The sequence below is a fragment of the Diadema antillarum genome, unplaced genomic scaffold, assembly GCF_040938485.1.
Source record: "Diadema antillarum isolate AM-2024a unplaced genomic scaffold, OU_Dant_1.0 seq00000443_RagTag, whole genome shotgun sequence".
NCBI lineage: Eukaryota > Metazoa > Echinodermata > Echinoidea > Diadematoida > Diadematidae > Diadema > Diadema antillarum.
Genome location: NW_027271418.1, coordinates 149,684 through 221,772, shown reverse-complemented (window position 1 = coordinate 221,772; position 72,089 = coordinate 149,684). Strand labels below are relative to the sequence as shown.

At 38.7% G+C, this 72,089-nt stretch overlaps 3 protein-coding genes across 3 annotated transcripts; all 3 read right to left on the bottom strand.

Annotated features, from left to right (window-relative positions):
• Positions 1-38,458: 38,458 nt before the first annotated feature.
• Positions 38,459-39,130, bottom strand: LOC139732705 (uncharacterized). Its single transcript, XM_071643558.1, has one exon. The coding sequence runs from the start codon at positions 39,128-39,130 to the stop codon at positions 38,459-38,461; it is 672 nt and encodes a 223-aa protein (XP_071499659.1).
• A 13,926-nt stretch (positions 39,131-53,056) lies between these two features.
• LOC139732704 (uncharacterized) lies at positions 53,057-53,740 on the bottom strand. The gene has a single exon (XM_071643556.1). The coding sequence runs from the start codon at positions 53,738-53,740 to the stop codon at positions 53,057-53,059; it is 684 nt and encodes a 227-aa protein (XP_071499657.1).
• An 11,050-nt stretch (positions 53,741-64,790) lies between these two features.
• On the bottom strand, positions 64,791-65,453 carry LOC139732703 (uncharacterized). Its single transcript, XM_071643555.1, has one exon. The coding sequence runs from the start codon at positions 65,451-65,453 to the stop codon at positions 64,791-64,793; it is 663 nt and encodes a 220-aa protein (XP_071499656.1).
• Positions 65,454-72,089: the final 6,636 nt, after the last annotated feature.

Here is a 72,089-nt window from a genome sequence, read left to right as displayed (position 1 = left end):
AATTCTCGGCAGTTCTACTTAACAATGTACTAACGGTAACTATTACCCGAAACTTATGACAATCGGTCGTTGCTTTATTTTTTTCTCTGGTAAAACTATTGCGACAAGTATTTCACTGAATTGTACATATTTAGTGGTTTTGAACCTGAAGGGATTTTGTCAGCCAGATTTGGGCCAATGTGTACAAAGTAATCATTAAAAACTTCAGCTATGTCTATGGGGTCGTCAATACGAGCATCATCCTCTTGAACATAACTAGGAGCATTATTGTCAGTATTACATGTCAACGCCTGATTTATCACCCTCCACGTACCCTTCACATCATATTTGCATTTATCGAATTGATTCATGAAATACATCCGTTTGGCTAACCGTAATGAAGAAGTAAGGATATTACGATACCGAGTATATCGGGACTTATTCATAACAGTGGGTACTTTACGATATTTACGAAACAGTTTATTTTTCTTATTAATGGATTTTAAAAGTGATTTAGTAACCCATGGCTGCCGAGGTACTTTTTTATGATTTGATTTAAAACATTTACGACAAGGGGTAACAGTATTGAGCTGAGTAATGAAAATATCTATGAAAATATCAAATGATAAGTTTACGTCATTTTGATTATAAACAATCGACCAATCAACGAGTTTTAACTTTTCTCTAAGCCTGTTAATATTTGAGTCTGACATCACACGAAAACCGGAAGTGTTGTGCACACTTTCTGTCAGAGTGTCAACGTTACCAATAAGTGCATACACAGGAAAATGATCAGAGATATCAGTAACCACAATACCAGGTGAAATAGGAGAAGATAACTTGTTAACAAATATATTATCGATTAAAGTAGAAGAAATATCAGTGATTCTTGTAGGTTTTCTTATAAGAGGAATGAAAGACTTAGACAGCATTTGATTGAGAAATTCTTGACAATTATGGTTATCGTAGTTTAAAAGATTTAAATTAAAATCACCCATAAGAAAACATGATTTATTTCTGAAATACTGGTTCAACAAAATGCCATCGAGTAATTCAACGAACTCAGTTAAATTCGAATTCGGTGGCCTGTAAATTTCCCCGACAATTACATTTCCTTTATTTGGTACTTTTATCTCGATGAAAATACTTTCAAAAAATTCTGTCATAAAACTGAACTCCTCTAATAACCGATGGTTTAAATTTTCTGTGACATAAAAACCAACTCCACCTCCTTTCTTACATAATCTATTGTTTGTTATAAGTTTAAATTGATCAATGTGAAACAAGGAGGAAGGTGACTTCTCCTGTAACCATGTTTCACTGAGGCCGATGACACCATGAGTAAATCGTAGTTCATCAATGAATAGAAGAAATTGATCAAAATGTTGGTTTAAACTCCTTATATTAAAATGAGAAATGAAAAGTTGATTTGGGTCAGAATGGGATGATGAAATGAGATCTTTTTCTGAGCAGTAATTTGCAGAAAACATATATGCTGGAATGTCATTTAGATCAAAATCTAGTTTTAATTCATCAGATTCTGTAGTTAAGAACATTTTAGAAGCAAAATTATCATCGTTCTCATTATTTGTAGTGGTTACGGAACTTCCACCTTCCGATAACTGAACATCTGCAAGAGTATCATTCATATTCATTGGGATAAAACTCTATGCAAATCATCCTATTTTCCACAGTATTTTCGTTGCGAAATGTGACAAAATGAGCAGGAATACTAAACATGACATATTGCCATTGACCAAGATACATGGTGGTAAAAGACACGGTATAATATTTGTCCTGGGGACATGTATGCACCTGAGTAGCTATTGCCGACATTGGGAAAACATGTTTACGTAAGAACGGGGAAAAATACACCAGCATCAACGCATGGAATTCGGAAGTGCAAATAGCGAGTGAGCGAATAAAAAGTACTGGGGTTCTGCAAACACGAATGGAATGTGTCACTCGATTGGATAACGCGTGAAACAATGTATACAACGGATACAGTGGATACATAGATTCAACTGGTGCGAATAACATTTCTGTAGGTTCAATTAAGAATTGCGAACATGTGACCTTCCCTAAGAGCAGACATGCACACTTGGCATTGCTAATAAATACGAAAATGTAACATTTAGACAAAAACGCAAAAACAAACAAAAGAAAAATAAGCATGTACAACACTGGCTCTATCTTAGAGCACATCACTGTCATCACAAGTGATAATAAGGTGACAAAAAATGTAAAACTATACATTTCTTAGAGTCATGAGATATCGACTGCCAACCCACCCTCCCCTCCCTGATACAATTTACAATAATTGCAGACTTAAGCTTGGTCCATGAACTGAGTTTAAAATTGAGTTGGTGTAGTTAAAGATAAGGTTCATTAAGTAAAGTACACTGCATCATAGAAAATGAATATACCAAAACCCCTCAAAAAGGGTCCTTTTGCATTATACCGTAAGTTTGTAGTAAAGCATGGAGTGAGTACTTCAGAATTCATGAAAAAAATATACAGTATGTATATTTAAAAGAAAGATGCACTCCATTCTGGCGTTCCCCCCAATCAACCATTATAAATCAGAACACATCTGAGAAAGTTGTGGAGAGAGAGAAAAAAAAAAACCAGGCAGCAGTATAACTGTCTATATTATAAAAATATATAATGTAGTTTTATGATCCTCCTGTTGATAACAAAAATAATGCATTTATCTGAATCATATGCCAGAATAACCTTTAAAGAAAGACATACTCTTATAAACAGATAACATTTAGTGAATTTAGTACATATCTTGTTGGTGTTTATAGTGACAGTAAAAAAGGAGAACATAGCATTGGTTTTACGTACCAGCTTACGATATAATGTTGTCTGCCCCTCCCCCCCCCCCGAAAAAAAAGGAACAAAATATCTTGAAGATGTTATAACAGTCTTTCCTCTATGATGATAATGACTTGCAGAATATTTCAACAACAAAAAAGCGAAGATAAGATATTTAGAGATAGGCACTACTTGCTGTTGGGTAAGGTAATGCTGACAAAATTGAATTTGAGCAGATCCACGTGACCATGTTTGTACTGGCCTGGCAAAAACTGCGTCTTCGGTGAGAGGCTCAGACACGACGGTGGGAATGCTATCATGTTTAGTTAGCTGGTTCTCTTTCAGACATTCCCATGTTCAGTTTATCATCGTCTGCACTACAGTAACTGAACCCTATCTAGTTGTCATTGAAAAAAACCTTCAAACGATCATCAACCTTCCCTATCCTGCCATATTCTGTGTTTATGCAAAAACTTGATAATAAATGCATAACTACCTACTTTTTCCCATTTGAAATGGTTTTATTGAGAATTCAAGGCAGTGATAGGCCTGTATACCTTGCCTCAAATTATCTTGGAGGAAATAAGAGACGTGACATTATATTCATTATGGAACAGGGCGTCAAAGTGACTCAATCGGTAATGCGTCGGGTAGATGCCACAAGTGATACAGCCCACGGGTTATTACAGCTCAAGAGTCCTACGCTGCCCACGAACTAGTGGAGACACTTCACGCACAAGCTCGACAGGATGAACAGCGCCATCTATAAACCAATATCAGTTTCAGGAGAGTCTAGCTCATTGAACTTTTTGCCTACTCTCGAGCTCGTGGCCATGAGTCCAACACTAGGCAAAAAGCCCCGTGATGTAATGAGTGTTGAACTCGTGGGCCTTGTTTGCCAAGTGTCGAGCTCATGGGCGGTCGATATGGCTGGTGGGTTCCAGACTCGTTGGTGTCGAACTCGTGACGTGCACTCACATGACTCGTGGGTATATTACTAAAGTCTTTTTTCCCCCGATGCCTAGCTCTGGGCGGTATTTTGACTCGTGGGTGCACTATAGCTTGTGGGATGACCCACGTGAGTCGGTCGGGTACAATCAAACAGCTCTGGTTCAGTCTGAGCGAGTCCATAGCTGAGCAGTGTAATCATGAAGTTCCATCTTGTATAAGATCTCTGTTACTACCAGCTCCGATCTTTTTCTTGGGTAACAGGTACGCTCTAAAAAAGATGAAAATGGTAAATCAACATTTTGAATGTTGTCACTCCTCCAACCTTTTGTAAATGTAGAATTTTACACTCAAATGTTGATTTTACCATTTTTATCTTTTCGAATGTATCATGGTGATATGAGATCAAATTTAATACCTGATAATGTATAGTAAATAAGATATTCCATAACATGAGAATTATGATAATAAAGTTGAATAAAAAGGAAGGAAAACTTCTTCCACTGAATACCCCAACTCTACGTGGAAGGAAGTGACGCATACATACTGGACGATTAACCTCATTTAACTAGTAGCTAATTGCGTGAGAAAGTACCGCTCCGAGACATATGGATGTCTACTCGCAAATTGTAAATAGACGACTATTCTAGTTCCTGCCCTACGATAAGACCTAATTGCATTGGAAGATAAAGGCGTTTTGACTAGACGGTTGTTGTTGCGAGTGACGCAAACAGTAAAAGTGCGTGAACCTAAGTTCGTGCGTGTGTGTGTGAGTGTGCGTGAGTGTGCACGTGTGTGTGTTTTCAATTGTTCGATCAACCGTTCGATCGTTTCTATTGTAAAATGAAAAAGGGACAGTTAAATGATTTACAAAGTACTCTTCCCATTTTATAAAAAGTTGATATGATAGCAACTCTTGCTTGAATGGCAAGAATCCAGCATTCTGATTGGCTGTTGCTATGGGAAATTGACATTCTATTGACATGCTATCCTAACATGAAATGGAGCCCAGGCAAAGTGTTGACGGCATAAGCGCGGTTTTTCATCTCAGCGTCTTATTTTCTTCTATTCCTGAAGTCATGATTTCTCAAAATTCCCCTACGTCGTCACAGTTTTCATACTTTATTCACATAATACAATAATTTACAATGCAAAAAACAATAACACGGTCTTCTTCTTCATTGTCTTTTCATTTTTCATCTTTTGCATCTCCATATCCTACACAATGCTTGTCTTTTTCTTTCTTTCTTTCTGTTTTTACTGTACCGTTTGTTATCATTTTTAGGATTCCTGTTAAAGAGACAACCGGATGATTTTCAGATGCTAGCATTTGAACATCTTTAATACTGGGTACATTAGAGTTAAAGAATTTATAGTGTTTGGTATGAGGAATAAGAAAGCTTCGAAAATACCATACAAATCACAATGAACGAGGATGATGTCATATATACAATGTATATATATATATATATATATATATATATATATATATATATAATGATTACTATATTATTATTATTATTATTATTATTATCATTATTATTATTATTATTATTATTATCATCATCATCATCATCATCATCATCATTATCATTATATTCACATAAGAACACATAATTGGTTGCTCAAGGAAGTAAAACAAAAGAAAAAAAAGCATGCGTAAATTCCACCCAGGTGATGTTGCTGAGAAAGTAGTAGGCCCTATACTGTAATGGAATTACGTTGCTACATTACTGGAATATGTGAGCCTTCTATGTCGTCATCCTTGTTCAGTGTAATATGTCTTTGGATAGTTTATTCAGAGTATTGTTCTATCTGCTCAAGGGCCACTATAAAGTGCCACAAATCCATACGCGGCACTATTGTATTATGTTGTACTCATGAGATTACAAAAGTCGTCTGGAATGTTCCTTTAAGCAAATGATTGGTCAAACTCTGATCAATTGCTGGCTAGCAGCAAGCAATTGCTTTTGCTTGCTGCTGCTCACTTTTAAGGCCATTCATGGTCAGGCCCCAGGATACTTGTCTTCCTTAATCGAGCGGCGTCAGCCTCGCCCTGACCTTCGTTCATCTGGGTCCTGTTTTATGAAGAGTTATAATTGATTGTATAGTCGATTTCTATGGTAGCTCTATGGCAGCCTGTGTGGTATTAAGGAAATTTATAATAGATTTTGATAAAACGGGGCCCTGGCCTTACTTTCCAGCTGCCCACTATACATCTCAAGGGATGTGGAGACCGGGCATTTTCCTCTATTGCTCCTCGCCTATGGAACTCCCTCCCATCTTTTCTCCGTGAAATTTACCAGCTGGATCACTTCAAAGCCTTACCCAAGACTCACCAGGCATCCAATTGCTAACTCTCTTGGAGGAGTCTGCGCCTTTGAATGTTTCTATAACAGATATGGCGCTATATACTGTGGATCCTCATCCTCATCATTATCATCATCATCATCATCACCACCATCATTACCATTATCATCATGATGATCACCATCATCATCACCATCATCATTATCATCATCACCACCATTATCATCATCACCGCCACCATCACCATCATCATCATCACCACCACCATCATCACCATCATCATTACCATCATCACCGCCATTATCATCACCACCACCATCACCATCATCATCATCACCATCATCACCATCATCATCACCATCATCATCGTCATCACCATCATCACCATCATCATCACCATCACCATCATCATCGTCATCACCATCGTCATCACCATTATCATCATCGCCATCATCATCGCCATCATCTTCGCCATCACCATCGTCATCACCATCATCACCATCGCCATCACCATCGCCATCACCATCGCCATCACCATCGCCATCACCATCACCATCGTCATCATCACCATCATCACAATCGCTATCACCATCACCATCGTCATCACCATTATCATCATCATCGCCATCATCATCGCCTCCATCATCGCCACCATCATCATTATCATTACCATCATTGTCATCATTATAATCAAAAGCGTTTGCTCGCTGCTTGTTTCATACACACGGATTCAAGCAGAAGGCAACCCTCAGCACAAGCAAATGTTACTCTCAATGCATACGGCCCTATAATGTATGACCATGAATTTGTCTCATATGTGGCACACAGAATTAGAGGACTGACGGCTTTGAACAAGACTATCATTCAGAGAAATTGTAGAATTCCGGAATAGTTGAAGTTCTATGTTAACCGAATGTTGATTTTTTTTTATTTTTTTTATTTTTTTTATTTTTTTTTTAAGAGAGAAAGGGTGCCGCGAGTTTAGGGAGAGAGACAAAGAAATCATAGAAATTATTTATCATTATTCCGGGTAGGAATTGAAAATCATGATACAATATTGCTGGTTAATTTATGCGACTACTCTTTCTGAACATTCACCCTTCTGTGCTACGAGTCAAATGTGCACTAATTTCACTCACGTACCTTTGGAGAGCAAGTTAATGTGGCATGCAGACGGTTAAAGAAGAATGTCTAGGTGGGAGGCCGTGTCAGACACGTATCGACCTGGTCGATGAAAACCTTTCTTATTGTCACTGAGAAGACCTTCTCATATTACCATCACACACACACACACACAAACACACACACACACACACACACACACACACACACACAAGCATACATGCATGTGTATGTAAAATGGTTTACAATTTGTATAAATGTATACTGGATTATATTCATTTCAAAGTTTACTAGTATTCCTAATCATTTACACATATTCACGAATTCAGGCATAACTCCTTCGTATGTATTCACACTCACAAACTTACATTACTAGCAAGTGGTATCTCACCCATAGTTACCCGGAGTTGCTCACGCAAGTCCCATTCACCCGCAGCCAAGTTTAGGACCTGTCAAACCTTTCCGGGCAAGCTAGGCGGGCTTGTTGCGTGTGGAGATTTTCTAACACGCGGGACGATTTTTGCAGGCGGACAAGGATTTGGGCAAGTTTCGCATGCGTCTTACCTGCTGGACCCGTGCTACTTACGTTATACTTTCGTGTGACCTGCGTGTCAGCGGCGTGGGTGTCGAGTGAGGGCTGACAACTCGGTGAATCCCTCTGAATGAATGGCAGAAGTCCCACAGAATGTCATTATCTTGACGCATACGGGACTGCGAAGTACCTGCGTGGGAGTTGCCTGCGAGGTGCTGCCACTAAGGGCCTCCAACTGACGTGCTGCGTGGACCTCTGCGGGCAATCCCCGTGACTCACCCGGAAAAAGTTTTGGTCATGCTCAAACCTTGGCTGCGGGTAAATCGCATTGCATGCGCACCTCCGGGCAACTACGGGCAAGATACGCGCTAGGTACGTTCAGCTGCGGACCAACTGCTGGGAGGTCCGGGTATAGCAAACATGTCTCTGCAAGTCGACCCGCAAGGCTTCCCAAGACACGGTGTGACAGGGCCTTGAGCATGCTCAAAACTCGTTCCGGCTGAGTCGCGGGGGTTTGCCCGCAGAGGTACACGCAGAACACCAGTAGGAGGCTCTTAGCGGCAGCACCACGCAGGCAACTCCCACGCAGGTACTTCGCAGTCCCCGTATGTCACTCGTAGATGAAAATGGATCAGTTTCAAAGCTCTCACGCAGGTCACACGGAATAGATGCAAGTAGCAGGTAAATAGCACGCGTCTAGCAGTAAGACAAGTACGGAACTTGCCAACATCTATCCTTGTCCGCACGCAGAAAATTATCCTGCGTGCCGGAAAATCCCTACTCGCAACAAGCCCGCGTAGCTTTCCCGGAAAGTTATGACAGGGCCTTTACTTTTGCCACAGGAAAAACAAAACACAAAAACAGGCAGGCAAATTTCCAGGTTATGAAAAACATCATCGCTAATAACATGCTGGAACCGAATCATCTATCTACACGTAATTTACATAAATGTCAGTGTTGTTATTGTTTTATCGGCTGTAGTTTCTCATTAATGAAGACGTGACTGAAGTTTTCGTGAGTTTCACGAGTTCATCACCTCAGAACATTATTCTCCCCTTCACCGGCCCGAGGACTTCATGTGTGTAGAAGGAAAGAACGTCTTTATGTTTGCAGTACGTGCTTCCCTCAGATTCAAATATGGAGCTCTCAAACCGAGTGTGCGTGGATAACGTGTGTTTATACATGTTCACACTGACACACACACACACACACACACATACATACATACATACATACATGTGCATTATTGAGGATTACTATAATCATTTTACAAAGTACAGTGTATTAATATACACACGCATATGAAATAATGTAAACACAATCACGAATGCACTCATACATGCTTGTGGGTATTCACATACACAAACAGGATGTGTTGCATATACTAGGTGTTTCAAAAAACATTTCCCACTTTTGATCATTAATAGCTCAAAAACTATTCATTCGATAAAACTGTCATTGATATAAATAATAGCTGAATAGAGTACAATTTGGTTGGAGATAATTTGAATGTGAAAGCATTAATCAGTTTCATTAAATCTAAGATTGATTTTGAATTAAGGTTTCAGATTTTGGTCAATTTTTAACCCTCTGTACAAAAATTGAACTTTGCACAGGAACCAATGATGTGTATGTGAGTGTGTGCTGACAATGGCCCTTAACAATGGACATGCCTGAACCACCTGTTGACTAGGCGTCGGTCTCGTGCTCCCAGGCACATGAATGCTTAATCAATAATTCATGTGGATTGCCCTGTGCACTGCTAGTCTGGATTCATGCACGGTAAAGGGTAACCTGCATGCACATGGAAAAAGGGAGCACACGTTTCCATGTGCCAGCAAACACCACATTCCATTCCAGCTGGCAATCATTTTCAATTTTTGCTTCACATATCACTACATTTGGGATATAAATAAGCATAAATGATCTAAAGTTCCTCATTTTAATTTAACTGTCTACTAATTAAATAGTCTGACAAATTTTTCGCTTTTTGATAAAAAGAAATCATTTTTTGGTAAGAGTTCAGCAGCATTTAGGGGCGATATGTTTCACAGTAGATTTATTTAAGGCTCCATTTACACAAGTGTATACTCTAATTGATTTTCTTTGCTTCCTGTCACCATGTTTACGATAGAACAGAAGGTATTCATTGTAATTTCGTTTTTCAGAAGTATATAGGGAGAGCACTGTCGAGACCCAACGACAGTATCGGCAGGCGTTTGACTTTACACAGATACTGCCAGAGGCTGAATAAAGACTAGTTGGGATAGTGGAATTTCTCATGAATAAGTAATGAAGCATTCAAACCCTAACCATTGTTTAGGACCATTGTCGGGGTGTTAACCACACACTCCCATACACACCCATTGACCCCTGTGCAAAGTGAAATTTTGTACAGAGGGTTGAAAATAGAGCAAAATCTGGAACCTAACTGTGAAATTAATCATGGATTTCATGAAACTAATTTATGTTTTCATATTCAAACCACCTTCAACCAAATTGTACACTATTCAGCTATTACTCATATCAATGCCAGTCTTATCTGATATATAGTTTATGAATTATTAAGAATCAAAAGTGGGAAATGTTTTTGAAACACCTAGTAGATATGTGCTAGGTGTGAGTGTGTTTGTGTGACTATACATACTTTTGTATTCATATGTGTATGTATGGATAGGTGTATGGTGTCTTAACTATGAATGGTATGAATTATGTTGGTACTTTGTTGTTTCGTAACTAAACAGCAAAACGCATTTGCCGCCGTCCCACCCTTTTGGACCCGATGTCTGGCCTGGAGATGAGAGTTAGAGGGATCATTATAGTTTTAGTTGAGACCTAATTTTAGGTTTTCAACATTTTTTGGAGAGATAATGAGAAACCTCTTGTGAAATATGAAAGAGCGTGTAATTCCAAGAGGAATTCAACGTTTTGTAATTTGATGAAAATTGGTTTTGAAATGGCTGGGATATCCAAAACAGAGCGATTTTAGTAAAGTGTGGGACCCACACTTTATAAGGATTGCTTTGTTTTACTTTTTTTTTTTGATGTTTCAGTCATTCCAACCCCGATTTTCATCGAATAAACTTTGAATTCCTCCTAAAATGGTATGCACTGTACTATTTCGTAAGGGTTTTCTTGGTATCTTGCAAAAAGTTAAAAGCCCAATTCTCATCTCCACCAATACTGCACCATCCTTTTAAGAGGTTGTCTACAGAATATTATTGTTTGAACTTCATAAGCGTCACCCTTCGTTTGCTTTGAAATATTATGCAGCGGAAGGCAAGAGCACCAGAAATTTTTACTTCAGTCCCCAATCTATATTTCTTTTGAACAGAAATGAATTAACAACGTAGGATGATATTTTACTTTTAAAAAATCCACAATTGTCACCCACGATGAGATCGTTGAAATTAAATTCTAATGCAAACGCTCTCTGACGTTGAAGCGGGATATACTCCTCTAAACACCCTCTCCATGCTTGGTTGGTGTCCGTAGTAATACTTTGATGATTTGAGGATTTAGTTTGTGCAATTCAAATAAATGACAAAAAAGGGATCCTCTTTACGTTTTCATGACACTTTCACAATTCCCATGACACGGGGAAGATCCACGAAAGAATCTTGTTGCTCCTTTTCCTATGTCACGGGAGAATGAATAGAGAGACAGAGGGGCGAAAAAAAAATGCTGCCGTCATCAGAATGATTCTTTTCTTCCCAAGACGCGCATGACATCATGGCTATTAATAAGCAGGAACCGAATCAGCCATCTAGTTATTTGCATAAAGATGGCCACGTGTTTCCTCGACAGTAGTTTCTCATTAATGAAAACATTGCCTGTAGGTTTTCCTGGGTCATAGGAGGACACGTCAGAACATTATTTTTCCCCGTTCACGATGCCGTTCCCGAGGACTTCACGTCTGTTGATGGAAAGTACGTCTTCATGTTAGCAAGCAAGGGATCGTTTAGTTTTGGTTGAGACCTAACTTCAGGACTGTTCCTAACATATTTGATGAGGTAATGAGAAACCTTGTGTACGGGGGGGGGGGGGAGTAAGCCCCCCCCCCCCCCCCCACACACACACACTCACTCACACACACACACACACACACACACACACAAACAAACAAACAAACACACACAAACACATACACAAAGTAGCCTAACCGTGCAATTGAACGATCTAGCGCAAACTTTCGGGGGGGAAGAGAATATATGGAAAACTTTAGTAAGTACAATAAACGGGTGCACGTCACGAGACCGACACCCACGAGTCATACAGCCCACAAGTCATACAGCCCACGAGTCATACAGCTCACAAGTCATACAGCCCATGAGTTCGACACTAAGCCAACGAGGCCCAATGGGACCAACACATTACGCACCGTGTTGTATCTGTCGAACTCGTGGGCTGTTTTTACCTTTATAGTGTCGAAGTCATGGGCTTTATTCGCCTAGTGTCGAAGTCATGGGCTGTATGACTCGTGAACTGTATGACTCATGGACCTGTTTTCAATGTCGAACTCGTGGGCTGTATGACTTGTGGGTGTCGGTCTAGTGGGATGACCCCGAATAAACATTGAGGGACATGGTAACCGTGACAGTTCAGTGTTGAGAGCATTATTGCAATCTGCATGTATTCTTAATGTGAAAACATAGTTCTGATAGGTAAGGGTTTGAGAACACGTCTTATTGGCTTGCAATTATATCGGAAGAGTCTATCAAGAAACTTACCTGGTTGAGGCGATTTGACGGGATGAAGTTGTTTCGGAGTATTTTTTAAGATCAAACATAAAATTCGGTATATACCGACTTTTATTCCAGAAGGATGCCAGGTTAACTCCGTCTCAGGGACAACTACAGGCCCTATTTCGAACAATTCATACGCAGTTCGTAATCGCCATATTCTACAGGAAAATGGAATGTCCCAGACCCCTTCACAAATTCGTACCAAAGATACCAAAATAAATGGAGAAAAAAATTAATTAAGAATCAATTATGCAGTTTGGCTAAAAACTGAATAGCTGCAAATATTGAGTAGGAATTCCTCTACAAACTGCATTTATTTTGGAAGATGAAAGGTTTTCTCATGGAATTTGAAGGGACTATTATCTCATTAGGTGCGTGCGCAGAAAATAGGGGATTTTTTGAGTGACAAGAACTCGTAGTCTGGCTTTGCGGACCCTTGGACGGAGTTAAATTTGAGCTGAAGGACAAGTCTTGGGAATTTGATGGATGAAAGGGTATATATCTCACTTATCCAAGTTAGTGAACCTCATTTCTCCCAGCTATTAGGGATTTAGAAAAAATTTTGAATTTTGAATTTTAACACACGTCTCTATGGGGAATTATTTGCCCGTGCGAGCCCAATAGAGCATGCGTGTAATGTACACAAGTCAATGGGAAGTATCCTTCCCATACAAGTTCTGCTGGTTTATGTTGATCTATTCTGTCAAATCCCTCCCTCCCCCCCCCCCTTCCTTCCCCTCTCCTCCCCCACCTCCTCTACCCCCTAACTTTGCTTAACTACAGTTTGCTTTCTTATTATGTTCTTGTGGTATACTAGATCTTGGTATTACATATAGTAGTCATCAGTATTACATAACTTTGAATGATTGTTGCATTTTAATGTATTTCTCTTTTTTTGGCTACCGCACTGAAACAGCTCAAAAAGACATAAAGTTAATCTGTTTGATAAATCAAAGTCTTTTACAGTACTTTGTAAGCAATAAGGTGATGATGACAACCCCTAAATCAAGGATAACTGCCTGCATCTAGTATGTATTCATCTTATGAAGAACTAATCAATACTGCAAGATTTATTTTTGAAAAAAACCCCAAGGGGTATCATTTTCAAGCGTCCCTTTGAGAAGCTCTACAACCTTTCAATGTGCAAGATCACCGTGATGACGGGTGATCAAGAGGTTGCAGGTTCAAATCCTGCTAGAGTATTATGTACGCCCATGATTTTTCATCATGGCTACTCCTAAATTACTGATCAATTTAGTGCTTATTTACGTCGATGTAGGGCAATTTGTCAGTCAATTGCAATGAAAACATCTCGACGGAAGAATTTCATGAATTTGAATAAAGTATGGTTGTGTATCATACAAAAATAAAAAAATAGATTCTATTCTCATATTCATGCAGTATAATACAGCATAACAATCCTACTTAACGTCCATTTTCAACGTCCATTTTCAACATGAATTATGATGGTTATGATAATAATAACAGATTTAGTACTATCTGGTTCAGCAAATATTATTTGAATACTTTGGAATACAGTAACCTAAACAATTTCTAGATGTCTACTAGTAGTCATGATGACATTGTATGTATATTGTATAGGCCCTATAATTCATTTATGTATGTACACACACACACACACACATATATATATATGTATGTATATATATATATATATATATATATATATGAGAGCTATGCTCCGTTCTTAAGATCTTCAAGATCTAGGATTTATTATTTTTTTACGGCGTTCTTCTTCTACTGATTCGTTAACTATATATATATATATATATATATATATATATATAACGAAGAATAAACCGGTAATGCAATATTTCGCCAATATAGAGTTTATTGAGGAACTCAAATTTTCGGTGGCTTCCATCCACCTTCTTCAGGAGTCTCGACATTCCGCGTCGAGACTCCTGAAGAAGGTGGATGGAAGCCACCGAAAATTTGAGTTTCTCAATAAACTCTATATTGGCGAAATATTGCATTACCGGTTTATTCTTCGTTAAATTGGAGCCAATACGTGAATTCGCAACATGTTTATATATATATATATATATATATATATATATATATATACATGTATATATACACATATTTATGTATCACTTATATAGAATAGAAAGCTCCTTCATTTCATTCATGTGCGCATGTTGCGGTGTGATATAAGGAGATCTATAAAATATCATTGCTGGAACTAGAAAATGGGGCATTGACCCTTGACTTAAGTCACTCTCCCCCGTCCAATTAGAATCATAATCTTGAAAAAATCTATTATAGGTTTGCTTTGAAAGGGCAAAAAAACGAGGGTTGTTCTGTTTTATTTTTCCTGTTAAAGTCAGAGTGCTGCTATATGTCAGTGGAACTCACAGAGCTAATCATCACGGGTGGCACTCTCTCCACGCAGATATTATCTAACAGATACCTTATCACTTTCTCTCCCTTCTAACATACATGTATACACACAAAAACACACAGAAAAGACTGATGTGCCTTAGAATATATATATATATGTATACCAAAACATTGGCCAAAATAAACGCGACACCCCGTCAGGAGTTAGCCACAAACTGAAATTGAAACAGGTTAGTCCCAATGTTAACAATTTCAGTTTTTGGCTAACGGATATATATATATATATATATATATATATATATATATCCGTCGGGGATATATAGTTTGTTGAGGATTGAAAAGTGCTCAATGCTGTAAAGGAGAGCATTATATATATATATATATATATATATTGAAACAAAGAAGGGAAATCTGACCAGAAAATAAATGATAAATATTGAAAACTTTGAGCGAAGAAAGTGGGGTTTCCAATGGAAAACATTTTCTTTGCTCAAAGTTTGTAATACAGTATATGTATATATGTATATGCTTATATATATATATATATATATATATATTATAGTATATATGAAGAGTTTGTTCGCAAAAATCGATAAGTCCACTTTTTCCAAATTGAGATATTTGCGATTAAAGGTCAAGAAAAATAAAGAGAATAATAAGAAAATTTCAACTTCAATTGACCATAACTTCAAAAATATACCTTTATATGTAATGACCAATATATAATTTAAAAGATATTATATTGTACTTTATGACAGAGACCGTACTTCAAAATCTTCAAAAATGGACTTATCGGTTTTTGCAAACAAACTCTTCATATATATATATATATATATATATATATATATATATATATAAGGTGTGACGGAGACGTCATAGCGATTTAGGTAGACTCAGAGCTCGAATACCCGACGGACCAACCTTGCAATTCTTTAGGCGCATGTTCCTTTTTGGGCAGAGAGTTATGAAAAATAACCAGCCACGTGCCTCAACTGGTTCTTCTGATGACATTCATGTAGCAGTGAATTGGGATAATGTTTTGCAAAAGAAGTCACCATTACAACAGCATTTGGCTTCCTCTGAATAATTTTGCACATGTGAGATATGAGAAAGTAAGGTAAATATATATATATTACATATTGATTCCTTTGTTCACACAGAACCATTCCAACTCACCTTTGATTCCCTTGTAATAATGTCAGTAGTCTTGAAAGCAAGCCCAAGAAAATCATTAAGTTGAACTGGATGAAAGAACTCAATCAAGTTTGGATGATTATATTTTCAATGTTTTCCACACAATCTCAGACTAGAACAAAACAGAACAAAAACGAATATTCTTTCATCACAAAATAATTGTTTTCCTTCATTTTTTTTCTTCTTTTTCTATCAGAGCAAACATTCAGATCCCATTATCTGTAATCATATACATGCATTGTAACTACCTCAGGGCATTATCCAGCACCTATTTTCTTTTTTTAAAGTTGAAAATACGACACAAATCAACATATTGTTTATTTGACATACACGCATAATAATAACATTGCTTGAAATTAGATAAATTTGAATTGCGTATTTCTGCATTACATTATAAAAAGACATGATTTATTTTCTTTCAAATAGACTACACATCTTTATCACAGAATATGGAAAGATTTAGCTTTTCAGATCTACATCGTGAACAAACCTTGCATACACAGACAAAGATCACAATCTCATATGGATTCCATGCAGGTCAGGATGTGTGGAAAAAGAGGAACTCTGTGTGATATGCGGCCAGACTGGTTCAATCAAGAACTCTCACTTCGCTAAGTCAATGAAAATTTCTGTTTGTGACAGGAATTAGTATCATCTTTGATAAACACAGGCTAAACTCATTCAAGCCTGGAAAAATTTTTGACTGTAATGATAAAGAACAAAAAGGGGATTGTCAATAGGTCTTCTCCACTCATTGACACAATATACACTATATTATGTAAAAACAATAAGACAACATGGAAGGGGGAGAAAAATTAAATGTACAAGAGTGAATGACCCCTTCTCAAGGTGCAAAGGCACTTACAAAACTTCATGGCTGTACAATGGATAAAAGTCAATAAAAAGTTCTGTACAACCAATAAGTTTACACATGTACAACAATTAATAAGAAACACAAAATGCAAAAATCCAGATATGTACACTTACACTAATTCTCTACCAGTCAGACCGGTCAAGGCGCAATGTTCATTACAAGGTACAAAAAATTCCCTGCTGCACAGCATACCACCAATATTTGAAATAATCTTGATTTGAAATAATCTTGACTAGTTTGTACAGGTATATTCCAAACCAGAGGCTGGCACTACTTAATGCATATGAAGGAACCCTGTCATCTGTCCTTTTATTTTCTTTTGTTTCTATTAAATGCACATGCTTTTCAGACTCCTCAGCATTCTCACTGCAGCATGAACAAAAATCTCATTCACTTTCTCTTAATCTTATTATCCCTCTCATACGACTTTCTTTCACTTAAAGTTTGCATGGGTGTCTTCATGTTTTGTTTTGGTTTTTTTTTTCTTTCTGCTCTAGATTGTATACCACATTACAAGCATGCATGCCCTCCTTTCTTATCCTGCTCAGTAACATTGAAACTCAAACCTTTCTCAAGGTCACAAAAGTATGATCCACTTCATCAAATTCCATTATGTAAATGTCACATTAATGACCACTTTCACACCAAACAATATTGTGTTTCTTTAAAATTCTGAAAGCACAGGAGTGCATGCATAGTTTAAAATGAGGCCTAGCCTATAGTTGCCCTAAGGGTTCTGATGTTGAAGAGATGACAGAGATTTGAGTTACACTATGTTGCAAGTGGGCTTTATTGACACAAAATAAGAAATTGTCATGCATCATGCATGGCCTTCAGTTTGCTGCTTATATATCTCGGATTGTTCATTATAATGGCACACAGGTTTTCTGTCGTTTTTTTTTTTTTTGGGGGGGGGGGGTGGGCATTCAAACTGCATTCATTTCCATCTGTGCTTTGATAGAATTCAACATTTATGATGTTAAAGGACAAGTCCACCTTCACAGACATGTGGTTTGAGTGAAGGCAACTATATTAGTAGAACACATCAGTGAAAGTTTGGGGAAAATCAGACAATGTGTTCAAAAGTCTTTCTAAAGTTATTTTTTTTTTTTTAGTATCTGTGCAGTCACTACTGGATGAGAAGACTGCCACAGTGTATGATGTCACATGCGTACAACGATATAAGGGAAATAAAAAGAGAATTTCACAAAACTTTATTTTTTGAATAAAGTGCACATTTCCTTGACTTGTTACTGATGTATGTTAAGGATAATATTACCCCCCTTGCCATCTGAAAGAGAGAAAATGAGCGTTCTTTTGTTATGTGAGATAAGTAAAATTATGTTGAATTTTTTTTATACTTTCTTTATGTCATTGTACGCATGTGACATCACAAGCTATAGTAGTCTTCTCATCCAGTCATGACTGAGCAGAAACTTCAAAAATTCATAACTTTTGAACGGATTGTCCAATTTTCCTCAAACTCTTGCTGTTTTGTTCCACTAATATTGCTGTACTTACAAAACCCACATGTCTATGAAGGTGAACTTGTCCTTTAAATGTGAAGCTCTTGTATCTCTACACACCACTGGGACACCACACATCCTTACTACAACTCTTCGGCTGATTAACGTTAATGGATGTTGTACGTGAAGCGACATGCAAAATATTATAAGAAGGATGTCAAGCATGGTAGCAGTTGCCTTGTAACAATACCACTATAATTACCACAACAACAACTGTTGACATGGTATGCCATATACTTACAGTTAGACAATAGGTGTCAAACAGGTAAAGAGATTTGAACTTTCTACAGATTTGAAGAGATTTGATTCAACTTGAAGCATGTTCTCAATTTCTTTCAATCAGTGTGTTTGGTCACCGAGGAATGGTGTGCAGATTTGCCATTACAATTTGCCATTCCACCATCACTAAAATGGAGCAATGTGAATGTGACTGTCTATAATGTATTGCATAGAAACTCACAAAATATTGGCTCAATGAAACTTCCTCCCTTTTCAGAAAACTAATATCCATAAACTTTCAAGTGCTGTTGTGAAATTCATACCAAAGATTTGTCATCACAATGATAGCCAGCAATGCATCACAACATGTTCATTATCTTTAAAAACAATATGTACTGTATATCAATATAAAAACAGCCTAATGACAATGCTTTGTTTTTTAGTCTTTTGAAATCCACATTAGCATGTTAAATGAAAAATATTCCATTCTGAGCCAGTAGAGTAAAGAAACCACAAATTATTCTAATTTGCACTTTGGTTTGAAAGCTCTTGTCTACAATGAAAGATTTCAAGGATATGGCAAGTTCAAATAAACATTACATGTCATTTATAAAGTACAGCTTTAAAGCATATGTACTAAAAATTTAAAGTGACATTCACATATTCAACAAAAATTGTACTAATGCAAAGTGTTAAAATGCAGACATATAAGAAGAAAATTATAATTTTCCTGAAACACTCATTACAATCAGTCCATAAGACTCCACTATAGTTTGTTCTGTCATTAGAACAGATAAGTAACATTTTAAACCCAGCAGGGGTGAAGAGAAGCAGATATATATACCATTTATCTCTATCTGACTATATAGAAATGAAGCAATATAAAGTTTTGTCTATCTGAAGGTAAAAGCTTAATTTTCTGTTTCGAGTCAACTGCTATGTATCAACATTGCCAATTCCTCGCTCAAATTTGAGTAACAGCGACAGGTAGGTCTATTTTCATTTTAATCCTCATAATCATTCTATTTTTAGATCCGTTGGTTAATCCATCATATGCGGTACAAATGACCTTTATAAATCAAGGACTGCTCATTACTTTCTGATTAGGTAGTTTCATGTTGCAATTAATGACTTTAGGATAGCATAGAGTCCTCAATTCGGATATCAGCAAATTATGTACATATCACAACCAGATGGAAAAGCCTAGTAGGATTTACTTGTTTACGACTACACATATCAACTGCTGTATCTGATGGTATCATCATGGAATGACATTGTCATATTGTATAGACAAAAGAAAAGTTTTTTTTTTCAGTGTGATATCTTGTACCATTAGCGATTCTTTAAAACAAAAGCACTCCAACATGGAACCTCCATTTAAAACGATGTCCACAGTGTAACAGTCCATGCCAACAAGAAGGTGAGAACAGCCATGCTTTTGTTTGTGGGAGACATCGACGTTGTAGTTTCTGGGGTGGTCGTTTCTGTAGTTAGGATGAAATGATGGAAGAAAACACCACAAAATGAACGAAATATATCTCTTATTGTGCTTGCAGACTTACCTATGAGATGCCATCTGGCTTTGGAGAGGAAAATTTCCCTGGGTTCTGTTGACATCCCAGCTTGAAGTGGGACCGATGGGTTGAATTTGACAATTTCACTTTTTAATGAAAATCCAAGATCTGATTTGTATTGTTTTGTTGGCAACAGTTGTTCAAGAGGCCCCCGGGAGATCCATGATTGGGCTTTAAATGACCAACAACCATGTAATCTTTCTTTTCTACTATGTACAAATCAAAAAGTGGTGCTGTACAATTCAAAAAGTGGTGCTGCACTAAGAAACTCTGGGAGGGAAAAACAGATAAGTTATTCAAGATATTTCAATTGTCAAAGTCTTCCCGTTATTCTTCAGCTTTTGTTTGTGGGAGACATCGACGTTGTAGTTTCTGGGGTGGTTGTTTCTGTAGTTTGGAAGAAATGATGGAAGAAAACGCCATGGAATGAAAAAAATATATATATCTAATTGTGCTTGCAGACTTACCTATGAGATGTCATCTGGCTTTGGAGAGGAAAATTTCCCTGGGTTCTGTTGACATCCCAGCTTGAAGTGGGACCGATGGGTTGAATTTGACAATTTCACTTTTTCATGAAAATCCAAGGTCTGATTTGCATCTATGTTGGCAACAGTGGTTCAAGAGGCCCAAATGGAGGTGGGGGTGGGGGAGGGGAGGGGGGGGGGGGAGATCTAGGATTGGGCTTTAAATGACCCACAGCCATGTAATCTTTCTTTGCTACTATTGCAAATCAAAAAGTGGTGCTGCACTTAGAAACTCTAGGAGGGGAAAATAGACAGGTCATTTGAGATACAGCTGTATTTCAATTGTCAAAGTCTTCCAGTTATTCTTGGAGCAAGTTTTACAAAGCATACTACTTTGTAGAACTATTTTGACAGACCATCAATTCTATTGACCTTTCTTTCCTGACCCTTCCATTATCACATACTATCTCATTTCCATAAACACAATGATTTTGAACAAATAGTTTCACATAGGTTCTACTTGTTCTATTTTCTCTTCTGCTTTCATATGTATATATTTTGTATTACGCTTATTTGTTAAACTAGCTTCTTTCTGAAAAGTACTCACAATATCAAAATGAAGTGTTACCCCATTGAACACTGATCTTCTTTGATAGGATTTGCAAACATTGTTGGCAGACCCTGCGCTTTGACCAAGTGGATGCAAAGGCTGTGTTGTGGACAAAGATTAGGGGTGTATTGCCTCAACAATGATGATGATGTAAACAGAAGTGGTACTTTAGACCAGATCTTTTTGTCTGAATAAATAACAGAAGTTTTGTGGCAGAATTCTGAGAAGATTTGTAATAGATATATGAGGTGGCATTCACAGCCCACTAAAAATTTGCTTTGAAAATTCCCCTTCATGAAGTCACTCGAGATTGTACCAAGTTCAAAGTGGATAGCGATAGAGTTATTTCTTCAAAGAAAGTCTTGTACCTGAAGGAGTATGTGGACTGTAATTGCTGAAATAGGCAAAATGGTAATAGTTCAAGGAAAAGGGTGATTCTTCCTACATCCAGTGGATTGAAATGAGTCATGACAAGGGTCATGCAGGCTTAAGGGAAACATATATCCTAAGACCTAAGGAAATACAGCAAGACAAAAAAGGAGACATAGAAAAAAAACACACACACACAGAGGAAAATGAGAGTGGGAATATAATTACGAATGATATATTTCATATGTTACATTATGAACTGCAAAGATATACTGCAGATAGAGAGTGGGATAATATGAGCAGAAAACAGATGGGCAGGCAGTGAGTTAAAGGGGTAGGGACAAAAAAAAAACAAAAAACAAGAGAATTAAAACAGGAGGGGAAAGAACACAGAGACAAAGCATACAGAAAAACAGAGAAGAAACATAGAATGAAATATAGAGATCAAGGGGGAGGGAGAGAGAAACTTGATGAAAGGAAGAGCAGAAGAAACAGAGGAAAAGAGAGAAATATACTAGCTAGGGAATGGGAGGTGAGTGATCTAGGGTGTGCATGTTCACCCACAGCCAAAAGGAGTGGTATCAAAGAAGGGGAAAATGGAAATAAATTATTACATTCTACAAACACTGTCTTTTTGATAAGTTTCTCTGATGTTTTGTTTTGTTTTAGAGTTTTGTTGTTGTTGTTTTTTTTGCACGATGCATATGGATACTTCACTTTATTTCAGTACGCCTACTCATAACTAATTTCTTATTTGTTGTTTACTATGTTCAATCCACATTATCTTGTTACATTATTTCTGCCGCTATAGAAAGTGAGATGTGATATTATGTTCTCAAAAATGAAATAAACTTCAACTTGAATTAGGCACTTATACTTATTGTGTGTGACAAATGTAGTATTAGGATCAACATTGCAAATGACAGAATCAATTAATCTTGATTTTTCTTTTCTTTTCTTTTCTTTTCTTTTCTTTTTTTGATATTGATAATTTGGTGCATGCAGTGTTTGTGAATGGCATGGGAATGTACTTTTTTATACAATGTTTCAGCTAACCACAGTTTGCCAGGGTGAGGTATAACAACAGCAGCCCAGGGTCATGCTCCAGATCAAAGTGCCCTGCTTGTAGCTGAGTTACAAAAGCTTGAACTGATGTGAATGGCAACAGATACGAACAACTGTTAATGTGCATTCAAGCAACGTACAAAAGAACAAAATTTTGCTGGCATGTATCTGGCTCACAAACAGCAACTGGCACCATGACAAAAGTTTGTTTTTTTGAGAAGAGAAGGAAGTTCAAAATTACTGAACAGCACACTATCAGCTGTTCCTGTCTAAGCATCGAAGAAGAAACAAATCATGGCAATATCCTCATCTTATGCCACAGATGTTAACTTGTGGATTGTCTTACAAGTTCCATACTATGTATGACATCTCATCAAAATGATACATCATTGAATTTTTCTTAACATCTATATACAAGGAAGTCTTAATTTGACGGACAATTGAATAGTTAGGCAACTATGACAATAGGTTTGCTTAGGGCCTACAGATCACACAAAAACTAAAATGTCACCCAAGTATCAAACTTCACAGGTTTATGCCAAGCACAGTAGAATAATCATGCAGATTGTAGAGAGAGAGAGAGAGAGAGAGAGGAAAAAAAAAACTCAGCAAGCCTTTTATTTTTGATCTACTCCAAGCTGTTGGTTCCACCACATCGATCAGAGCTTGTTAGAGGCTAATACCAAATTTTCACTATTCACACTTGGCAAAATGTCCAATTGTTAGGGATTGGGAAAAAAGAGCTATTCATAGTCACATATAGCTGTAACCATGTTTCTTGCGTGTGGGTGGGTGGATGGATGGAATGCATTTGTAAGTACACAATGGTCTCTTTTGTTCATTCAATGTCAGAGTTCTAAGTTTCCATTGCAAAAGTTATGAAAAAAGAGCAATGTGAACAAAAGAGGAGGTTCAGGGTGCTTCAACCACTGAACATACTGTGACAAGGTCATCATAAGAAGGGAATCCCACTAAACTCTTTTATCTAAAAAGCGGGGGGGGGGACAATTATTTAGGCCTACTAGAGTATGAACTCATAAAGGGAATTTGGCATTTTGAATTTGGCATAAAATGACAAACAACCGCAAGAATGACACAAGTAGGTTCAGGGGATGAAGTACAAAAGCTTGGACTTCTGAAAGTATATTTTGTTAAAAACATGATACTATGAATTTTAGAATCACATTTTCATCAAACTATGAATGTGAAATTAAGAATACAAAAAAAAAATGAAACTGGCGGTGATGCCCCTAACAAGAGTGATAATTACAATGATGAAAGCACTTAACAGTGGTAGGGATTTCAAAACATTTGTAGCATTATTCCCTTTCAAAATCTTTACAGTCAGCTAGAATCAATGTACAGTATATCATAATTATTGTAGTAATGTTTCTCTTCATGGATATGAAAAAGTCATTTCAGGCATACATGTCATTAAATATGTAATATCAACAATATTACCTATAAATGTTTCATAAGCAATTTCTATACTTTTCCAAAGTGAAAGGGAATTTAATCTCAAATACATATCTCTCACAATCAAATACCCTACATGCTGATCATGATGGCACAACAAACTGCCATAAACTCTACTGCAGGGGCGGATCCAGGAATTCCGTAAAGAGGGGGCGCGTTTACAAAATTAAATGGGGGGCGCACGCACCCCTCCCCTCATTTTTTCTTTTTATTTCTTTTGTTTCAACAAAAAATAAAGGGGGGGGGGGGGGGCGTGCGCCGGTTGCGGTCCTCCCTGGATCCGCCCCTGCTACTGGTCCAGAAGTTGAGTATATGATTGAGTGCCTTGAATGTGATTGGTTTTGTGGGTGTGTATAAGCCCATGCAATCTAGTTAAACCAAGACACTTGGCAAGGGGTAAACTATCTCTAACAACTGAAAGACATAAGAGAAGTCTGGGAACAATCAGTAGCCCCACCTGTCCGCGGTGATGTTCTCCCCCGTGACTTCGTTTCTCTTGTCTGGTGAGTAGTCCCAGTCTTCCTCGACGATACCCACGTAGTAGACCCTCTCTCTCCCCGCCACTTCGCGGGTGAAGAAAGCGGCGAGGACGACGACGAAACTCAGCAGGTACCCCTGCAACCTGAGATGCATCCTGTGCAGTCTCTTTCTGTACTATTGTTGTAGCAAGATACTTTCACTGTCGATGCTTTCACAGGAACTCTCGGGAACTAGATAACACTAGATACCACCTACCACCTGCATCTACAGCGAGTAAGGTTGTTCAAACTGAGGGGCGTTAGCACAGAGATCGCTTACCGACTCCACTTGGTAGGTGCCGTGGTGTTGTGCAATCTGTAAGTGTAACTCTCCAGGAGCTAGGAATAGATAGCGTGGAACCAGGGCTGAGAGTTATGTATCGGAGGCAGTTCACAGAAAGCAGGTTAGACCCGAGGAAACAAAGGTCTGATTTTGACCTCAGGTGAAAGACGTCGTCGCATCATCGCACGCGTTGATCAAAGTACACGAAAAACAAAATTGCTGAGGTACCGCGTTGAAGAAAGTTCAGGCAGTGTCGGCTGCTGCAGTTTTGAGTAATTGAGCTCCTTGGTAAAAGGTAGTGCGCTGCCCTCTTTTTTAAAAAGGCGAGATTGGAGAACAGATTCATACAAAGATCCTCTGTCATCATCTGAGCGAATGATTTCTATGCTATTATGATGGTAGTGGGAGGGTATCAGCTCCCTTCTTTGTGGGAATATGTACATTAAATAATTGTACATTGACTGTACCACTGTCTAGAATTCACTTCCTCGTGAGCTGAAAGATTCAAGTTTCATAACGTCTTTTAGGAGTAACCTAAAATCCCATTTGTTATCCTATTTGTCTGACAGTGTGTTTTGAAGACAGACTTTTATGTCTTGATCTTTTTCATCTTCTTCTTTTTTATGCTATATATATCTTTCAGTCTTTTTGCTTTTGTGTAGAGCGCCTTGAACATTAAATCAAAATGGATAATGACGCTACAGAAATTGTACGTATAGTGTAAGTATTATCATTATTATTACAGTGGCAGATCTACGGTGATGTGCATAGAAAAAAAAAGTATTAGGCCTACGCCGATTTGTCGCTTGAGGGTGAGAAGTGGGCGCAAAAAATGTGAAGACTTTTTGTTTGTTTGTTTTGAATTGAGAATTGTCACCCCCAGCCCCCCTAAGCAATTAAAGCCAGATCCGATCATCCGCCCCTGTTTTGTGTTGACTTTTACACAAAGTCGATTCGTATATCATAACTCAAGTGTGGCTCGAAATCCCTATTGCGCTCAATGGCATTAGATACATCTAAGGAGCGTGTGTTTGATACATCGTCTTCGTTTGTGTCTACTAGTATATTTGAATCCTCTATCTGCCACCTTCTTACGGTTATTTGGTGTGCCCCGCCCCTTTAACCCTAACTTACCTGGGCTATTTCAATAGCGAGCTTGAATTCCGGGGGGGCGGGGGGCAGGGGCGGATCCAGGGAGGACCGCAACCGGCGCACGCCCCCCGCCCTTTATTTTTTGTTGAAACAAAAAAAAAAAAAAAAAATAGTAAGAAAAAATGGGGGGAGGGGTGCGTGCCCCCCCCCCCTTTAATTTTGTAAACGCGCCCCCTCTTCACGGATTTCCTGGATCCGCCCCTGGGGGGCATTATGGCCCCCCTTCAGATCTCGGCCGTTGATCCGCGCCATCGCCGCAAAATTTTGCATGGACATAAAGCCGGATGTAGTCTACAAGACTGTTAAGTTAAATTTTCCAAAAATTTGCATTTTCTATTTTAAGTTGATTAAATATGCAAATATATGCAAAAAACTCATTTTCGTCTGTAATTGGCTTATAAAAGCGTATGGAATACTGATTTTTGGTGTAAATATTCCTAGTGACATTCCTAACATCTATGTGCAAAAAAAAAAAAATCAGTATCAAAGTTAATTTCTTATGTTTTTTATTGTTTTATCATTTTTTAATTTCTTTTTTTCGAATTTTTGTTTTTGTTATTTTTTCAGCAGAATTTGACATACACATTTTTTGAAGCATAATTATACTAAAATAAATTGATTTCAGGCATTAAAATTAAAGATATGAATCTTAATATGAATTGATTGAAAAAACACAATTTGTATTGACTTTGTACACAAAATCACGTTTTTGAGCAATTTTGGGTTGACGAAAATTTTTTGAAGGGGCGTGGCTTCGGAACGGTGTGCCCGGGCGCGACAAATTTGGTCTCAAAAGTTGCGGGAGACTTGAAAGTAAAAAGTCAGCGAGCGGCGGGTCAAAAAAAATTTGCGCGCCGGAATTCGTCGGGGGGGGGGGGGGGGGGGGAGGGGGGCAATTTTTTTTTTTAATTCGTCGTAAGTTAGGGTTAATATTATGTTAGATATGCGCGTGCGCGTTCTCTCCTTCGAAACCACCCTCAATATCTCAGAACTATAAATGCTATTTAAATATTTTGAACCACCCATGGGCTTTTAGTAGGTTTACATTTTCGTGGCTTCTGAGACTCCCTCCCCCTAATTTCGGACCAAATGCACCCCCACCCACCCCCATCTCAAGCCAGACACCTCTTCAAGTTGAGGACAGGCGCCAAGTGAGTTACTAACTTACAGAATGAAATAATCCTGGATGAAGAATGAACTATGTGTTTACCAACTGTCACAGGTTTCTTCTAGTGTGATATTCGAGATTGCTATTTCGAAGCCCCTTCCCCCTTTATTTTCCATGAGTCCAAAGAGAAAGAGAGAGAGAAAGAAAACAAAACTTTTCAAAAGAATATCCACGTGAAAAGTTAAATACATCCCCGTTTTATCAATTCTCGTTGAGGATTTCGAACCCCCCCCCCCCCCCCACTATAGAGATTCTATTGAAAATTTGTTTGCCCTGTTTTTAGACCTGCGGCCGTTTGATGCCTTTGATCACAAAATTCTTGTAGCCAATTTACGTCAATACGGAATTAATAGTGTTACTATATTCAGTATAAACTTTTAAAAAGCAACTTAGACAAAAAGTTTTTGTATTCTTTATTATTTATTCAAGATTTCATGCTTGTTCACAAAATAGGAATGCATACAAATGTATGCAAGTACATCTCATATAGCCAAGACTGAATATATACAATAAGTATAAGAAGCAGTAACAGGATAGTAGACAGCTCCACTAAGAGAGCTACATTATTCAAGGTAACGAACACGCAAATGAATTGCAACATAATAAAGCTTGAAAATCGTTGCAACCCCCGTGCACACAATCTATATGCTTGCAAAATAGTTTAAATGATACTTGATAGGAGTTGGGGGGGGGGGGTATTTACAAAGAGAGCATGGGAACATGAGGGGGAAATAAGAAATGCATGTGTGGTGCCTATTTGTCCTGTCGGACATTGACAAGAGATAGCAAGAAAAAGTTTAAAGTGTCAAGTCATTATAAGCAAATTATACTGATTAAATTGATTAAATTTCTCATAAATCCCATTCAAATGTCGATTTCAGGGGAAATATATGATCACAGCAAGTTTAAAGTATCCATGAGTTCAGCCTGAAGCTGATAATAGAATATGTTTGATCGACCTTTTGAAAGTAACTATTTTTTGTAAATTACGAAAATGCTGAGGTAGCGCATTCCAGACATCAGGACCGCTACGTCTGACTGATTTATAGGCTAGTGAAGTACTAGGGTTCACTAAATGTATATCTGATGCTTGTCTCGTGGGATACAAGTGAACTGCACTGTTAAGTTGAAACATTGTCGAAAAAGAGACAGGTATAGGTCTTGTTTAGAACGAAACATGAAGAGGGCAGTCTGTAGGAAATGTATATCATCTACTTTTAAACATTTTTATTTCAAGAACAATGGGTCTGCATGTTCTAGGAAACCAGACCCTGTATAAACATATGCGAACAGCTTTCTTTTACTCTTGTGTACAATGTATCCATGATATAGGGTTTTTTACCCCCCCCCCCCTTGAGGTTTTCCTTTTTCAAATTGTCAGCCGATTTTTGGAAGGATGGCAAACACACGAAAAAGGTTAAGATTTTTATTTTCTTGTCATGACCCAAACTTCAACGTCCCCCTCCACCTTTCAAAATGCTGGATTTCCTAGATTTCGTTGGTCCGACCATTAAAAAAAAAAAAAATTCTTTAGATCTTTCTTGAGTATAACGACTCCGGACTCCGTCAGTTCCAGTTTCCCTCTTGACAGAATACTAATTACCTCTCGCGACCCCATTGCCATTCCGTTCTCTGTTAATGGATCATCACATACATGTTCGTTCTGGTTCTTTGCGTTTGATGCATCTATATAAGCGGGTTTTTTTTTTCTCTCTCTCTCTGTCTTTTTTTTATGATCTATTATTTTTCTTTAATTTATGTGCGTAAGAGCTCCTTTATCACATGTTTGTATAGAGTAGGCCTGTATGGTTACAGAATCAACCCCCCCTTTTTTTTCCTAAGAAAACAACATGGATGAATTCCCCCACATTAGACGGCTCATACCTGTAAATAAAATGGAATGTCCCAGACCCCTTCACAAATTCGTATCAAAGATACCAAAATAAATGAAGAAAAAAATTAATTAATAATCAATGATGCAGTTTGGCGAAAACTGAATACCTGTAGATATTGAGTATGAATTCCTCTACAAACTGCATTTTGGTTGGAAGATGAAAGCTTTTCTGTGGAATTTGAGGGGACTATATTTCATTCGCTGCATAGACAGAAAAAAAGGTGATTTTTTTTTTTTAGTGAAAAGAACTCGTAGTCTGGCGTTGCGGACCCTTGGACAGAATTTGAGCTGAAGAACCCACTTTGGAAATTTGATGGATGAAAGGGTATATCTCACTTATCCAGGTTAGAGAAGATGAAACACCTCATTTCTCCCAGCTATTTTTACAGAATTTTTTGAAAATTGAATTTTAACACACGTCTCTATGGGGAATTATTTACCCGTGTGAGCCCCAGAACCGCGCAGTAACTAGTCTAGCTTCTGGACTCTTTTTACTCGTAGGGGTGATTCAGTGTACGCGACAAGGCGTATGAGGGCGTGACACCCGAGGATTGAGATACGCCGAGAACTGCGATACCCGAGAAAAAAAAAGGGTTTCGTTGGGCGCGCAGTCTCTCGATTATCGCCATCAGAAAATTTGCGCCCTCTCTTGGTTTATCGCACCAAGGAAAAGGGGACGGAGCCCAGACTACGCAGTAACCTCACAGAACTCTTACACAGGTGTAAGAGTTCTGTGAGTAACCTGCTAACATCGCTGCAGCCGCGGTTAGTGCACAGAGACTGGAAAAGCGTTCGATAGAGGGCGTATCAAAAACGTTCTTCATTTTACAGAGCTCAGCTATTTCTACTAGTGAACTATCAAAATCCATGAGAAGTCCCACTGAAGAAGATGAACATGGCACGATATATATATGGCTTTCTCCCTCTCTCCCTCCCCTTTCTCTCTCTTTCATTCTCTTGAAACTCAACAATTAGCCAAGTTTGATGCTCTATATTAATCTATTTTCCGTCCTAAGAGGACAATAAGCTCAACATGTTTATTGACACAGTGTACAGTTTACCGAAATGACAAGAGATACCGATACTAATGCCAATACAATGTAGACACTTCTATACTAGCCCACTCAGTTCATGGATCAGCGCAACAGTGTTGAACTAGCCAAGCAAGCGGAACGAATCCATTGTGCCTTTCGTATAAACGCACCTACAGATAGGGTTCTTATTCTTTTAACTGATATCATTTTTTTTTATTCATAATGTCGAGTCTTGCATACAGCGATATCAATATTTGGAAGTAATATGAATGCAGGTGGTGGCGCCTAACAATCGCGTAAGTTGGCCAGACTATCATAGAATAAAGGATCACGCCTTTAGATTGACAAGCATTGGTATAACTTGGCCATTCAGGAAAACGTCGCCGTTGATTAAAAAAACAAGGAAAAGTAGAAATTACGCGGTGCGTAATATTATGTCCCCGCCGGAAGTAGAGTTTTGAAGCAAAATGTACAACATAGGTCAAAAATCAAGGTCAAAGGTAAAAGAAGTCAAAGGTCTAAATTCTGTGTAGAAGTTTTGAAGCCCTCACCTAGTGCCATCACATAAAGCAAACAGAATCAAAATCGGGTTAGAAAGGGCGAAGGAGTAGCATTTTGTAGCCAATGTACAATAAAATGTCGGTCAAAAATCAAGGTCACAGGTCAAAGAAGTCAAAGGTCAAAATTCTGTGAAGAAGTTTTGAAGCCCTCACCTAGTGCCGTCACATAAAGCAAATGGAATCAAAATCGGGTTAGAAATGGCGAAGGAGTAGCATTTTGTAGCAAAATGTACAATACAGGTCAAAAATCAAGGTCAAAGGTCAAAGATGTCAAAGGCCAAAATTCTGTGTAGAAGTTTAGAAGCCCTCACCTAGTGCCATCACATAAAGCAAACGGAATCGAAATCGGTTTAGAAATGGCGAAGGAGTAGCATTTTGTAGCCAATCTACAATACAGGTCAAAAATCAAGGTCAAAGAAGTCAAAGGTTAAAATTCTGTGTAGAAGTTTTGAAGCCCTCACCTAGTGTCATCACATAAAGCAAACGGAATCGAAATCGGTTTAGAAATGGCGAAGGAGTAGCATTTTGTAGCAAAATGTACAATATAGGTCAAAGGTCAAGGTCAAAGGTCACAACTGATATTCTGTGTAGAAGTTTCAAAGCTCCCATGTAGTGCTATATATCATATAAAGCAAACAGAATCAAAATTGGCTCATAAATGACAGAGAAGTAGCAAATTGAAGATTTTGATCACACACGGACGCACACACGGACGGACACACGGACGGACACACGGACACACGGACACACACCAGCTGCACACACGTACGGAGCCCGTTTCATAGTCCCCTGCTCGAACTCGTTCGGCGGGGACAAAAAAAAAAATGTTTACTGAACGACCATGAAAAAAAAAAAACTCTTCCACATTACATCATTTTCTCGTTTAATATCATTTAGGATTTTAATAGAGTCCTAATAACCCAAATGGGATTAATCTTAGCTGAGACACAGAAAAATTGAATCGCGAGAAACTTCCATCTGCATCATACAACACTGAAAATTAATGTCTTTACGATGATACATTTTATTGTTTATGTATTACCAGGCAATGTTATGTGCTGATGAAATCATGCGTGGCGCCTTTCTAAACACTGTCACAGTTTTGTATGACACGTGATTTCACTTAACTAAAGTAATTCGTCTCATTATCTGATATAATCAAGTGTGTAATCTCTACATAGACAATTGTTTATTTCCTATGAAGTTTTCATGCACGTATTTAACATACTCACGTGATGATTTACGTGTAGGCCCTACTTTCTAAACCAAGACAACTCGGTACTAGTCATTCTCAACTTTTCCATTTCATTTTGTTTCAATCATTTATTGTCCATATCATTAATATTTGTTTTGTTCACATGATTATATATATAGTTCAAATACACAAACAGCATTTAAATGACATTATAAAACAAAAGAGAGACATCATTTGCCAACATAATAAGACATGGAAAATAGTATCATATCATCATACTAATATATCATTTATGTATCGTAATATAATTGATAATGAATACAACAATACTGACATTGGTGGTTTATTTCCGTGTCTTGAGGGTACAAAATGCAAAATCCTACAAATCATTCATTTATAATCACCAAATAAAGTGAAATACCTAAATATTCTTACTCTGATGAGCTAAAATATCCTCCAACTTCTCAACATATCACATTAATCATAAAATAAATAGATATCATCAACTTAATCCAGACCTTCTCTACAACATCATCTTTACAACCCTCAAAAAATGCCAAAACCTTACAACATTGTCAATCAACATTTTCAGCCTGTCAGATCCGGAATGATCCCCTCATTACAACCTGACAACGAGAATCTTGAAAATTGGAATAAATATTACACAAACAGGCTCACTAGGAGACTACACGGCGACGGCCGCTTGAATTAATTGCACTGCAAATTCTATGACATTCTGCATTGGTTAAAAGTGGCACATTTTTTCGTATTGTATAGGATTTCTGAAAGCACACTTGAACGGTTTAAAACCTTTGGTCTTCAACCTATTACAGTAAGCCTACTCAGGCCCGTAGCCAGGATTTTTCAAGGGGGGTGCGGTCACTAAAAAAACCGGACCTTCGGTACCAATACCAATGATGACACACACACACACACACACACACACACACACACACAATTATATATATTTATATATATATATATATATATATTCTTTGGACGACCGAACTACAAAAGTTGTATAAGAAGTTGCGCGCGAAGCGCGCCGCAAATTGTGAATTTTGACTGTTTTAATGACGTTTTAAAGTCTCGAGGAAATTTGTATTTTTGTCTGTTGCATGCAATCGCGTTACGGTATTTCATCTAGGAAATAGTCAAAACTCATTTTGCCAGGAAGTTGCAAAGTTTAATTGTGTTCGAGACTCTGCGCGCGTAGCGCGCCGCAAAATTGAGAATAGTGATCAACACTACATTTCCGAATTTGGCCTGCAAAGAAATCCGCTACCTGTAAGTTAGAAAAGAGATTAGTAAATAATGATAAAATAAACAACAAAAAAGAATGAGTTTCTACCGCCGTATCCAGAACAGAGCCTGAAACGGTGCAGGCTCAAGAAATCGTTTGTACTATAATACGTCTTGAAGTACTGTGTGATACTGTTGACTCAGACTACAAAGCTGTAAGTGAGAATTGTAATCCAATCCGACTCATTACCTGAGATATTTATGAAAATATATCAATAAAGAATGTAAATTAAATAACGATGCGTCACAATGCAGTCTAACGCTCTCACAATGCTATCATACATAGGGTTTTTCACTGACTGTTTTTACTCCGGAACTCTTGCAATATTCAGGCTTTTCCTACTATATCTTTGTGAGACGTAGATATAAAATGTGTCAGGTTTTCGATTATAGTAATTTCGAGGAAATTTCTTTAATTTTTATCATATATGTAAACTTGAGGCTATTAGATTTTCATCCACTTACCTCTGTTCCTGTGAAAAAATGCAAGTGTCAACCTCAATGTCATCCACGAATCGCGCGTACTCGGGCGGCCAGTGGAAAAAAAAAAAAACACCGGTCACACGCGCCAAGGGCCATGGCATGCAGTGCCAATATAATAATAGCTCGCACAAATTGATACATAACATTTGTGTTTGTGTGCATGGGGACGATCCGATGGTTCATACAACAAACGGGTTTCGTACAATTATTTTTAACATTGTTAAACGTACTCTTCCACATTTACGTAGCGTATAATGTGTCTTTATATTTATTTGGATTGTTATCTTGAGAATTGCTAAAAACCGTTATTATGAAAAAGTGGACCTTTCAGAATTTGGGGGGGGGGGGGGGGTGCGTACGCACCCGACGCACCCCCCCCCCCCCCCTGGCTACGGGCCTGACTACTGATCCAAGAAACATGTCTGATTTTTAAATGTCCTAACAACGCAAATATCGAAAATCGTTTGACATGTCATTAGATATGAATAATATAAATTACGCAACACACCTTAGCCATTTGAAACTCACAAAACTCACTAATCTAGTCTTCTTTCACCAGGCCCCTGGGAGCAACTTTTTTCACAGGGGTGCTGAAGCCCTGACCCACCCGTTCGGTTGCCAGACCATATTAGCAACGTTCAGTATATGGGGGGGGGGGGGGGGGGGGCAAGTGAAGGGAGGGAATGTGGACATCGAAACGAGGGTGAGAAAGCCCTCTACTACACAAGAAAACTTTTGCACTCTTATTGAAAATCAACACACTTTATGTGGTAAATTTTCCTTTGTGTAAGTCCATGGAAGGGGACCTACGGGCATAATGACGGGGGAGGGTGGAGAGATTTTGAATTTTCACACCTGAAATTCAGCGATCTGGTGCACACTTTTGGTGAAATTTCTTAAAAAGTAAAAAAAAAAAAATATTCACAAAAATGTGAATGACCATTAAACCGGGTTACTATCAACTCTCGTTCCGTGTGTGCGTCATCACTGTGAGGCGGTATCCCCTCCCACCCTAGAGAGATTTTGAATTTTCATACCTGAAATTCAGCAATTTGGCGCACACTTTTGTCAATTTTTTTAAAAAGTATGAAAACAAAATATTCACAGAAATGTGAATGACCAATACATTGGGTTACAATCAACTCTTGTTCCGTGTGTGCATCATCACTGTGAAATAACTGTATGGAAGTTGATGAGGCGGGGATGGGAGGTGGCTACCATGCGACGGAACTTTTGCATTTGTAGAATTTAATTACAATGGTATGATGCACAATCTTGGTGGACTATATATCCCCATATTTGTATCAGAGAATCATTTGTTGGTCTTTACTTTGTATAAGTCCATGGAAGGGGACCTAAGGGGAGAGGGTGTGGGAGGGCATATCCCCTCCCACACAAGGGAGATTTTGGATTTTCAAACCTGAAATTCCGCGATCTGGTGCACACTTTTGGTGAAATAAAAAAAAAGAGTATGAAAACAAAATATTCACAGAAGTGTGAATGTCCACTAAATCAGGGTATGATCAGCTCTTGTTCTGCGTGTGCGTCATCACTGTGTAATAACTGTATGGAAGTTGATGAGGCGAGGATGGGAGGGGTAGCCAGGCCCCTTCCACATCACGATTGAGCTTTTGCATTTTTAGAATTGAAATACAATGATCTGATGCACACTCTTGGTAGAATATTTCGAAAGTTGTGTCAGCGTTCGTATGTGTGGGTATGAAGTTCATGGAAGGGTACATGAAGGGGGAGGGTGTGAGAGGGGGTATCCCCCTCCCATACGAGGGAGATTTTGAAATTTCAGACCTGAAATTCAGCGATCTTGTGCACACTTTTGGTGAAATTTTTTAAAAAGTATGGAAAATAAATATTCACAAAAATGTGAATGACCATTAAATCGGGGTATAATCAGCTCTTGTTCTGCGTGTGCATCATCACTGTGTGATAAATGTATGGAAGTCTAGGAGGCGGGGTTGGGAGGGGTAGCCCCCTCTCACACGACGGAACGTTTGCATTTTTAGAAGAATACAATGTACAATGATCTGATGCAAAATCTAGGTGGAATATCCTGGAATTTGTATCAGACAAGTGTAGTAAGTCATCTATAGAGGGAGACCAAGCGTGGGAAGAATGTGGGAGGATGTTTCCCCTTCCTACATGAGAGAGCTTTTGCATCTTTATGATTGTGATTCAAAACTGTGGAATTTCTGGCGCACACTTTTGATTTGATATGTTATGTAATGTTAATTAATGCAAGGGGTGGAGGCTAATACAGCAAGGGGGAGGATTTAAGAAGGGGGTGTCCTCTAACCCCTTTGCCTTTGTATTTTAAGGATTGAAATGAATATATTGTCTCTACACAATTAAAGTCATTTATGGTGGAGTATTTGAAAAACTGTCAAACAAAGAAGCATAAGTATACTAAATGTAGTACGGGAATAAAGGTAAACTGAAAGAGAATATCCCCTTCCCACATTTTGGAACTATTGGATTTGTTTAAATTGATCTGGTGTGCACTTTTTGATGAAATATTTAGAAAGTGTCGATCTCAAAAGTCTACTAATAGTGGATGGAAGTTGGCCTAACGGGGGAGGGTGTATTTTCCATTTTCAGAATTGAAATTAAACGATCTTGTGCACTTTTGGTGAAATATCTGGACAGTTTCTACAAAAAAGAAAAGAAGCAAGAACATTTTCCGCATCGTGGGGATTTTTTTTTTTCGCGGGGGGGGGGGGGAGGGAATGGGGAGGGCGAGGGCAAAGTGATGAGTTTGCATAGCTCCCTCCCAATATTTTTATTCCATGATTGATGCTGTTTAATACGAGGAAACTGTGGCACTTTTAGAATCCAACTGACATTATCTCACAAACACATTTTGGTGGAATTAGGGAAATTATCAATCCACAAAGTGTACTACTACTGCATCTATGGAACGTATATGGAGGGGAACTAAGCGGGGAAATGGTTAGGGCCTAAATGAAAGGAGGATATTATATTCCCACACGAGGAAACTTTTGCATTTTTAACAGAAATGACGGATCTTTTGATGACAGAATCATTCGGAGATATGTCAATCTTATATGGGAAAGGACCAAAGGGGCAGAATGTGGAAAGGGGGTATAAATCCATTATATTTTCAGAATTGAACTGCAACAACGCCTTGCACAGTTTTGGTAACTATTGGGACAGTTTTCCATCACAAAAAGCAAGAAAATCTCCGACATCCCGAAAATCATTGGGATGGGGTAATATGATGGCAACTGCCCCGCACCCCTGCATACGAGGAAGCTTTTTGCATTACTCTAGAATAGAAAGGAAAATATCGTGAGAGGGGGTATTTTCCTTGAATACGAGGGAGATTTCGCATTTCAGAATTGACTGGTGCACACTTTGTGCGAAGATTGGGACAGTGTCGAATAAAAAAAAAAAATCCACATCTTGGAAATTACTGGGGGAGGGGGCGCAAAATGATAAGCTGCCCACTCCATCGACGCTCTCCTGAAGGGGTACCCTCCCCCTAAATGAGGGAACTTCTGCATTTTCAGATTTGAAATTCAGCAATCTAGTGAGCCCTTCAGGTAGCATATTAAAAAAAATAAATAGAAAAGTAGGAAAAGCAAAATATCCAGGGACAATGAAAATGCTTTAATACTAGTGCTGTCTGCACTTTTAAGCTAGTTCTGCATGGGAGGGGATACCCCTCCCACGCTATGGAGATTTTGCATTTTCAGAAGTGAAATTCAGCAATCTCATGCACACTTTGGGTGGGATATTTGGGCAATTTTCTATTTAAAAAAAAACAAGCAATTTGCCCTGTAAAAAGATATACGTTGGGGGTGCAGAAGCACCCCCGACTTTTAATTTTTCACAGGGGTGCTATGCCCCCCTGCTCAAAAAGTCAGGGGTGCTGCAGCACCCCCAGCACCCCCGGCTCCCAGGGGCTTTCACGAATATTCTAGACAATGTTATGGCAATGTACAATAAACATTGACAAATGTTTATTGTACATCAAAACAAATGACTGAGCTCTGCACCTGTATGTTGTCTCTACCGTCAGAATACAATGCAGGATGTAAGTGCATCTGTGTTTATAACGGACACTTTCCTTCCGGTTTCCATGGTTACAAAGATAATAACGTATCGCTAAGATTACATGAGAGCTATTCGCTACACCGAGTGTCCAAAAATATCACAAAGGTCCGAAGCTACACAGGTCGTGTTCCTCATACCACAATAGCCATGTGTGATTTTGAAAACAAAACATGTATTATAATAATATTATCAAGAATCGAAATAATATATCTTATTGTCCATTCCAAAACGAGTTAAACGTAGGTTCAAAACTGGAGTGTTAATGTCTTCATTCAACTTCGTTTGATTGCAAGTTACATTCATGAGGAATACATTTTCGAATACCAAATTATACTTATCAAACTAATAGCCATAAAAGTTTGCCTTGTTTGTATATAATCCTTATGATTTTTTTTTTTTTTTTTTTTTTGCTGGTCCATTACTCACAAAGATCATCAAATAATATTTGTAATATATACGCTTGGAAGTAGAAACAAGAAAAACAATGAATGTGAGCAGAAGAAATGAAAACCAAACCAGTGAAATCTGTATTATTTTGATATGACTTTATTCTTATGAACATAAAGCGTTTGGTGAGCTTTTATTCTTAACTTGCGATCAAAAATCCCCGACTGATTCCACTTATCGGATCTCGGGTGTTCATCCTCCGATGTAGTTCCTCAGTTGGGATCCACACGTCCCTATTTGGAATGGCGGTGTCAAGAAGAAGAAAACGGTCGCTGGGTTCATGATATGCGGCCAGTGGACTCACGTGTCCAGAACTGAAGAGTTTGTTATTCACGATAAAGTCACATTTAAAGTTGACAAGCACGCCCTGACGAGAGTCGGAGTGAGAGAGCGCCACCACCGCTCTAGAACGGAAATTGTCGACACCACAACTGTCGGCGTAGGATCTCTCAAAGTGATCGAATAGGCCATGTTGTCGAAATAGCTCTTCGAGATCACTCAAGCTGGCGCCCTCTACAACCAATTTTTCGCTGCTCACGACTCTGGTTGTCTCGTCGAAAGTGAACATGTTGGTGTCTGAAAATGGAACGTCCCTGACATCGCAAGCTACATGTTGCCGCTCATCCGGGTACTTCAGTCCAAAGTGGCGCGCACTCATATGGAGAGCGGCCGTATGCACGCCGCAGTATCCGCTCGTGCTTTGCTTGCTGAAGATTCTGACCAGTAAAGTCTGTTTGATGCTGGTCTCATTTAAAAGTCTTTGTCCCTCCGATGACTGAAGCGGAACTATCTGTTTCGATGTCGTTTCCATGTTTTAAACGTGTTCCCATACGATGCCGTCTATTGACGTAAAAACAAACCAATAAAAAAACCATGTAGTCAGATGATGTCAATACGTTCAGTTTACTAACTCACTGTTATGATACTGATGTTGATCATGGTGAGCTGAAGAAACCAAACAAACAAGTTCGACAAAATGAGTCAGTGATTTCATTTGATCTGTTTAATGCATAATGTATTTGTAATTCAACTCCAACATGTCAACACGTCAATACTGTTTTCAAATTTAGTACAGGCCTATTGCTATCGAGAGCAAGAGAGAATGATATTACAAAATTATTTTCACCATCTCAAGTAAGTAATGAAAAGGGGCACTTTCCGTGATGCTCTGTCGTTACTGAAGGCAACCCTGTAAACTCGCAAAGAATATCGTAATTCATAGGCCTACACTTTGGAAAATTTGACGCACCCTGTGAACGTATCAAAACATTTACGTTTCTCGTTTTGGCTTTCTCGTTATTGTTAGACAACGTCAGCGTCAAAGATTTGATGTCTGCTGCTTGTTAGATGATTGGCAGGCGTATTCATAGTTTAAAGACGTTCAAAATAGATACACACACCTGAACAAAATGAACGTTCCCCTAAAAGTGTCGTCTCTTTTATGTTTCATTTCTTTATTTTCAACTGATCATGCGTTTTCAAGCAAAACACCAGAGTACACCATAGGCCCTACACCCAAACCACCTCCGCCACACACTACATATTTCAGGTTCATAAGCATTGACTAAAGGAAATTATCATGATCATTACTTGACTTTTGTGATCCTCCCTCATACCATCTCAAATTCACGCGCAGTTTCGTAATATAATATATTCCAGTGAATATTATATATGCAAATTTCCGAATCTTTTCTTATCCTTGTACATTCAGTCATCTTATACCTGGAGCTCTGCAGATGGTGGTGGTCTCTCAGATTTTGAAATTAATACGTTGTTCACTTTGTTGTTTTGTTTCATTACATTTCTATCATAACATGAGAATAAACGCCATACTGAAACTGTCTAATTTTCGGCTGGTGTTTATTATTCAGAAGGCTCATTCTTCCGAAGATACACAAATTCCCTATGCTATAGATGTTCGTTACTACGAAAATGAAACAGGGTTTGTTAATCCGAATATTATTGTGGCATTATTCCAAAGGATCCTTTATCCGAAAATGAAATATGGTTCGCCAGTCTGAAGCTTTGACTGTATGAAGATGAAACAGGTCCGATCACTAACAAACCTTCTCAATAAAGAAACATTCGGACTACAGGAACTTCGGGGGGAAAGGGGGCCTCCGGGGAGTCGAACAGTAATCCTCTTTTCATTGCCTCAATATTATGTTATTTTGAATGTTTTGTTGCACTCCATGCAAGGGAAATATGCCGGCATCTTTATCAAGCCTTTTCATTCCAGCGACTTTGGACAGTGTGTAAAAACCTGTACGGTTTTCTGGGCTAATCGGCACTCAAAACACTCAAATGGTTAAATTGAATTCAGTAGTCACTTCTCCCAAGGGAGTGGGGATTTAGCTAATCTGACAGGTATATATGTAGTCCATGGGCCAAGACCCGAAAAATGGGTTATTGGTACCACCTGAGGTGGCAAAACGTTTTTGGTGTCATTTTGTTTGTCGGACATAGATAGGCTTATTAAGATATGATAGCATTTCCAAATGAGTAGCTTAGTCATAATAAATGAATTTTTAACCAATTTGGTCTCGTGTTTATATCCCTATACTTCTGAATCAAAACTAACCGCTATACAAAGAAGAGCACTGTCTTCTGTATGTCCACAGGTGTTCTGTTGTAAACGCGGTGCGTTTAGTCTTTATTCAAGGTAGCGAAAGCGTGATAGCGGTAGCGTGATAGCGCGTCATCAGTGCAGCGCGGACTCAAAGATCAACATTATCATTGATAATTATCATTGATAACATAGAGCGATGACTAAGCACTTAATGTTTTCCTAACTTGTGCTAGGCCCTACATCATTGTGTTTGTGTGATTTTTGTTTTCTCCCTGTCGGATTTTGGCACTTGATAAGTAATTCTCTTAAAAGAATGTTGAACAGGCATACGAATATTATCTATAATGCATGTGTTCCGACAGTCTGAGGGTCATCTGTTTTGTAATCAGTATTTTCAGGAATTTAAATTCACGTTAGAGGGATGCTTGGTTTATTATGTTCAGCTGCTATTTAGAATGTCTTAACATCAGTGGTGATCTCCAATAGAGGAGGATGGGCTGAAATGCACAGGGCCAAGCATATGTGAAATAAATGGAAAATAATTTAGCTGCCACTTCTATTGTGTAGTTACCTTTAATAGGCAATACAAAGGATGAATAAACTGCAAATGAGCAAACTATCGACTCTTTCTCTTCCTTACATTTAATATTTGTCTTTTTTCCCGCTCTTAAGTCTCGCCATCCTCTTCTCTCTCTCTCTGTTCTTTTCTTCTGCTTCTTCTCCTTCCATCAATGAGACAAACATGTATTACGTCTTGAGATCTCTTCTGTTGGTACTTGGAATGATCGCGATGTTAATACTTCAATAAATGTTTAAAGAAAACTCTCTTTCTCCGTGATCGCGCAATATTATAGACCCTCTGAATGCCACATTGATTCCCTCTTCTTATGTTTGTGTATTAAATCTGTGCACATTTGACATCATAGGCACAGCAAGGGTTAACTGCCGAATTGCCGAATTACCCGACCTTCGGGTATATTGATTCTTATACTTAACTATAATCACCTGCTTTGTACAAACAAATGAAATGGATCTCAAGCGAGCGTTTGCGACTGCTGCTTATGAAAAGGAAAATACATTTAGGATTTAGAAGAAAATGAGGGTATATACTTTTTATTTTGTTGCCATAACGCGACTTGCAGTTATGTATTATTTGCAAGATTGTGTTATGAAGAATTTAATGAATAAAATCAAAATGTACTGCAAAAAATGCAAACACACGTGCTGTTCGTACAATATTCAAATTAAACTTTATTCGAAATAAACGTGGACGCACGATAATCACAAATCTGAAATACTGTATCTCACACGTCAACATGCTGGATACATGGACTTCTTAATGGTGTTGATGTCGTAACCTTCGTAACTTTTACTGATTTCCTGTGATTTGTTCTTTTTCTTGAGAGATTTTCCATCCAATTAAAAGAGAAATATCTGCAGCACTATTTTCTAATTTAACACTGACACGGCAAGTCCCATTGATAACTACAACTTTTAAATGATATACGTCAGTTATGCGGATTTACATGTTAGAAGAGTATGTTATAGATACTAATCAATTTACATCCCGTAGAGGAGTTTTGAAGTTGCAATGTAGCTACACAATAAAAAGAGTTAAGGTACAATACTAGTATACATGTAGTTCAAAATGATATGTGAAATGATCTAAACAAATGAACGTTTCCCCAAAATCCTGAAAAGACGCCATAATCGTTCACGCAACCATAACTATAATTATACTTTTTTTTTCTCTCATTATTCATTCTCGTCATCAATTCTGATTCAACAACTTGAGCGTTGATTCAAGAGAAAACAATTTAAGATATTGATGTGTCATTGGGTAATATAATGATCTCTAAAGTTGACTGTTGTGGATACAAAAAGTGTGGCTTACCACGTGCTGCTAAACCGAAATGAATTACTCGAGCGAATGCAGACAGCTCCTTAAAAGATCTTATTTTATATAATATCTGGATACATAGTACGCATTCATGTCGCACATGCTATTATCTAAAAGTTAGTTGTTCCCGTAGGGCACTGTTTGATGACTACCTTTGTTATACAATACATCAGCTATCATTCTAAATCTATACATTTTGATCATGGGATCCAAGATATATCGGGGATCCGGGTGAGGTATACGTAGGCCCTATAGGTTAACCAAAGTCGCTACATTGTTCAAGGAAAGCAGTGTACCGGTAGTCTGGTCACTGGCGCCACATGGACAGACTGGAGATCATCGAAGCTTCCAGGGATGCAGGCTGGCATAAAACTGGCCAAGCGCTGTTCAAACAGTTCTTTGCATGTCAGCTTTGCGCAGTCGTTGCTCCGCTCAACTGTCTCGTACATTATTTCATGCATGCATCTACACTTTTGCTTCGCACATATAATATAAGTTACGTTCAGACGGCAATTCTTAACCGCAAGGATCTAACCTCAATGAGAAGTTCTATGGGGCGCCAAGTGTGGTATGGTTGATTTCGTTACGAAATCGACCGTGCGACATTTGGCTCCCCATAGAACTTATCCTCAAGGTAAGAGATTACCGTCAGAAACTAACTGTAGTTGACACTGACCATATGAATCATATTGATAGCTTTGCTCTCTTTGAGAATAGCGGAAAGCAAAACTCACCTGTCAACGCATGATGTGTCCTCATACACATACACACACACACACACACACACACACTCACACACACACCTATGAAGAAAAATGTTCCCACATTCTTCTCGTCGCGTGATATCAGAAACGCTTGGTCCACGGGTAGTCCAGAAAAAGATCGGTTTTATGAGCGTCTATCCAAATTTCATGAATGTCTTATTGACAATAGTTCTTCTTGAAAACCAGAACGCTTACCGGAGGTTTGATCACTGTAATTCTTAAGTCCTTGAAATATATTATGGAAACTGGATTCTAAATATTGAAAAATGTGTTTTTGTTTTTGTTTTTGAGGGACAGGTAAATAGAATAGCTCGTCACAACGTCAGGACGGGAGAAACATCCAAACAATTTGATAATCTTGTAAATTTTGGGTAAATATGGCCTGAAGGCTCCCATTATCTTGCGATCAGGAAACCACGCTTACGTCCGCTAGTAGGGTCTCGAGTGTCCATCTTCCTGTATAATATGTCCTTTGTTGATATCCAGACCTCTTTCTTCTGGATAGCAGTATCAAGCAGAAGCAAACGGTCGCTAGCTTCGTGATAGGCAGCCAGAGGACTCAAATGTCCGTAGGTGTGTGATTTGTTATCATGGATAAAGTTGCTTTCGAAGTTTATCAGGATACCCTGGCTGGAGTCGCCATGAGAGAGCGCCGCCAACGCCTTCGAACGAAAATCGTCAACGCTATTTTCGCTCGTGAGGTATATTTCGCATTGGTTAAAGATGCCGTGCTGATGAAATAGTTCTTGGATTTCCATCAGTGTTGCCCCCTGTTTGACCAAAACTTCGTCGGTCACCACTCGGGTGGTCTCCTTAAAGGTGAACATGTTGGTGTCCGTAAACGGTACGTCGCTGACGTCACAATCGCAGTGCTGCCGCTCATCCGGGTACTTCTGGCCGAAGAGGCGCGCACTCATGAGGAGGGCGGCAGTGTGTACTCCGCAGTAGCCACTCTTGAGCTGCTTGCTGAAGATCCTAAGGAGCAATGTCTGCCGGATGGATGTCCCATTGAGAAGATTCTGTCCCTCGGTTGACTGCAGAAGTATGTGCTGATCGGGCGTATGTGCCATATTTGCATCTGTTGCAGCGGGGAGGTGGTGCCTTTGCAGAATAGAATGAAGAAGAAGGTTCATGCTGCGAGACGTGTCATTTTATGATCTTTTATCGACATTATAGTGACGTCATGAGCAATTAGACGCACGCGAGCCCCTTGTCGGCGATCCTAAAAACCTTTGTACAGTAAATCTCATTCATCGTGCTATGACATCATTATCACTGTGTGATATAGGCCTAGATACATAACTTAAACTATGTTTGTTTGCCCATTTTTTGCCCCTCAAGGATGGTCTTCGGTATTGCATGTATATCATTGTTGCGGTTGATTGTTATTTCTTTGAAAAATACTAGTAAAAGACTGAATAATTACTCTTAGTTTGTGGAACTTTAAACATGATATGCCATAATGCGTACATAGGGTCGTCGTGTATCATATATATTTTTCACTGTTGCTTCGTGCATTGTTCGCAACTTACGAGGTCTCTACGAAATAAAAATCAACATGGTGTATATAGCTTTGTTAATCTCCTTTTCCACTTTCAAGGGTTATAACTTTAAAGGTGAAATGTTAAGAAATGATATATGACGTACACGCCAAGATCAGCGTATTGGGACGTTTTTGTGTTATCACATTTCTGCCCAGTCCCTGGTGTTGCTGCAATATACTCAAACATAGTCAGCAAGAGACTTTAACAAGGCCTCTTGTACTGAATAAAGTTTTGGCCAGAATTCACATATCATTGATTTTGCAAAACGTAAAATACGTCGACTACCCCCACAAACATCCAATAATGAGTCCAAGCGAACAAGTGTACGGTTCTAGGTGCGCTTATCGCTGTTAGTCCACTCGACTATCTACTCTAAAGCCACGGATATCATTCAAACTACCAGTATACTCTTATGAATTTCGTGCTTATGCGTCTTCAAACACGTAACTCAAAGCGTTGTAGAATAACTTCCTGATTGGTAATTTGATTATGACCATGATCATTCTTAGGAATAATGTCAAGATGAACATTATTTTTACAATATCATCATTATCATTGTGAAGGTTTTGAATTTGTTGTGACATTTCAGACTGTATTCAATGATGTGTGTTGAATAGTATAATATAGTGTCTGTAAGGATTCGTAGGGTCTCACACACAAATTCCCTTACCTTGATATTCGCTGATCCGAAAATGATACAGGGTTGATTAATTCAAACATTTTGGCCTGACTCCGAAGGTTAGTTATTTCGAAAGCTCGTTACTTGAAAATGAAATAAAATCGTTATTCCGAAAGTTTGTTAATCCGAAAATGGAAGCAAAAAGTGCCCACAAATACGAACCTTCGGAATTACGAACCTTATTTCTTATTCGGAAAAAAAAACCTTCTGCATTGTTCGGAATAACGAACCTTCGGAGTAATGAACCTCATTTCATGTTCGTATTAATGAACCTTCGGACTAACGAACCTTCGGAATAACGAACTGTATCCCACATCACATTTCTCTGCCCTCCTCTTACCCTTTTGATGTCCTACTCTAAATTTCTACAAGAGAAGGCATCATCGGCTTCCACGTTTATTCGACTCGTCGCATCGATCCTTTCTGTTTGTTTTTTGGTTTTTATGCCTCCGCCACGAAGTGGTGCCGGTGGCATTATTTTCACATATTACGATGGTGATAATGGCAGTTTGTCGCAACAAACAATCGCAACACAATAATGTTCATCATTTCTTCACCCTCAACGTTGCAGACTCAGAGTAGCAGGATAACTCAGGGGCGGATCCAGCAATTCCATAAAGGGTAGGCGCCTTCACAAAATTAAAGGGGGCTTATGTCCGCCCCCCCCAATTTTTTTTTCTTTTGTTTTAACACATGTTACTGCTATAAACCCACAGCCGAATTAGCATTGACGAGTCCTGATTAGACGTGTAGTTCAGCGTCGGCATGTATGCCGACTTGGAGATATCATATACCTACAGGACGCCATATGTCATATCCATTATCAAAAATGAGAAAAATAAATATGTGTGTCACACACAAACACACTGCTATAGCTTCTGACCACCCGAGCATTGAGAATTAAGGGTTTCTGGGACGAACACTGCACTAGGGCTTTCTATAGCTCAGTCGGTAGAGCACCGGTCTAGCAATCCGGAGGTCTCGGGTTCGAATCCCGATGGAATCCCATTTTCTTTGCTCACTTTTCCACTAATAATTTATATTCTTTCTGGTCAGTTTATTCTGTCTTTATTTGTTACAAACTCAAAAAGCTGCATCACTTCGGTGATCCCTCGCATTTATCCCCAAGTTGAATTATCCTTCGGGTTTATGCCAGGTTCAAGTGTGTGCGTGTGTGTCACACACAAACACACTGCTATAGCTTCTGACCACCCGAGCATTGAGAATTAAGGGTTTCTGGGACGAACACTGCACTAGGGCTTTCTATAGCTCAGTCGGTAGAGCACCGGTCTAGCAATCCGGAGGTCTCGGGTTCGAATCCCGATGGAATCCCATTTTCTTTGCTCAGATACAGCACTTGTTCGGCTGTCACTATTAAAATCATTTTTGTACTGGGAAAGGAGCTATAACGAACTGATATCTTATAGGTTGGCCTGCAATCCGATCATGGCTATAGCCATTACAAAATATGATAGGCACGTATGTCATACTCACAACTTTTTTTTTTGCCGGTAAAGCTTCTCGTGTACGAAGTAGTCGGCCGAGACCGGATAAATGGCTGGGGAAACAGACGTGCCTCGTGAATTCTGCACCGTAACCCCGAGTATTTGTACAAAGCGCCTATATACTAAGAGGCCAAAGTCCAAAAGGAAAAAAAAAATGCAGGGCATATACATCCAAAATCATGACGCAGCTCCTTTCCAGTCAGAATCATAAATGATATACAGCTGTCACTTTATATGCTGCACTTTGGTTTTTAAAGCCAATTGTCAATAGTGACAATGGGGTGATACTATTGTCTAGCAAATACGAAGGGCACGTTAAGTTCATAATATGCAAACATTACTGACTTTCTGTGGACCGGTGTGACGTACTTCAATGAAGATTAGTGTGAGGAGGGTGATTCGGCGTGATTTGTTTTGGTATTTTCTATTTTCAAATTCCACATGTTCAACTATTTTCACTGCACATTGTATGTTCAAGCAAAGTAAACATTGAAGTGTCATTTTTTTTTTTTTTGGGGGGGGGGGGGGGCAAAAATGTGAAAGTTTGGATTTCTCATGTTCAATCACCACCGTGTCTTCACGACACAGTAAGTTCATCGTCATGCAAGTAACATGATGTAAGGAGGTCATGAACTTGCGAGTCTCCCGCGCTTTTTAAAGGACAAGTTTACCTTCTTTTACATAAAGATTGGAAGAATACAGTAATATCCGTAGAATACATCAGCGAACGTTTGAGGAAGATGGGACAATCGGTTTAAAAGTTATGATTTTTTAAAGTTTCAATGCCGCCATCGCTGGATGAGAAGACTGCTACAACTTGTGATGTCATCGGAGTTGAACGATGTGGAGAAAATATAACAAAATTCAACATAATTATTTTCACTTTTCTCACCTACTAGAAGAGCACTTGACTTGCCTCTATAAAAGGCAGGGGAAAAATCACCTTTAACGCATATCACTATAACGAATGAAATTTCGTGGAATTCTCTTTATATATTCTTTATAATCGTTCTATTTATACGCATGTGACATCATACACTGTATGAGTCTTCTCATCCAGAGTGAATGCGAAAGGCTGTAAACATTATAACTTTTGAATGGATTGTCTGCATTTCCTCAAATTTTCACTGACATGTTCTGCTGATATTGCTGCATTCACTCAATCCAAATGTATATGAGCGTGAACATTGCTTGTCTAACTCGACAAACATTACATTCCCTTTCTATGAGCGTATTCCAGATTGATACAGAGGAAATCTATATTCTTTGCCTGAAAACAGCTGAAACCTTAAAATGTACTTTTAATACACAAACACCATTTAGAGAGAAGTTTTAGAGACAGTATAATATGCCTCACCCCCCCCCCCCCCCGCATCTTATTTACCTGGATTGGGCGAATATGAATATGACGGATATTTCTCTACTGAAGTTAAACCCGTTCCATACCGAATCCTGAGATGCCCATAGACTTAATTCGCAGGTCACCAGGTTCCCGTACGGAACGGGTTAGTGTTCCTACTCTTTAGTGGCCCGTTGCATAAAACTTACCGTTGAATTTCAATGGTAACTATACCGTCAAAATTAGGCGTCACAGCCAATCAGCATCAAGGATTATAAGCTTTACCGCTAATTTGAAGACTTACCGCTAGAAAGGAGCGGTAAGTCCAGCGGTAAGGGTTTTATGCAACAGGGCACAGATTTTGATTATGATTTCCCTCTTCAGGAGAGCTAATGTTTAATACTATGTGTCTCATATAATGAATCATTATTTTTTGTGTTTCCTTGTTGTTGTTGTTGAATTTTAGCTAAAGTCAAACAACTAACTTCACAGAGGTTTTCCATTTTTAGTCACTACCCCTGTGAGTCGGTCACTCTTTGCACACGGCAGGTATGCGTTTAATACGTATCAGTAAGAGATTAACCTCGAACCGAGGCACTGGTCGAGGCGTATCAACACCAGGTTCCAGGTTTGACCGGATGTATAGGACCACTGTGGCATGAAACAGTAGATTAGTTGGGCTTGTACATTATGGGTCAGGAGTTGACCGGATGTAGCACAATGTGGCCTATACTAGTATATAGTTGACTTGGCTTCGGACGTACAACGGGAAATACGAGGCTCGAACCGCGTCCGGTGCGTTCTTCCATATTCCCAACCCTGTGTCCCTGTGGGTAGCTGATGATAAAGGGGCTATGGTAAATGACAGCACTCGCTGGAAGATGAGGGCATTCACAAATCAGAGGCTATTCAGGGTAAAGGAGTATTTTACAGATCACAACGTGTCTTTCACAGTTCTTGAATTTGCTTCCATGAAGGTTCCTGCTTAATCCCCCTTTAAAGAAGAAATTCATTCCAAAATTCATTCCAAAATTTCATCAATTTCATGAGAAAGAGAAAAAAACCTTTAGAACAGTGCAAAATAATGACAGTCGGATAAGAAAAAGCACCTTTATAACGTACTGAAATATTACAATTTTTCGGCAAACACTTCTTGACTAGTCGTCGTATGAATATTGAAATTAGCAAGTTGCTGATGTCATGCTTTCACAATTTCTTCTTCATATTATCATACACAGAATTAGTGACAGAAATCTCATACTTTACCTGCTTAGATATAAAGCTTGCCTTTAAAACACCCAAAATAAAAAGAGAACAAATGTTTACTCTGATATATTTTAGCATGGGAATATGCTTTCAACTCGCTCATCAATATTCATAAGGACTGGTCAAGAAATGTTTTCGAAGAAAATGTGAAATTTTAAAATGTCATGTCTTATTTCTTATCTGATTTTTTAATTTTTTGTTCTCTTTCCTTTGAGTTTATTTATTTTTGGGGTGGATTAATTTCCACTATAAAGGAAACAGAAAAAAAATGTGTACGTGCCAATCAAGATAAAGGCATAGTTTATCATTTGCAAATGAAATAACTGCTCCCAAAGGTAATCAGGACCTTTAAAAGAAGATGAAAATGCAGGAAAAGTCTTGCTTGATAGATGTTGCTACGATTGATCTCAGACTTTCATCAGTGTGTGTGCGCGCATGCGATTGACGTATCTTCAAATCTTCGCCGTCAGTGGTCACTACTCGCATAAGTTTATAAATGCATGTAAGCTTCTACCGTTTCAAAGCGGGTTGATTTTATGATTTACTTTAATTCTCTCTCTCTCCCTCTCTCTTTCTGCGTCTGTCTCCATCTCTCTGTCAAATAAACAACAAATAAACAGAAAGAAAATCAAGTACAATGCATATCCAAAAATAAGAACCTTGGATTAAATGAAAAAAAAAAGTTTAATATCAAAAGTACCTCACGTCGTTGGCCGCTGGGGCTATAAAACTTCTTTACAAACCTAAATAACATATCATCATCAACCACAACGACAACAAAGATATGGAGGCCTACATGAGGAGATTTGGAAATGTACACTAGCCCTCTACTTCTTCCCTTTTATGTGCAAATCATCCAACACCGTTAAACGTGATTGCGTAATCATAATTTCATTACAAGATACGATGAAAGATATAATGACAGTTGAATAATTATCAAAACCCGCATAAATTTTGACGATGTAATAATGATTACAATGATACCAATGACAATACATCCTGATAAAAATTTACAATGGTAACAACTATAAAAATATATCTAAAGATAATGATCAAAGTCGTTTTATAACAATATAAGATAAAAGGCAGAAGAAATCATTATGGTGCATTTCTTTATATGTGACCGTGCACCTCAAAACGAACATAAAGTCGCACACACTGATTTTGCGTGAGGACTGAAAATAAGTGAAATGGGTCAACCTAGCCGAACTTGACTTTTTCATATTTTCTGAAAAAACGGGTCTTCTTTTACATTATGCTAAAATTTGGTATCATAAAACTGGAAAGTGTGTTTTTTAGCAGTTTATCTCGAACATTTTTGGTAGAATAGTGTGATTAGATGTGTCTTTAGAATCCCTTTTTCATTTCTGATAAACCTTGTCCACACTCTTCACTTTCAACTCTAATAACTTTTGAAAGGATAGGGCTACTGCTTTGAAAGTTTGCATTAATTATGGACAGAATAGGTTAATGAAGTATGCCTAATTTCAGTTTAATCTGATAATCCCTTCATTGTTGTTACTCTGCACTTCCTGTTTTTTACCCATTCATCGCACAGCCAGCACGGTTTGCTAAAGATTAAGCGCTTAAATAGACACTGTACTTCAAAGCCTCTTTTCTCAGTTCACACTTTTCCTGAGTTTGTGCTTTCTTTCCAATATTTAGATAGGTTAGGAGAGTCCATTTGATTTGAGTTATACCTCATTTTAAAGCTTAAAGTCTGTTCTTTCAGAATATGGTCTTAACTAAAAATTCATGTCTGGCGACTATTTGTTTGTTTTGAGGTGCAGGGTCACATATATTTTACCTTTTTGTAAAACAATAATTTTCTCCTTTTAATAATGACTAAACCCCAATATAGACAGTACCCTTGGAGGCTATAAAAAGAAAATAACCATGTAACTTCCGATGTACATATAGAGCAAAATGCTATCATGATAATATCTCAGCTTCTCTTTTTGAGCCTCTTCAATACATCTCCATTGTTAGATGAATCGTAGAGGGATCATTCAGATTGCACTTAAATGGATAAATTGCCTTCTTAATGAAAACACATTGCACATCATTCGAAACCTCCTGCACAACATGCACACGCTTTATAAGACCACAAAACCTTCACCACGACACGTACCATATAACAAAAAAAAAATGCGTTTTCATACTTTTCACAGCTGCTTTTCCCTGTAGTTTGATAAGGGAGTTAACGTACATAACGATAATGATCACATGGATGTAATTTACTTCTTACAGATCAGCTTTGAGGAAATACACTAATTTGATCAAGCTGTTCGTTTGTGACTTGCTGTTGTCTTTTGTAACAGAGGACAAAATTCTACTTTTGTGTTAGCATTGGAACGCATCATGAGACTTTCCCAAGCACCCTTCTGAACTTATTTTCAAACGACTCAGTTGGGTGAATATCTTTATACTTAAATCTAATCTGAACCCTGCAAGCACACAATATCACAAGAATCATACATAATACAATTCGTTGAATAGCTCCAGGGTGAAAATGCGTGTTTTGTGTTTATTAGTTGTTTATTTTCAATTCTTTTGTTTGTACCTGCTTCATGCATGGTGTTTGATTTGGGGAGGGGGGAGGGAGAGGAGCGAGTGTGCAGAAAATGATACCGACTCATAGATTTTTATGCCAACATGCATACGGAAACTGTATCACGACAATGAGTTTATGGTGAAATAGTTAAAATTGTATACCAAAACCCATTACAAAAATCGACTAACCCATCAATTTTGGATCGATATTGATGAAGCAGATCAGATGGAATTCAGCGAGGTTGTGATATAACAGGGGTGATGTTCGTTTATCCGAAGGCTCGTTATACCAAATGTTCGTTTTTCCGATGAATTCGATATGTACCTACATGTTCGGTAATCTTACCATGAAATAAGGTTCGTTAATCCGAACATTAAGTTTGTGGTGCTCTTCCGATGGTTCGTTATTGCAAAAATGAAACACTCGAATTGAGACTATCAATCCTTTTGATTAACGAACTTCATTTTTTTTTTCGGATTAACGAACCTTCAGAATGACGAACCTTTGGTATAATAAACCTTCGGAATAACGTACCTTCGGAATAACGAACTGTGACTATGCAATATATAATATATAATATGTTTCCAAGATACGAAAATGTACATAAATTTTATCTCTCATGCTGGACCCGACATGAAATTCGCAATTACAAATCCTCTTTTGAGTGCAGACACGTTATCCTTTGTATTCATCTTTTCGAACAAATCTCTCGTTGGGACCCACAATTCTCTTTTATGAACGGACGTGTCGAGAAGAAGAAAGCAGTCGCTTGCTTCATGGTACGCTGCCAGTGGACTTAAATGCCCAAGGATGATGAACTTGCCGTCCAAATTTAACTCCATTTCGAAATTAACAACCACGCCGTGACTTGAGTCTGCGTGAGAGAGCGCCGCCATCGCTCGAGAACGAAACTCGTCAACACTGCTCTCGCTGGTGTGACACCTTTCGCAGCCCACGCCGAATGCCTGGAAGAGTTCCTGGATCTCCTTCAAAGTGGTCCCCTCTCTAAGGAGATTCTCATTCTGCATTACTCGGTTCGTCTCGGGGAACTCGAACATGTTGGTGTCCAAGAAAGGCACATCGCTGACGTCACAATCGCTGTGCTGAAGGGTGTCTGGATATTTCTTGCCGAAGTGGCGCGCGCTCATGAGGAGGGCGGCAGAATGGAGACCACAATATCCGTTGACGAACTGCTTGCTGAAAATGCGGATGAGCAGTGTCTGCCGTACGGCGGTCCCAAGTAGGAGACGCTGCCCCTCTGGAGATTGTAGTACTACGGCGTTTTGCGAAATATCAGCCATATTTCATCGGTGGTCCCTGATGCCGTTTGCAGGCTGAGTCGATTCTAATGGACATAAAATTGTTAATCAAATACAGCCAGCATGTCACGATGATCGTTTTCAAGTGAAGTCAATATGTCATCACCATTATCATCAACAGTAACATAACTATTGCTACGTCAAGTAAAATTATGATGAAAAATAGTGTCAACGTTATTATCGTTATTGTCATTAATCTCATTATCATAACTGAACACCCATCAAACGCGGTCACTATGATAGGCGTGTAATTATGTGTTGGTCTGCGCATTCTTCAAGCCTACCTGCCAGCGACTTGATAAAGCAGATCAGCTGATAGTGGAACATTTTGTTATATTAAATGGGTTAGTCAAATACCGGTTAGTGATTGGCGAAACACAGTCACGTGATGGAGGCACATTCGTTATGTTCGCCCATGGGCGAACATTCTTTGTAATGTTCTCCCATGGGAAAACATTTTCACGTAACAAAATGACAGAAGGCCTAGGACCGCGCGCACAGTGAATTTGGCTCTGCGCGAGCGAGCGATCGAGTGTGTCGTGCTGGTGGTTGACGTTGACGTATATCTGACTAACCCATATTATACAACAGATGATGACTTTTGTTGTCGGGAACATGTACCAAACGTTCCACCCTCAGGGTTTAAAATGCTATTTCGGGAGGCTATAAGTCCCTCGACTTCGTCTCGGGACTTATAACCTCCCTCAATAGCATTTCAAACCCTTCGGGTGGAACATTCGTTATGTTCCCTCCCCCGCCAGTCATCATCTATAATAATGTTCACCTATGGGAGGACTAGGAGATATTAAGACTGATGTCCATTTTAGTCCAATTTACCTTCTGACCCTGCTCGAGAGAACACAGTGTCCCACAGTGTGTTCACAATGTGTTCACATTATTATAGTCGACTATGTTAAAACGCTTGAATTTAACATTGTGGAGATGATTTCACACTGTAGTGTGGTTTCTCACAGACAGTCAACATAACAGGTTCTGTTTCACATAGCACTTTGAATGTGTTCACAACGTTGAAACGTTCGAATTTAACAGTGTGAACAGATTTCACACTGTGTTTACAATGCGTTCACATTGTGTTTCACATTGTATTTCACACTTTGGAACTGTGGCTTTGGAGTGCCTAAATACAAGCGTCTACTCCATGCTTTAGTAAGATTTAGTAAGAAAATATTTTAAACTATCCATATCGAAAAAGTTAGTGACTTTTTCTTTTCCGGAATACACAGAGTGTTTATTCTAGGGCCCAAATTCACGAAGGCAATGCAATCTTTGTCCATTAAACCATGGACAAAGACCGTAGTTTTGTATAGTTTTGTATTGGACGCCAAGTGTCGCATGGCCTATTTCATAACGAAATGACTGATTTCGTAACGAAATAGGCCACGCGACACTTGGCGCCCCATACAAAACTATATGGTCTTTGTCCTTGATTTATTATGGACAAAGATTGTTCCACCTTCGTGAATTCGGTCTAAGAGTTGCAGGTGGTATTTCGCAGATGTTGTGTGCTATAGACCTAAGTTGTAAGCTTTCCTCCTTCAACAGCATTTCAATCAATCTATTCTGCATGTGTCATTCCTGTCTCGTTTCATTTTTTATGTCGTTTTTGCTTTTCTGCCTTTTTTCTGCGCCTTGGGCCTTAAAGATGATATAAAGTTTTGGTACCTCAAAAGTTTCCCTGAATTTCCTTGTCTTAGTTTGTGTTTCAGGTTAAAGTACCTTTCAGCTACACTGAATTGACGGCCAGCGCATGCGCACACAGACATATTATCCGTTCATGGATTTGAAATTTGTGCGCATGTGATGTGTGCGCATGTGCTGGCCGTAGTATTCAGTGTATGTAGCACTCCCAAGGTCCTCTCGACCGAGTCACATTCAGTCATCAATTCGAACAGAAAGGGACTATTGGCATAACCAAACGTTCCCGAAGCCTGTTTTCAATACTTCAACTTAATTGGTAAGTCTTCAAATTGAAGAAATTTTTGGATTTTAAGTTGATATTTACCCGCGATACTAAATCTGTCATGATCCTGAATGCTACAATGCGAAGTCCCATTCGCTATATGCGTATGGGGCTGCTGGTCGCAGTTAATTGCATGATTACTAAGACATGAGAGCACTTTGGGGCGAGTAAGTCTCACAGTGTTAGTTATATGAAAGGTACTTTAACCTGAAACACAAACTAAGACAAGGAAATTCAGGGAAACTTTTGAGGTACCAAAACTTTATATTATCTTTAACCGGCTCACACAGACTTTCCCGATTTGTGTTCCCGAGTCCCGCACGAGCTCCAAGACCTCAAGATCGTGTGGGTTTGCTAAAACAACAACGACAAAACCATTACATTTTGTCAGTCCGAAATATCGGAACAGTCTTGGGCCGAATATAAATGACAGTTCTTTTTCTTCATTTTAAAACACAGTCTGAACAACGGTTACAGTTTGTTATTCCGAAGTTCGTGACTCCGATAATGAAGTAAGTGTTCTTAAGGACTTTATTTTATTTTTGGATTTCGGTACCTCGGAATAGCGAACCTCTGGAACACCGCACAAAGGTTCGGGTTAGTGAACCCCAACTATTTCATTTTAGGATCAACGTACCTTCGGAATAACGAAGAACACTCCGTGAAAAAACAACAACAAACGAACAAACAAACAAAACACACACACACATCACTGAACAAACAATAGTTTCCACTTAAATAGGGTAGTGTTAATCAAAGCATATTATAATACCCGATTAAAGCCCCTTTTATTGCGTCACAAACTCACAATCATCCCGAATCGTCTCTCCATGATCATCCGTGCTACTGTACCTCCGACATGAATAGGCCTATTAAAGAGTAAGCAGTTTACGGATGGAGGCACTCCCTATTCTTTCTTGAAGGCACCGTGTGCATCTATGTAGCCTCCGAATATCATATATCATAATCTTGGATCCGAGAAGTTTGTACTAACACAGGTTTTATCCAGGTTTGAAATTCCATGTACTGTATACAAATAATCCTAGTGCAAATTACCATGTGACGAACATAGATGAAGGCTAATATGCACACTATCATTTCGCAGATAGCAGACGTACCTAGTGAGCGGAAGAGGTCGAAGGGCACTTGCGAAAGAAAAAAAGAAGAAAAAAAAAAGGATCCACTTCGAAACTCATCTCCTCCTGAAAGAGATTCCGATGGAGGCCTAGACCAGTACGTGTAGGGTAACAACTCCTCAGCCATCAGAGCCCACACTCGAGGGAGACAAACATATTGAAAGGCAGCCCTCAAATTCATTAGCTCTGTCCGAAGCCTAAGAAGGCGCCAGACTTGTACATTTGTGAGGAGAGCAGGAACAGTTGTGTTGCGGAACGGTGTAGGTCCATTGAACTGCTGTACAATAATAAAATCACCAGTCAGTATTTCGCGGATATCCTACAGTAGTAGACGATGTATGTACACCTCCATGTAAGGACCGTGAACTCATCCAGGGGTCTCAATGCTCTTCCTTGAGAATTGAGATCCGATCAAAGTAGCTCCGTATGAGTTTCCGGTGTTGTCCGCGTTGCTACCAAGGAGGTTCGAGAAATGGAGTCACAACAGTCTTGTTCGCTTTGATCTCATGCTCGAAACCGCCACTCAAAAAATATTTGAAGTATGTGTCAAACTGGAGCTGTCTCACAGATAGGAAGTCAATTGATTCAATTGGCATTGCATCATGACTCGTCACTCTCAATGGAAGATATGTCTTTATGATGGTAATTACTTTTCGCTATCCCTATTACAAACGATAGGCGGTAGACAATGGTAAAGGCAAGGGGGTGCGCGAATAGAAATTGCTCAAATATTGCTGAAATAGATATCAAAATTACTCGACTGTACATGTCTGTACGCTAATCTGACATATTAATTGATAAAGAACTATATTTGAAGATGACACCATATCAGATTCATTTGGCGGAAATAAAGAGAAAAGTGATAAAACCGGCCGTCCATGAGGGTAAAATTTCAAACACTTTCACAAAATACAACTCAGATTTACACTTTTGCACATATTTTTGAACGGAATTGACTTTTGTTTTGTATGCTTTATCATTAGGTGAAATTTCATTGCATTTGATATATAAACGAGCAGCAAGTTATACCCGATATTATGTTAGCGTTAAAAATGAATCTTCAGATTGCTCAGAAAGATGGCAGCTCAAGCATCGAACATCAAAGGCACAAATGCACCTGTGGAATTATTTTGTCCGTCCATAGGAAACTGACAGCTGATTGAATGATTATAGTCAGTTGTAACTCCATCTCTCGAACCTCCTTGTTGCCGCCTTGTCTGTCCGTGTACACACCGTATTCTTTATAGTTCGAATCGTATAATCCACTGAAAGGATATCGCGATGTTCCACGCCGAATCACCCAGGATTAAGATCCGGGATAATCCGTCATGGTATCCTGGCGTGAAATGTAAAGGTAATGGGGCTTTAATGTAAAGGGACTCCTACTTATAAAGTGAAAAATTTTCCGGAGGTATTGCAACGATATTGCCGAGTCTGCACATTGCAGTGTACGCCTCGTGGACAAATTGAGTCATAACATAATAGTCTATATCGATCAGACAAGTGGCGAAACTCTATTCTTCTGTAGTCAATTGTGACGTACCGAACTATAGGCCCGACTTGCCATAGAAATTTTCCAGCCTCCAGATTTCCAAGATTGAATGGGAGTTCCAGACGCCGGAAAAGTACTCCAAGTATTCTCTATTATGCTAGTGTGGACGCACGGTCGGTTTTAATGTAGGCATGTTCTCTGAACGATTGTGCAAGGAACTTTGTGGGTGCCACATAATTATGAACCTAAGCTGTTCAGTGGCCTTCTTGGTGATTTTTTAAATATTGTGTTGAACATTAAAGTCACTATACATGGACAGAGTCAGTCGTAGAGACCTGGGGTACGTCTCATGAAGTAAAATAAAAGTCTTTACGCTCATAATGTACTCTGTAGATATTTTTCAAATCCAATTCATGAACTCCCATAAGTGTGTCTTATGAGTGAAAAGTCTCTCATAAGACATTCATGAAACGGACCCCAGACGTTTTTTTTTTTTTTTTTCACATTTTTCCAAGGAGGAGAAGAAAGGAAAAGAGGATCGAGGAACATTAATTGGGGAGATAGCACTTCTATTTATTTCCTCAACATTTTATTAATGCTAACGAGTACATATCAGGATAGTATTTTCTTCCGTCCACTTCTTCAATAATGTGTGCATTTGTGAGTGCATGTGTGTGTGTGTGTGTGTGTGAGAGAGAGAGAGAGAGAGTTTGTGTGTGTGTGTGTGTGTGTACCTCCCTTGAACATTGTTGGGATTAAGTCAACTTAATTATGCTGAAATGCAGTACGATAAACGTCAGGGTGCCGATACGGGGACGGGGTGTGACGGGGGTACATAGGGTATGCGCCCAAACAATTTCAGGGGTGTCACCGATGAATTATAAATTTATCTCTTCTTGGAAAAACAAAATTTTACCCTCGATATGTTCTAAATGGGGACGAAATTTGAACAGACCCCCTGAAAACTGTAAGAATGGAAAGAATCATAATTATGATATTTCGTTTCACTCTGGAAATTGGTTTGAGATATTTTCTGTATAAGATAGTAAATAGGATTTTGTCTTTTGAATAAACCGTATAAGCTGAAAACGTCAGCAGTGCGAAATGTTCGTTTTGTAAAGAAGAGTTGAAAGATATTGTACATTTATATATATATATATATATATATATATATATATATATATATATATGAACGTGAGTCAATCTGGAATGAAACAGAAAAGTTGATAAATAATGGTTCCACAGACCACAGAAAAAAAGTTTAGGCTGGAATTCTTTTTTTTTTTTGCGGGGGGGGGGGGGGGCTTTCCTTTAAACCAAAAGTAGAAAGAAAAACGACGCTTTAAACTGTGTTGTGATTCTGATTAATCAGATTGTGATTAAGCAACACATGCTTGGAAAAGGTTAAAGAACAAAGTTTCTACGTTTAAGTTTATGAATAAAAAGAATATTGAATATCATGCAGATGAGATATATCCTTATTCTGTGTCGAGTGCTCTTAACAAGTTCAATTTAAAGTGGCAGTCACTCTAACATTTGTTTATGTAAACGACAACGAGAAAAATGTTAAGAGAAAATGAGAGTATGGATGAAGATGAGTTGTAATATATTGATATTGAGACTATAGAATAGTCCTTGGAGGGCTAAAACTTTTGAAAAAAAAAGCTGAAAGGCAAAGATGCTTTAAAAAAGCTTTCAGAATCAAATGATATATTTCACTATTGCATATAGTACTGACTCTAGTGCACATAAGACGCATGAAACTCACAAAACCTGCATCTGAAATGCACACAATACACTGTATTAGAAGATTCGGCATTTTGTTCTATTAAACCCTGTATAGAAAATAACAAATATAACGCCGTGTGTTTAATTCGCCTCCCTCAGACAACAACAGCATCACAAAATCATAAATTCAGCTAGCAGTGCTTACGCTCTGTATTTGAATATTTGAATACTAGTTTTCAAACTGATTGATGATGACAATCGTGAACAATAAAGAACCCCGGAAATGTTCGTCTAAATCGAAGTGTAAATTCCTACAAGTGTATAAGACTGAATGATTTTACAAATTTACTAAATATTGCGTTTCCCAAATTTACAATTATTTATAGTGATTCGGCAGACATTTTGGTTATATAGATAGTTAAGCTTAATTGATTTCGTTGGAGTACAAGTTAGAATGTTTGGATTTATCATACTCACTGGAATAACAGAAAAGAGTGTAGTTGACAATATTTTTTCCTTCAGTTTACGCCGGAACCTTTCCGAGACATTTTTTTTTTTTAAACTAACCTCCCACTAATACGAACTTGAAATATTACTCTCTAATGCTATATAAGATTGTATTACCTGTTCATTCTGTTTATAGTACATGACATAATTATATCGATGATATACCGGAGCGCCGATCAACTCGTATGTAATAGACCATCTACACTATCTCCTTCAAAGAGATCGTTTCACACCAAACGTTTCAATTTCATCAAAGGCCGCTACTCACACTTGTATGGAATAGAAGGCGATTATATCTATATAGGTTTAATTACAAACCCTATCCTCAAAGCAGTATCATAGTATTAAAGCAATCAAACAACGAGGAAGATCAGACCTGACCGTGTAACGACTCGCATAAATGACCGTCATGCCACACAAACGGATTCGTTCGTTAGCCTGCATTATAAACGTCATGCACTACATATTATTTATGATAATTTATGTACTACGTTCCTGAATGACATTCAGACCTTGACAATGAATGACGCGCACGGAAATGCAACTACACCGAGACGTCATGCTCAGTATTAAATCTGTATGAAAAATTGAATAGCATAAAATCCAGGTTTTTGGCATTATCCCAGTTTCACATCTTCATGATAACACCATGCTTTTACTGAGAAGATTAGACTCACACAATAAACCATTGCTCATGTATGAAATGCGATACATGAATGCGTTTGCCACTACCTACTAGTATGTCATTAACATTGTGTAGGTAGCACAGCAGCGCTGTTAGGCTGATAAGGTGTTCTATATATGTCACGGTTGACTCGTTTGGTACTCTAACCGCTTGCTACAAACAGAGAAGACCCTCCGCGATATCTTAAATTACACAGCCACTGGTTACCGTGATGTGTTTATCTGTTTATTGGGGCTTCCAAGCGTGCTTAAGAGACAGACTAGAGTAGTAATGTCACAGTGGCGACGTTATTAAAGATAAATGACAATTAAGGGCAGGGAAAATGTTCGAAGCAGTCGTTCAAAGTAAATAATACTCACGATTATCTCGCAGCAGCAAACGTCTGCTATGTCAAGACTGCACTTTTAATAGCACTCACCACTCCGCTCAGGTGGTTACGAGCACCCGCGGGAGCTCGACGAATCCGCAAGGAGTTGGGTGGAAGTGTAGGGTGCCCTTTATACGGCTTTTCACTCATCCAGTGTAGTACACACGCATCAAAAAGGGCATGTTTTTAGACGTACGGTGTCATGTGCGTTTTCCCACTTAAAGGGGAGGGGGTGCATGCGTTTCGTTTTCATTTTGCTGTCGCCATTAAGGGTCCTTTTTCTCAATGTAGGTTTTTGACATTTAAGGGAGGCAAATTTAAAAGTATATTCTGAAGGTCCCCAAAAAGATGTTGTGAATTTAGCAATAAAAAGTGACATTGTTCAACTTCTGCCTACTTATTTATCATTTTACAGGAAAGTATAATTTTGTTGTATTTTTCAAACAGGGGTATGAAGCATTTTTGCTAAACGCCATTTGGGGTTTTGTAGGCCTACTAAAAGTACTTGAAACAACGCCGCTATAGGTGACGCCATTTGGGTACGTTTTATAGGTGTGGCGCCATTCAGCGGCGCCAAGATGGCATGCGCTAATACGCCATTCAGGGTGTATTTTTGAGGTGTTTGGATGGACGTGAGTGGGTAGCATATTAACTGCTCAACTAGCCCTGATCGCATTGCCTGAACTCTGAAGAAGGAGATGATATATTCTCAACATTTTTACTCCTTTTCTTACTCTATATAGTGAGTCGTATTCGGCACGCCCACAGAATGATTTTGCCTGTACGAGCCGCATACAAGTAGATGGACGAAAATTTTTTTTTCGGCCACTTTTGTATTTCACCACATGCAAATTAGTAATACCAGGTGATGATGGCGCCACTTCACAATTGGTTTGTAGATGAAATGAGATATCATGTTCAGAGTACAATTCCTTTAAAGGAATCTTTGAGTGTGACGTCATACCGAAGGCGGTAGTTCACCCTTTAAGCCTTTCTGTGCTTCGAGTGCCGATTGAGAGAGAGAACTCCATATTGTATGTATGCAGCGTTTAAAGTTCCTGGCACAGAAACTTAGCTCATCACTGAACAGCTGATGTTCATGTTGAGCACCGATGTTCAAAACAACTGTTCATGATTGGAGGGTAGGGCTACATTACGGTTGATGCAAGTCTACGAAACGTACGAGGTGATCATGGCGATATCATCTAAAAACAACACCAACAACAAGAAAACAAGAGAGACGAAAGTTCTGATGGAATGACACGAATGTTTATTGAGGTATCATGCACGCTTGTCGCATGTCAGAGGTACAAGAAATGGAATGAGGAAAACAAAGTGGAACATAATGATCCCGTTGAAATCTAATGTAGAATTACTCTGATTTTATTACTCCCTGCAGGGGTACTTCATTTTTTTCATGTTTCATGTCCAAAAACATATCAAATGTAATCTTTCTTCGAAAACAGTCACCCAATTTTATGAGAATGATATTTTGACAATTACATTCGTTAGCCTACTCCAGTGCACTTTTCCTTTGTCATTATACTATGTATAGACAATATTAGGGGGACGGGGATCTCACATATTTTTTTCTCTTTTTAACGGAATGATAAGCTAGATGCACGGTACTTGTCTTATTATACTTACACACACACACACAAACACACACACACACACACACACACACACACACACACATATATATATATATATATATAGAGAGAGAGAGAGAGAGAGAGAGAGGCTGAGAGAGAGAGTGTGTGTGTGTGTGTGTGCTATGCTCGTTTTGCATTGCGTTGAGAGTCCCTCACCACATAGCCTTTTGTCAATAGTCCATGGGCCAAGACCGAAAAATGGGTTATTGGTACCACCTGAGGTGGCAAAACCTTTTTGATGTCATTTTGTTTGTCGGACATAGATATGTTTATCAAGCTATGATAGCATTTCCAAATGAGTAGCTTAGTCATGATAAATGAATTTTTAACCAATTTGGTCTCGTTTTTATATTCCTATACTTCTGAATCGAAACTAACCGCTATACAAAGAAGAGCACCGTCTCCTGTATGTCCACAGGTGTTCTGTTGTAAACGCGACGCGCTTATTCTTTATTCAAGGCAGCGAAGGAAATATCCAAAGGGTTATGATGTCCACAGCTGTCACGCAGTGCACTTAGTCTTTATCTAGAACAATGTACGGTTATCATTATCTAAAGTTCTTAATAAAAGGGATTATCTACACTGTTTTTATACTACCCTTTCAACAAATACATCAGTTTTAAACAAAAATCACTCTGTTCATTTACAACATTATTTATCATAGTGTATTGTAGTGTACCGGTACATTGTTTTTGCATTATCTTTCATTGCTGGATGGAAATAAAGCGACATTGGCGTGGTATTAGCGTTTTTACCGTAGCGTTTTCACCGGAAAATGATAAATAATTGAAAAATACGGTAAAATTCGCAAGGAATTGCTTTGTTGTTGTTGCTGTTTTTAGATAAAAGGATATACACTGTATTATAAGCTTTGGATATTCCTTTGCCGTCTTGAATATTAGACTAAGCGCTGTGGACATCATAACCATTGGATATTCCCTTCGCTGCGTTGAATAAAGACTAAGCGCACCGCGTTTACAACAGAACACCAGTCCTGTGAACATACAGAAGACAGTGCTCTTCTTTGTATAGCGGTTAGTCTCGATTATAGGGATATAACAACAAAACCAAACTGGTTTGAAATTCATTTATTATGACTAAGCTACTCATTTGGAAATGGTATCATAGCTTGATAAGCATATCTATGCCCGACAAACAAAATGACACCAAAAAGGTTTTGCCACCCTAGGTGGTACCAATATCTGGCCTGGCCCATGGACTACAAGGCCATCTCGTTGTAACGGGCGAGAGAAGTGAGCCCACCCAAGCGCGACAGCGTGAGGCAGCCCACTCGGCTGGGCGCTCCCTCCAGCGAGAAGCCTTGACAAAAGGCTGCTCACCACACAGCAACACGTAAATACACAAGGCGTAAATATTCATAAATGAATGATACACGCCAAAAAATTAAAATAACAACAACAACAACACACAAAAACAGAAAAGGGAATTATGTATCCTACACTAGCAGCGACTGCAGGTGCTCATGCACCCAGTGATAATGTACCCCTTCGAATACTAGCGTCTGGATCGACTCCATTCATTTGCTTGAATATATCTTCCGTTTTGACCCACTCCTCCTGACCGTCGAGCCACGTGTCCAGCAGCAGGAAGCGGTCACTCTCTCGATGATATGCTGCTAGCGGACTAAAATGGCCTACCTTGACCACTTCCTCGCCCTGCTTCCAGTGATACTCGTAGTTGACCACGACTCCTTGGCTGGGATCCGTGTGTGAGAGCGCCGCCGTTGCTAGGGAACGGAACTCATCCACGTTGCTGTCGTCTGCGTGAATTCTCCTGGCGGGAATCTCGAAGGACAGGAAAAGGTCTTGGAGCTGTTTCAAAGTGGCTCCAACTTCGCGAACTCGTTCTTCGTCGAGGACCTTGGTCGTCTCAGGAAAGGAGAACAAATTGATATCCCTGTAGGGAACGTCGCTGACGTCACAGAGTGTCTGTTCCCGTTCGTCGGGGTATTTTTTCCCGAAGTAGTGCGCGCTCATGAGAAGGCCAGCGGTCTGGACCCCGCAGTATCCCATGGCGCGCTGCTTTCTGAAGATGCGGACTAAAAGTGTCTGTCTGATGGCCGTGTCGTTCCAAAGATTCTGACCGTCAGCAGAGTACAGGGCTACCACATCTCCGGACTCCATGCTTGTTACTAGAAAGGAAAGTCAAGCGGCAAAATGAAAGCTATAACGTGACTAATGGACTTTAAAAATGTCAAAGCAAGCAAAATTAATACTACTAGAATAATCTCCTGCTCTTCCTGTTGCTGCTTTAATCAACGATTAGAGATCTAGCAGGTTATTCAATCGCATTAATATTATGCGCTCATTTGCTTGTGCATGAAGCCTAAAACAGCTACTGTATGAATGATACTTTACTACGGAGAAGAAGGGAATCACCGTTATTATGGGAGCTCGTATCCCATGTCCCATCCCTGTATGTACTACTCAGTAGTAGCCGGCAAAAACCCTCCAATCATTCCACTAAAAATAAGATTATTTTATTGTTGAGCGACTACGTCCATTATTTTGACCTCAATGTCATAAATCCGAAGCCGCGATTTACCTTCCATAAGACCATCCCATTTCATATCTCCGTTAATTAAGTGGAAAGTGTATTGTAAGTAAATCTCCGGTCTTTATTATCTTCACATGAGAGACACTGTGTCTGTGTATTGTCAATATGAATTTATTTTTACGCACTCTTAAAAACCCTTGCAATCTGAACCATACTGTAAAGATAGTGACTAAAACAAATCAAGGAGTAATACACTCTATCTATAGATATACCTGTGTCACGTACATTGCATTTTACACTTTCTTTCTTCCGTTCTTGTTTCGCCGGAGGGTCTATATGTATGCATGTTCGTCGACCTCCATGTCCGTTAAGTGTACATTAATGTTTTAGACTGAATCGCATTGTACCCGCATGAAAACAACGACATCCTCTCGAATCTAAGCGGAAGTCAAATTGATTGGCCTGAACTGGACTTTGGTTTCCGCACCGTGTTTATAAGGAAGAGATCCATAAGCAACATGTGCAATCTTTTTTTTTTTTTTAATCTTAAAGGGGATGGCCAGTAAATGATCAGTGGGAATCAGTGGGAATGCTGGGGGATGATTGTTCCGATTCTTGTGGGATTCATTTAAGAGTACATTGTGTATCTATTGTTGTGTGAAAGTTATTTATTTTTGGTTAAAAATTGCCCTTTACAGAAATAAAGCATGTCTTACTTACATAGATTTTCTGACGTTAAAGCAAACGGGTATCTTTGAAAGACTTTGTATATATGCATGTATGTCCCATAATATTGCATTGAAGTCAATGGCAAGGACAGCAGTGACACGATGCGCTCATTACAACAAAATGTATTGCATTCTTGATAATGGTAGCATTAATGACAAACATGCGTGCTGTAAATTTGGCATTTGTTTCCTACACGAATGTAGAGACAGTGTAATCGCAAATACTCTCTCAACAAACACACACGACAACGTTTGTTCTTCATGCAGTAAATAGAGTGACTGAAAACTACTATTAAAAGTTATAATGTCACGACAATTGTGTTCTTCCGAGTTTGAAAAAGCCCCTCCCTCCCTCCATCCCCTCATGAAGTGTAATTTGCTGATCAGTTCAACCACCTGACTTTTTAAGCGTGAAATTTCTATAATTGTATTATGTAGGTCTATATATCGTATGATAGAACCTGCAGTTATAGTTAATTATCAAATTAACTCTGCTTCAACAGCGGTGGATTTTGAAACAAATACACTTTGCAATTAAATTAGAAAGGTGTAGTAAATATATTGTTTCAAAGCGAAATCAATAAAAGCAGCGAACAATCCTTCTCATTGACGAGACTACTGCTATAGGGTTTATGATAATGAAACACGGAGATTGTGAGAATAATCATATTGGGCCGGGAGCAATACTTACGGACACTGCACAAGTTGAGAGAACTGTAGGCCTATACAGTATAGCACTGCTTCCGCAGACTTAGCTGGTATGATTTTATTCGTGTGGGCACCAGAAAGAACAGCATTAGCGTGCACTCAAGGCGATGAAAGTCCAAGTCGATCTTATGTAGGGTTATTAAACAGTGGAATTTTCGTCAAGAATGTAAACACGCACATGTGCGTTCATAACAGCATTCGCGAGAGACAAGTTAGTGTAAACGGCAATACCAGTATACTATCGGTGGCTCTTAGTCCTACTGCATGAAATGCTGGGGGTTGAACGTATACAGTACACCATAAGGGGAATTACTATAGTTACGAAGAATGGTTGGTTATCATATACCATAGTGCGTGATCTTAACTAGATTACACGCACGGCAATTGTGAAGGTGCATCAGTACGTGTTAATAGTCCGAGGTGAAAAGAATATATTTGATGAAGTACGTATTTGGAGTGCATCTATGAGCAGTCTTGCAAAAATGCATTGATGAGCTTAATTGGGGTCAGCCCACGAGCTCGACAGTATATACAGCAGACGAGCTAGATATTGGAAAAAAAAGGTCCTTGGGTAATACACCTGTTTCAACATCCCTGAACCTATGAGTCATACAGCTCATGAACTAGACATCAATTGACATAATGAGCTAGTCAGCATATCATAATTATTTGTACAGCGTTTAATATTGTCCATTTAATGGCACCACAATATACCATAATTATGTACAGTATAGTACCTAGTAAAGTTTGTATGTAAGATTTGATTGTGTAAGAATCATATTTTCGATGGTTATTGGCAAGCACAGTAAATTAAGCTAAGTTGCCGCCTTCGTAACCTTACGCAATTATCTTTGATTGGACTAATTAGCATGTTTAGCTACTTATCATAAAATGTTTATTGTTAATCTTATTCCAGGAACTCTTGATATAGCTAACTTTGATACAGACAGTACTTGTACAGCTTTTTGATGGTTTTCTGCAACCAGGAATCCATTCGTAAAGGCAGTTTCCCATTTGATGCAAGTATTATGATAGGCATAAAGAGGTATTGTTTACATGATGTCACCATCAATATCGAGCAAAATATGACCCGGAAAATTTGCAAAGTACAAGGCTCTTTGTTGCTTAAATTTACTTGTGTATAAACAGGTTTTGGAGTAAAGTTAAGTTTGATTGTCACCTTAGAACCTAGGACAATTATTTTATTAGTCTAATAGCATATTCAGCGTATTAGTTCAATTAAAATGCAATATTTTGTTATTTTCAATGCAGGAAGCCTGAAAACAAAAGGTACGACTTTCTAAGGGTTTCTATTAAGAGGAATCTATTTTTAACAGTGGTTTTTACTCAGGGCCTACATGTATTTTTAATTGGTGCAAGTGTCTGAAATACATCGTAATTGGCATAATGAGCTAATTTCCATATTTTTTACAGTCCAAATAATAATCATCTATTGGACCTTGAAGAGTTGTTAGATTCAGGATAATATGTTTCAATCATACAACAACGAAAGACTTTAGTTTGTTTTTATGAGAGGATGTCCCTCACATTTCCACACGCCCCCTCATAAAAACAAGCGTCCCAAATTTATGTATTTTCATAGTAAACCCTGAAAATGTGTTATCCTTGTTTTCAAACTTTCTTTTATTGTGCTGAAGTGCGGCGATATTTCCACGAAGGAATTTCATTTATTGTACATGTGCATATGACAATGAAATCACTGATATCCAGAGAGCAATATTGTTTTTACAGCTTTCTTAAAAGAGGACATGGACTTAAACTTCGAATTTCAGAAGGAAGAGAGTTCCAAATATCGGGTCCGGTGTGTCCGATAGATTTCAGAGCCATCACAGTTTTACGAGGATTGTATGAATGAAATTTATTAGATTGTCTCTTGCATGTATGGGACAGGAATGTATGTCCTCGTTTAACTGAAATAATAATGATTAAAAAAAGAATATGGCAACTGACAATTATTATGTAAGTGAAACATAAGAGTGAGTTTCGCCCCCAAAAATGTCATTTTAATCTTGAATAGTTTTAATTCCGCGAATAAAGAATCTGAATGGTCCCGATAACCCTGAGTTGGTGCATATACCTCTGAGCTTTCCTTTGTAGAAGTGATATGCTATCAATTTGACTTTTTAAAGTTGCCCAAACAATTTTGCAATATGAAATGTACGATAATACCAAGGAGTTATGAAGCATAAATAAAATGTTCTTATAGGGACATGATACGTAAGCTTATGGAGTGTACCAACCTTATGAGATACTTTATCAGAAATAGGGTTATTGAACCTGAGCATTCATTTTCATATTTCATTTATAAATATTCCGAGATATTTGATACTTTCTTTTTGTTCCTATAATATGCCATCCACCGTGAAACTCAAAATAAAATGTTATATTTCAATTTTATGCTTATTATGAAAATGAATAAAATTTGTCTTCTTTACTTTGAGTGATAATGTATTGCTCTTAAACCATGTGAATAATTTTGGTTATTCAGTTTTAAGAGTTTTCTTAGAAGGGACTGAAAATCAGAATTGGAACAGAATACAATGTCATTAATATTGGTGTCATTGGCAAGCAAAATATATTGCAGTGACGTAGAGATGAGATTGAAAAATCATTTATATAAACGAGGGCCCTGTTTTATCAAAAGATAAATTTAACGTTAAGTCAAAATAATCTATGATTAACCTCTCAAATCAACTCTAAGTCCACTTAATCTATGATTAACTTCCAAGTCCACTTGAAGTCCGTCTTATCAATACACCCAGAGTTGACATCAACTCCAACTTCCCAAAAAATCAACACATAAGTTTTCTCAACCGCTCCACAGAAATAGTAGCTGTCCCAATATGGATCCACGTGCTATTGGTATATACTTCTGAGTTAACAGATTCATCATACACAATCAGTCATATTTATACTTTCTATTTCATAATAATCTTTAATGAACCATTCAAGTGGAATGCTACGAACTCCATGGCATATCATATAATCACTGCAATCTGCCTATAAGGAGAGTGTGGTCATAGTGTGCCGATCGAATGCCTTGCTTATAGGTCCATGAACACGCCGATGACATGTTTGTTCAGCTGAGGCAGTCGACACTATCGTACAATTACATGTATTTGGGTAGTGCCATTATATCTGTAAAATAATGAAATTTCCTTAGACAATTGGTCTTGGTTAGGTATATCATTTCGTATTAAAACACACACACACACACACACACACACGGTCGAGCTATAAATATATCGGTCTGTTTACTGTATATCGGAACAAAGCATTTCTGACGTTCACAGTATTTGATGTTTGTATTTCTTCTATGCCCCCATGAGGGGCCGTGTTTGAAATACAATTCATTGTCATTGTCAGTGAGCGTCATTGTTATTGTCATTTGACTAAGGTTATATATAGGGCAGCTCTATGGTTTGGGGTGTACACACGGGGCAGCGAATACGAAGTAGGCCTACATTGTATATCGGACGGCCGTCGACGTGTTCGATATCGCGTGGTGTATTATAATATTAGGGAGGTGAGATCGAAAAGGTCACCTCCCTTTTTAAACCGAAGACGCCGTTCCCTATGTACAATGGCTTCGAATGTTCATAGTGAAACCGTGCGTGTTTTCCTGTCACTGGTGGTGCTCAGTACTGTGGCAGGAACTGTCTACCGTGAGTTTGCTATACGTGTAACTGTACTTGATTACATGTAGGCCTATTTGATTCTTCTCATGATTTTTGGTGTGCTTTTTTTTACCATCACGCTATTACTATCTCAGATCACAATTGTCATGTGGGTAATATGACCTGACTCTTTTTTATAGGACCTACTTCCTCATTCATGTAGCAAGCCGAATCATATGACGTAGTTTCCGTGTATTAGGTCCGAAGTCGAAGTCAAGTGATTAGGCCTATCAGGGAGGTGAGACTCTCACCTCCCTGGGCCTATAAAGGATGAACGCAGCTAGTGCTCATAGGAGAACCAGAACGTTCTAATGGAAGACTCTCCTCAGAATCCAATATCGGGATTATTTAGGTTTATACTGCTACCAGTGTATTGCTATTCATTGTTGTGAAGTACCTTGTGCATAGTCTTCGCGGAACATTGTATTCGAGAAGGCCCTGTCACGTTTCCGGACAAGCCTTGCGTCTTGCTTGCGTTTGATATGCTGAGAGCAAAGTTTGCTACCCGTAGAAACCCACAGATAATGGCCCGCACATGACACTAGTACAGTACTTATACAATGTAGCAGGTACCTCGTAGTCGCCCGGAGGTGCGCACGCAAATCTGAGCTATTTACCCGCAGTCGGGCCCTGTCACACCTTTCCTGGCAAGCTACGTGGGCTTGATTGCGGGATTTCCCAGCAAAGAGGGCAGACAAGGATTTGTGCGAGTTTTGCATGCGTCTTACTTGCTGGACGCGTGCTACTTCAGTTCTACTTGCGGGTATTCTGTGTGACATGCGTGTCAGGTGGGGTCTGACAACTCCGTGAAGGAATTCCTCTGATTCTCTGAAGGACTAGCTGTTTAGTGGCGGAGGTCCAAGAGAATGTCATAATCCTATATAACCGCAGCCGACTCCACTATTCAGCAGAAAGGCAGTAATATTAACTGACCCTAGCAGCATGCACGCGGCCGGGTTAAAGTGATCTTATAGTTCTGGTTGAGACCTAGGGCGCGTTGCATAAAAGTTACAATGGTAACTTTGCCATCCAGTGGTAACTTCCATGGAATTCTTGATTTTGATTGGCTCGTTGAGACTTAAAAAAATAAAGTTACTAAATATATTAAGAAATATGAAAAAATAAAAAA

What these genes read in the sequence shown, in the direction of transcription:
- LOC139732705 (XM_071643558.1), bottom strand. Translation starts at nt 39,130, where the DNA reads ATGGAAACGACATCGAAACAGATAGTTCCGCTTCAGTCATCGGAGGGA.
- LOC139732704 (XM_071643556.1), bottom strand. Translation starts at nt 53,740, where the DNA reads ATGGCTGATATTTCGCAAAACGCCGTAGTACTACAATCTCCAGAGGGG.
- LOC139732703 (XM_071643555.1), bottom strand. Translation starts at nt 65,453, where the DNA reads ATGGAGTCCGGAGATGTGGTAGCCCTGTACTCTGCTGACGGTCAGAAT.